At 39.5% G+C, this 67,832-nt stretch overlaps 1 protein-coding gene across 1 annotated transcript; it reads left to right on the top strand.

Moving 5' to 3' along the window:
• Positions 1-7,209: 7,209 nt before the first annotated feature.
• Positions 7,210-22,068, top strand: gata2b (GATA binding protein 2b). The gene is made up of 6 exons (XM_084733362.1): positions 7,210-7,395; positions 7,628-8,041; positions 9,189-9,782; positions 12,534-12,679; positions 17,109-17,234; positions 19,300-22,068. Exons 2-6 carry the CDS (start codon positions 7,816-7,818, stop codon positions 19,582-19,584), a joined length of 1,377 nt encoding a protein of 458 aa, XP_084589488.1. The 5' UTR covers positions 7,210-7,395; positions 7,628-7,815; the 3' UTR covers positions 19,585-22,068.
• Positions 22,069-67,832: the final 45,764 nt, after the last annotated feature.

Here is a 67,832-nt window from a genome sequence, read left to right as displayed (position 1 = left end):
TTTTTGATGAACCTTCATCCTTTGATATGATTGACATTATATTTGCTTTATTTATTAATTTCAAGTGGGGATTATTTTGAATGTGCAATGAACTGTCGGACAAATGTGGATCTGAAGAGAACTTTTTTGGTGAGGACTAATTCCCACGGATATTTCAAGTTCATCAACACTGAAAACAACATTTTCCAGAAAGCTGTGCAAACTGTTACCTCTGGTTTTATTGGATTGTTCTGATTTGTCTATGGGCTTATTTTTATTCTCAGTTAGTTAATGACTACAACCAACCACCAAAATATACATTTAAAAGTTCATTATTGTTGGATTTTGCTAAGCAATACTGACTGTGAGCGGGTAATGTGAGTTTAGAGTCCTCTTGCCAGCCTCCAACTTCTCTCAGACTTAAGAGCTTCTCTTAGAGCTAAAATGCCTCATGAGTTACTCTCAAACCCAAAAACCTATAGTAAGAATCTTCCTGTAAAAGTAGGAATGACGCTCTGCTTATTTTTAGGACTTTGTCCAATCTCTGCCAGTCAGGAGCTACTTTTAGCATCAGGATGGAGGATTAGCATTGGGATGGACTGTGAATGTGGATGCTACCCCAGATATTATCAGATCTATAGATATACAACCAGAGTTTATTCACTGCACATCCCTGCATACCATCGATGAGGTATTAAATCATCTGATCTTTGTGTATTTTTGTCTTTTGAGTCAAGGGAAGTCCATGTTTGGGTCACAGAGGATAAAAGAACCTATGATTTTAGATGGATAGGACACAAGTGTAAGAGAAAAATATAATTATAGTGTATGGTTAAATCACTGCTCCCCACTAACACATCTCTCCTTATGAGAATATTAAAGGAAAGCTCAGGGAGGTTTGTTGTCTGCTGTGGGAGGTGTGCATCTATCAAAGCATGTCAGCAAAGGTCATCACAGTGGTTTAACTAGATAATATGAAAAAATGGGAAATGCTCTGTCACCGTATAGTGGGGAAGGAGGAGGAGGAGGAGGAGGAGGAAGAGGAGGAGCACTCCTGGCTGGCTTGACTTTATGTTTGACCTTTTCGGGAAGGAGAACTAATCCTTGAATATAATAGACTGTAAGATATGGAAAATGACTGCGCTGTTATCTGCGTTACCCTGGAGACCATCAGCAGCACCCAGGGCTGCTGCAGCTGCCAAGTTATTAAGCATCCAGTTTGTATATAATGGAAAAATACCTTTTCTGCCATAACTGGTCACTCCCCACATGCACACACTCATGCACAATGTGCTTCAACACAACAATAATAAATAGGTTCCTCTTTATTCTTTGTGCCAAAGAGAACACAACTTCATAAAAAAAGAATCTATGTGTGAAGCAAGTACAGCTTTTGCGTTGGGAAAGAGGTGTAGTACTTTCATCTTATTCATAATGTTTGTTGCACATTTAATTGTGTTGATGTTTTGGGGATGTTTTGCTGTCTGGTATGTTTGATGAATGTTGACTGAATGCTTCATTGATTCATTTTCTGCATTTTACCCATGTTTTGTAGGCTATTCTTATAATTATGATGCTTGTGTTCCATTTTTTAAGTTTATATTATGCATCATATTTTGACTCTAAAATTGCATTTAAGTGCAATTAAGTGCCTTAATTCAAGCCAAACTAAAAACTGGAAATAAAGGTATAACAGTTTTCTTTTCCAATTTCCTTTGCTGAAATTAAGTTTACAGATGTTTTGCAGAAATGGTTAAATAGATTTTCAGAAGAAGAGATTGTGCATAGGGATTTTGGTCTATAGACGGTCTGAGGAAATGACTAAAAGGTTTTTCAAAACAAGTGTAGTTTCTAAGATTATAAAAAGATTTTGGTCTATAGATGGATTGAAGAAATTATTGAAGAGTTTTTCAAAATAAGAGATAGTTTATAGTGTTATAAAAAGATTTTGGTCCATAGCTGGTTGAAGGAAATTATTAAATAGTTTCTCAAGGAAAGAAATATGTTACAGGGTAATAAAAAAGATTTTTGTCTGTATGAGGAAATAACTGAAAAGTTTTTCAAAATAAGAGAGAGTTTATAGGGAGACAGAGATAAAGTTAAATGAAGATTTTGTTCTGTAGATAGTTGGAGGAAATAATTAAATAGTTGATCAAAACAAGAGATAATTTAGAGGATTATGATAAGATTTTGGTCTATAGTTGGTTTGTGGAAATGATTAAACAGGTTTTCAAATTAAGAGATAGTTCATAGCTGATATAATAAGATTTTGGTCTAATTTGACTTTGACAATGATTGGTTGTAATTTATAGTGATCCAAGTTATTGCTGTTGTTGTTATCATCATCATCATCATCATCATCACCATCATCATCATCATCATCATCATCATCATCATCATCATTATTATTATTATTATTATTATTATTATTATTATTATTATTATTACTCGGGGAGGATTCCTAAGACAAAATCCTCTCAAATTAGAAACAGTGTGGTCTAATGTGCGTCTAAAGTGAGGGTCCTGAATATGAAAAAGTTTGGCAACCCTTGATTTAAAACCATGATAATAAAATGAAAACAACACAAAACAAAACAAAACAAAAAATAATAAGTCTTCTGGCTTAAGATTTTCAAATATCAAGTAAATCTGACATGGCCTGTTTGTAAATCAGATCATCTTATACTCGTGGCTTAATACCGCTTGCTCGCATTTTATTTGCAAAATTTCCAACAGATGAAAAAATTATTCAAATATATTTTTCTCGCTGTGTGGAAGCGGCTGCGGCAGTTAAACTCTTATCCAGTAAAATCCAACATGAAAGAAATAAGATACCACAACAAAGAAGCGGAACCTCAGATGGCTCCTGCAGATAACCTAAAAAATAATGGAAAAGCGAGCTGTATTTATGCTGTCTAAATACACCGAATAAAGACTTTGCACATGCAGAACATTAAACTTGTAAATAATAGCCATCACGCTTTCTCCCCCCCTGCGCAGCCCCTTTCTGCTATCTATCTATCTATCATTTACACAGATCTGGTCCAGTAAATGATGCATTCCCTGCATTAGATGTATTTGTTGTGCGAGTCTGAAAAGGCGGCGATAATCTGGGAGGGAGAGATAAGAAATGCCATTTATTCTGCGGCACTTTGGAGCCTATTTCCCGGGCCGATCAGCCCCATTCTCCCCGACACCTCCAGCAGCTCGCTGATAACGATTAGGCTATTTATTATCTTCACAAAGAACAAAGATTAGCCAGCACCGATGAAAAATTACCCCGGGATGGGTTATAATCAGTGGGACCCAAGGATCCTAGAAGCATTGGATTTCTCTTTTACTCTCTCCTTCAGCCTAAACACACATACTATGTCAATATAACGAGTTCTATAGTTCAGAAAATAATTGTGTTAATGGCTTAAAAACAATTTGATATATTTTTTTTAATAAAAACACCTACATAGCGCTTTTAATGAGAATAATAACCATTCACTTCAAATTAATTGGGATTTTAATTAAGATCAACACATAAACATCTATATTAATCTACTTATCTGTTGTCTTTTTTTTTTCTAGAATAATATAGTGACACTTTTATTTATCTTTATTATTAAGTAAAAACCACTTCCTTTCAATGGCAGTCCTACAGCCCTATAATAATGAGATTCTCGGGGCTGCGACCTCTCTCTCCCGAGCTCGTGTGAGAAAAAAGGAGCAGTAAAGAAGAAAAAAAAGAGGGCGGATTGAATTAATGTCAAATCCTAAAATGGAAGTGGATGTTCGCCGTCGATAAGGTTTTATCGCCACGCCAGATCAAAAGGGCTCACACTCAAAGCATGTGTATTTCCACATTATCATGCTGATGAGCTCTAATACTGCCACACTTGTCCCTCCGGTATGTTATGCTGCTTTCTTCAGTCTATACACTGGATTTTTCCTCTTAATGCTCCTTGAAAAGAATCACTGTGTCTGTATAAATAATAATGACATTTAGTTCCTCACACCGCAGCCTGATTTTTCTATCTAAAGTTGATATTCGTCGTGAGCTTGAAATATTAAGGGTAACTGATGAAATAATTATTTTACCAAACATTAGATAGATAGATAGATAGATAGATAGATAGATAGATAGATAGATAGAGATAGATAGATAGATAGATAGATAGATAGATAGATAGATAGATAGATAGATAGATAGATAGATAGATAGATATTTCATTTGCGCTGTGCAGCACCTTCGCAGGAATTGCGCTAACAAAGGCCAGTGCCAACTTGCAAAAGTAAAAGTAAGTTGATTTTTATCATTTTACAATTCTGTCGTGTGGTTCTTTAAGCTATATCTGTACTGCAAAGCCAACAGCCTCATGGTTGTTTTGTGTGGTAAAAGAATTTTGCAAATTGCGCATCATTGCATAATTTGTATTATTGTGGCAGTTTAAACAGTAGTAATTAATATTCAGAATATTCAAGTTTTGGCCGTAACAGTATTTTTGCCCAAATGCAGCAAGATCAGGGATGAGTATTTAAGGATTTTATTGATAGCTATATCAATACTGATACTGTATTATCTATACCAATACTATTAGTATAGATAATATTCTTATTGATAGTAAATTGGTGCAAACATAAAGATATGACGTGAAAAGACGTTAAAAGAGTTAAAACTGATTTTATTTGCACTTTTTTGCTGAAATAAGCTAAGTTGTTTACTTGCTTTTTCATTAAATTTAGTCACACTTTTGAACGTTATTTACCTGTCAGCTGTTAACTTGCAGCCAATCGCAGTGTTCTTTGCCCAGGAGTTAGGTCAGAAACAGGCATTGGGTTCATGATACCCATCACTAACCAAGATAGAGAAATAAATCCAAACTTAATCACATTTCTGGACCTGTTCCATTTCCAAATTTACCACACACTCGCACAACAACATCCAACTAAAAAGTGGATATCAAGCTCATTGTGATCTTATTTTCTTCATGCATCTACTCCATTAACTGCAGACTAAGATAACAGAGGTTACTGAGCAAACGACATTTCTGCTGTTGGCGTTTGTGTTTGTGCTAAAAGAATGTCCTCACTGAGGACATTTCAGTCTTCCAGTGTAATCTAATCCAAGCAAAATCTAATCTAATCTAAAGTAGTCTAATCTGTGTAGTCCACCATGGATAGTTTGCCATGTTGGCTTGTTGGTTGGCCTGTTGTTCGTGGAAATCACAGCAGCAGGGTCAGGAGGGTGTACGTGATGTTTTATTAATGCTGCCACAGTGTAAATATCAGTTGCGGTGTCCTTCGTCTTCCTCGAGTTCATCCGCTGGGACTGACTGCAGCGACAGACTCTCCGGGCAACCCCCGTTTCTCCACTCTGCCCCCCCCCCCCCCCCCCCCCTCTCTCTCTCTCTCTCTTTCTCTCTCTGTTAGTAAAAGTTCATGTCCTGAACGATTCTGTCTTTTTCTTTTCTTCTTCTTCTCTAAGATGCACTGACGTCAGGAAACGGCGTCAAGCAGGCGGCAGCGTCAGCCTGCCGGGGCTGCACGCGCTCCCTCTCCAATTATTGTCTGTCAATCATGCGACAGAGGCAGAGAGAGAGAGAGAGAGAGAGAGAGAGAGAGAGAGAGAGAGAGAGAGAGAGAGAGAGAGAGAGAGAGACTGAACTTTTAGCCATTAAACGGCCAATAATGGAGAAGTAATCAAATCCAAATGTCCAATTACTATTAACAAATAGTTTGTGTCTTCATTTAAATATAAAATAGTGTTGTTTCTCAACCTTGATGATGTGTAGATGATGAAGGAACCTCGCTGACACTGGCTTTGTATAAAATAGGTTTATTACAAAAAGACCAGTTATCATACAGGCACACATCTATACATGCACAACTAATGGAACAACAGATACTTCAATAGTTTTGTGAATAATCAGCTAATCAGCTCTAGTAAGATCACATCATCAGTGGTGAAAACACAAAAACACAATATTTCGTCAAAATGTTTCCTTAAGCTTGTAAAAACATGTATTTGAAGACTAAAACTTTTAAGTTTGAGTATTTCATGAAGGAGGTATTGTTGCACATCTTAAAGACACTGTCTCAAATGTATTTCATTGATAAGTTTCTTGCAAGTATGAGGCAGTTAGAGACAGTTCTCATGTCTCTACCCAGTATAGATAAACACAAGGCAGTAAAACTAAAAGACATGGACATATTGACATGTTCTATCCACTTCTACTGGTGTGTCAAGAACAATTTTATTTAAAATCGGATATTTCCTGATATAATTATTATGACAGATGCTATTTGGACCTGGGGTTGAATAGCCAACATAATTACTTGTGCCCAGGGTGGAATAGCCAGTGTGACTATCTAAACCAAGGTGTATAGCCTTACATGGCAGAGACAAGCACCCACGTGTCTGCAGCCAACAATGCTATTTGCACCCAGGGTGTAAATAGCCAATGCAGCTATTTATACCAGCCTAACAGAGACAATTCATAATATTTTCCTAAACCTACCCAAGTAGTTTTGTTTCCTAAACCTAACTAAATAATCTTGTTGCATAACCTGACCAAACTACAAACTGGAAAAAAAAACTTTAAATAAGTCAACTAAGCTTAAAAAATCAAGTTACTACTAATCTCACACTGGAATTAAATGCTGCTCCTCCACAGGAGAGTCCTATGCCTAACCTATTCATCCAGCAGAACTTCTTACTTTCAGAGAATCTGTGCTTAGCTAAACTATGAGAGTCTGGTGTAAATAGCTGAGTAGCTGTTGTGTGCTTATTTTCACGCTGGTGCAAATAGAAATCTAAATCATTATTATTCATCAGTTGCATGCTGTTTCCTGAAATGATGGACTGAAAGGCTACAAGCTTAAAGGGGAGTTTTTCTTCACAACCATGAGCAAGTGCTTGTCCATGGTGGGGATTGCTGGTTTTCTGCAAATAATATTATTGAAAGTGCCCCGAGATCATTTCTGTTATTATTTGGCAGTACATAAATAAAATTAAATCTACTTAACTTATTTGGGGGAATAGTGCATCAGCGATGAAACATTAAATCCCAAAACAAAGTCATAATATAGCAGCCAGACTTTATCTGTCTATATGAATATTATTTTTTATATCTTTGTGATTTTCTGGTGTGGAGAACCGCCTCTGAGGTTTTGTGGAGGTGCTGTGTAATTGGCTGAGTCAAAGCTTTAATGGAGACTCCGCCTATGAGTCGCTTGACAAGCCTGGCCCCGCGCTGTCAGCCACAGTTAGACGTGTTGCTTTAAGTCCCGGTGGACGGAGTTTACTCTGACAAACACCAGCCGAGAACTAACCGGAGAGGACCTGCAGCAGATACCGAGGGACAAGGGACACTTTCCAAAAGAGACGTGAGCTGATTGGACGCCGTGGAGAAAATAATACTGGCAGAGGTACGACGTGTTTATCGTATTGTCATATTGAGTAAAGCATCTTATCGAGAGTTATGGGTGAATATGCATGTTGTGCTGCAGATGAGTGGTGAGGAGAGTGCTGTTGTAGTAAATTTTGGTAGGTGGAGATGATTTTCTTTAAGTTGCACTGACAGGAGCTGCGTGTTTAGAGAGCTGATGCACAACACCACCGCTTTTTAAAATATTAACATCTGATGTTTGCTTGTTGCAGGTTTCCAGTGTCAAACTCGACTCGATCTCCAGGAGCAGAGAGGAATTTAAGTGAGAGATTAAAAAAAAAAAAAAACACTCTTCTGTAAATGGACACAGTGAAGATCTCGTAAAGGACAAGTATTTTAGTGTCCTCTCCCTGGATAGTATTCCTTGACTCTGTATTGCGCGCTACAGAGAGACACAGAGATGGATGTGGCGGCTGATCAGCCCCGCTGGATGCACCACCACGCCGTGCTGAACGGACAACACCCGGACTCACACCACCCCGGCCTGGGCCACAACTACATGGAGCCCTCGGCGCAGCTGCTGCCTCCGGATGAGGTGGATGTTTTCTTTAATCATCTGGACTCACAGGGAAACCCGTACTACCACAACTCCGCCCGGGCCAGAGTGTCCTACAGCCAAGCGCACGGTAAGACGAATCGACAACTTCTATATATCTATATGAAAGTCAGAAAGTCATAACTGACTGCACAGAAAAAATAAAGTATATATCGCTATTTTTCCTTTACTGAAAACGATTTCCTTCGTGGTTTAGTTGTTTTTATAATTTCATAATGATGGTCATTAAATCTATTTGAACACAATCAGAGTTATATTATTGTTAAGTACTGCCTATGTTATAATATATCTTCATGTTTTCGTAGTATTTTTAGCATTTCAATGTCTAAACGCTTGCTTTGGCAGTATAGAGTGTTAAGCCATGCCAATAAAGTCACCTTAATTTGAATTTATATTAAAAAACAAAAGTGCATTTGACAGTTTCTGCTGTTTAAAACGTTAATTAAAATGTGAATTATTTTCTTGCTTAATGCATAAACACACCGCTGTGCTTGTTAGCAGTCACATTTTTTGCATTAACCTACATTTTTTTTAAATGCAGAAGTTCAATGGCACTAACAGTCAAAAATCATCACTGTCGTGGAGGTATAAATTACATGTACCTGTTTTTTAATTTAAAGGCTACTTTACGGATAAAATACGATAGAATAACCTTGCACTTCATCTCACTATTCACATTAAGTTTTATATATTTTTTACTATTTTGCTTAAAATCACTAAATTCAACTCCATTCCATTAATAATTTTAAATTTAAGTTCACGCAAGTTTAAAAAAAAATCATGAGATTAAGGAGAGAGAGAGAACGGCTGAAATGAATGTTTTTGTGAACGTATAGTTTAGTGCAGGAAATACTAATTTAATTTGTTTTACTTTTGTGGATTCAGGTTACTTTGTTTACACGTTTAAATCAGGGGGAGTGTGTCCAGTGAATCAACAAGTCTGGGTTATTTTGTATCCAAACTTGTTGCCACATGAAACACCAAATTCAGAACCATCTTACCATCAAAATAAAGATAACAGTAATACATTTAATTTCCGTAGCGCTTTAAAAGGCACTCAAATACACTTAACATGTAACATGGCAGAAGAACAAAAAACAAAACAAAAATACAACAGTGGCGGCAACATCAGCATTAGGAGTAACGAGTCCATTACCATCGTCAATTGTCCAATTTTTTTTTATTTTTTTTTAATCTGTTTTTATGTCATCTCTTAGCTCGCCTGACGGGGACTCAGGTCTGCCGGCCTCACCTCCTCCACAGCCCGGGGATCTCATGGCTGGACGGGGGGAAAGCAGCCCTGTCGGCTCACCACCACAACGCCTGGGCCGTCAGCCCCTTCAGCAAGCCCAGCCTGCACCACCACGGCTCAGCCTCACCGGGCGGCCTCTCCGCGGTCTACCCGTGCAGCAGCAACTCAAACACGGTCTCCGCGTCCTCGTTAACACCGCCGTCCCACTCCAGCCCGCACCTCTACACTTTCCCTCCGACACCGCCAAAGGACGTATCTCCAGACCCGGGAGCCGTGTCTCCCTCCAGCTCCGCCACCAGAATGGACGAGAAGGAATCTATCAAATACCAGGTGTCGTTACCGGAGGGCATGAAGATGGAGGGCTCCAGTCCGCTGAGGAGCAGCCTGGCCTCCATGAGCGCTCAGACGCCCTCCACCCACCACCCCATCCCGACTTATCCCACCTACTCGCTGCCAGCGGCGCATGAGTACGGCAGCAGTCTGTTTCACCCGGGCAGCCTGCTGGGAGCTTCACCCAGCTTCAGCACCAAGAACAAGGGCAAGACACGCTCCTGCACCGGTGAGTGCACCAGGGAAACACAAACTCAAAGTAATACTAAATAAATGTGGAAATATTCGAGCAATATTGTGATTTAGAAGCTGTCTGTGAGTTTACATAGCGATCTTATCATAGTGAGAGTCAGCGACAGTTTAACTAAAAATAAAGATATACTCTCAGTCTTTTATAATGTAACTTAATACATTTTAAAAATGTCCCGTGGCACTCTTCTGTAGATAATATTTATTATTCTTTGACACAAGTATGAGTTTTTCCTCCTTAGAGTGCAGCTTTGCAGCGTTTGCACTGTGTTTTTAAATGCCACGTTTCTAATTCATATACTACTCTTGATATATCTATAAGATTATTATTTCACTTATTACATAACGTACACAAAACAATTGTTAAAATCCAATTCGTTTATGAAGCTTTGCTGACATAAAGCAGATCTATAAGATTATTATCACACAATTCTTAATAAGCCTATAAAATAATACAAATTAAAAAAAAGCATCTTAATTATTTTAAGGAGCAACATTTACCAATAAAAACAAAAACCTTAAGAAGAAATGTTTTTTGACTGTCGGAAAGGATATTCTCCTGTTATATTGAAACATTTACATTTAAAATGATAAAAATCGTGCAAAAGCCATTTAATATATTCCAAATTCAATGCAATTCCAATTCAAATAGATTTCTAAAGCACATTGAAAACAGCTGACCAAAGTGCTTTACACACAAAGAAAATCAGGTCAACAGAGCAAACAACAAAATCATGGAGATTAAGATAAAAACAATGGGTAATACAAAAATAAGTAAAACAACCATTATAACATGCCAATAAGTAATAGCAATATATTCCAAATGTAACTAATGTCTTATTATTAACTCTGTATGACCATAAATGCACCCAGCCTGATATAATGTGCATGCTGTGATTTGAGCATCATCAGGCTTCTTTATAATTAAGCAAATTGTATCAGAATGATAATAAATAATACCAGTATTTTTTTCTTAAATAAATGCTTTTAACGGCCTGAGCCTGCTCTTTCAACACAAAGCGACTTTGATAATCTTCTTTGTTAACCGTGACTCTGTAATTACGCCTGATCTGGCTGCAGCAGCAGCAGCAGTACAGTGAACTGGATCCAGCCCAGAGGTGTGAAAGGAAGATCTGCAGGGTGCACAGAGCCAAAAACCTCAGTATTTAGGCTACGAGTCGCTTCTCTGTTACATAAGACAGTAATACACTGTCCTGATTGTTATTTGATTACAGAGCAGGAGACTCCCTGATTGTGTTCAACCACTTTATTAACAGGGATACAGTGAAAGGTGACCTAAACTCACTACTGAGTGACTTGCTCTTATGAAATAAGAGATGACATCTTAACTGCAAATGACTTTACTACAATTACAGGTTACATGACATATGACACTGATTGTTGTTGTTGTTTTTTTTAAACATATAGCACTGACCTAAATATTGTATTTTAATGGTTGTTTATTTAATGGCTCTGGTGTTACAAAATAACATATATAGTCATCATTATTATGCTGTTTAACAGGGCATTTATTTTGTAGGAGTGATCCACACTGATTGTTCAAGAAACTCTTCTTTAGCTTTTATCCATTGTGCGTTTGTGCTTCTGCTAATGCACAGCTGTCTCAGGTCTCTTTGTGTTCCTGCATGCTACACGCAGACACTCTTTGTCTTTACTCTCACAAACAGAGTTTGTCCGGTAAAAAAGGTAAAAAAGTCCGTCAGGTAAAAAAGTTAAATGCAACATGCAAATTTATATATAATAAAATGTGTTCTTTGTGGAAATGGTATTGCTTAAAGCACAATAGAAAAAAAAAATTCAGTCAAGTGCACAAAATTAATTTAGAAGAGTAGTGAGGGTGTAACGATTCTCAAACCAACTGAAACAGTCCTAAATCGTGATTCCCGTCTTCTGTGTCGCAACCCTCCCACCTTAGGCAATGTATATACTGGTCTTAAGGAAAGTGTTTTTTATTTTTTTCTAGACTGGTTATATTGTCCTCAGCAAAGTTTATTTATTTATTTTTGTCTATTTAGTTAATTTGTATGAAGTTAATTAGAGCTGCAACTAATCATTTCTGCTCTAATTAACTGCTACTGATTATATTTTTTGATAGTTGATTAATCATTTAGATTTTTTTTAAAGCAAAAATAACCAAATTCTCTGATTTCAGCCTTTCAAATGTGATTTTTTTCTGGTTGCTTTACTCCTCTATGACAGTAAACTGAATACTTTGGGGTTGTGTAGAAAACAAGAGGTTTTGGGAAACAGTGATCAACATTTTTACCATTTTCTGACATTTTATGGACTAAACAACTAATCGATTAAATGAGAAAATGATCAGCAGATTAATTGATAATGAAAATAATCATTAGTTGCAGCCCTAAAATTATTCCGTACAGTTAATATACTGTCATAGTGTTATTTAGTGTTCTTGATATTCTAAATTGTAGGTGATTTGATAAAACCCCCAGGTTTTTCCTTGTTGTTCTTATTGACCACCCCAAAAACCAAAACAAACAAAAAACAGAGGTATGAATCGAACCGTGGCTCAAAAATCGACATCTGAAGCAAATCATTAATGTGGGGAATTGTTACACCCCTACAAGTGCCAGCATAGGTATAGATTTTGCAGTTTGGTGACCACATACACGATCATCACGGATCAAAAAGTAAAAGGGATTTGCATTCCAGCTCGAAATTTGAAAAATGTCACTGTGTTCTTTATCAGAGGGCCGTGAGTGTGTAAACTGTGGAGCTACCTCTACGCCTCTGTGGAGACGTGACAGCACCGGACACTACCTGTGCAACGCCTGTGGGCTGTACCACAAGATGAACGGCCAGAACAGACCACTCATCAAACCCAAACGCAGGCTGGTGAGTCTCATCAGTGTATATAACAGAGAGGGGGGGTAGTGACGTGTGTGTGTGTGTGTGTGTGTAGGTGGCAGTAAATGAAGTGTAAGGTGGAGGGAGAGGGGGTGGAGGAGGTACAATTCCAGGAAAGTTATATTTTCCCAATCAGTTTCCAGGAATTGTGTTTGTAGCTCACCTCTTGCTCCTTCAGCTCAGGCTGTTAGCAGAGTTGTTGTTTCTGTTATCATTATTACTGGTACTTCTGATACTGTCATTGATAGCAGGGCCACAACCTCATCTCTCATAACAACACATGCAGGGCTGCACTCACACTATACACAGCTCATAATGCTGCTGTGTGTTTTTTTTTAATTTGTCAGGCTAGATTTGTTTTTATTTTGACATGTGGGAAGCAGAGGGTCACCATCTAGCAAGAAACATGTGTTTCAAATGTGGTGATTTTGAGTTTTTCAAATAAACTGATGGATTAAGTGTTCCTTTTTTGGGTGAGGAAAATACTCCTGCTTCTTAGCCTATAATAAACCTTTAAAAAGCAATTGGATTACATGAAAATGCTTTGTCTCAAAGCTGGAAACAGGACTGTTTTTAAAAGCTGACATTTAGGAGATAACATGGCTTTCAAAGGATAGTGAGAGTCTGTCTCTGTGTAAAAGGGACAAAAGCAGCTTTGGAGTTGGTTAAAGTCATCATGACCTGCTTCAACCATCCTTGTTGCTGGAAGAAGCTCCAATGTCCTGCCACACTCACCCTACCAGGAACATTTAAACAGTTTAAACACAAGAGCCATTGTACAGAAATACAGTGCCACTTTAGGGCAGTTTTAAAGGGTGAAACCTATTTGAAATCCAAGCATCAAATGTGCTAGAAACCCTTTAAAAATGACCAAAAGACCTTTAAAATGGCCAACAGCTTAAAAACAAACCAACAAACCAATAAAGATAATAACTGACATAAAATAATTATTCCTACTTAGTTCACTTTAAGTTTAACTGTATTTACAACACAAGTATAATCATGTAAGACACGGTGAATAAATGTGAAATGGGACACCCTGATAAACTATCTGGAGCGTGAAAAACAGGGGCCCAGACACTAAGCAAATTATATTTAAAATATGTGTACTATCACATTGTCTAGAATTGGAAAAAGTGCATGTATTACAGTCTAACATCTACACCCTGATCACCTAAGACCAACCAAAGACCCTAAGACTCTAAAGACTAACATAGCCTAAATCTAAAAAATGACTTTATGGTCCCATTACGTTTTTCCACAAGCTTAAACATGGCTTAAATAAGTAATACAGAGAGAATAACACAACAGTTTAAATGCATTTCAGAGTAATGTAACTGGTTTAAGTGTCCTAATTTTTTTTTCTCAATATAGAAAATATACCGGGAATCCCTTAATGTATGAATGTGTGTCCTAAGCCTTTTTTTTAACACTTCTATTTAGTTATGAGTAAGAGCAACACAGGAGAAATATATTTGAAAGATATTAGACATGTATCAAAAATATTTGCATCAACACAGAATACTCAGAGTCAGTATGCACCATTAACGATTAATGTGTGGGTGATTCCAGCTTGAGCAGGAGAAAGGTCTATATAAATATAGATTTATGAAAATGTTTAGATTGCTAGATTAGAATTAAGTGAATTTGATTTTTTGAAAAAAAATAAAAATAAATAATGGTAATTTAAATTAATTAATCTGAAAACTTTTCACAGACTGCTGGCAGTGTGCCATGGACCCCTGGGGGTCCCCAGACCTCTATTTGAGAACAACTGGTTTAGGATATTCAAACTTTGAAATACGGTAATAGTAACTTCTGCCTTAAGCTTTTTTTAAACACAGATAATGACATTTTTAATAGTAAAGGACAATTCTCATAATTATTTCAAAATAAAGCCGTATATGTGCAGCCTCAGTGTGGTCTGTGCACCAGTCAGTTGTGTGATGCAGCAGGAGGCAGCTGGTGAAATGAAGACGTGTTTGCAGAGTCAACAGACACTGCTCATTAAATCAGTAGTAGCCTAATTAACAATGGGCCATTAGACTTTTAAACCAGGCCTTATGGAAATCATTTTAAAGTGTTTTATTTTGAAGGATCCCTGGACAGACCTAAAAGCAAAGTAGCATATTTGGTCTCTATTTCTACTTTTTTTTTTTTTTTTAACTGCCCTCACCGAAACGTCACATACACACAAAAGGAAAACAGCATCATTAAGGCTATTTTAATAGGCAAACGCACAACGAAAATGCGCAAGACTCAATCAAGAAAAGGCTGCAAGTGAGCGAGTTTTATAAGGCCTACTTTATCCCAAAGTATATTGTTTTGTGAATATTTTGATTATAATTTAGAGTCAACCATAAAGGTCAGTTTCAGAAAATGAGCATGTTTTATTCACCTGATGAGAGAGTTTGTATCTTGTTGACGCACATCGCTGCGACAAACAGATCTGAATCTCTGGTGCTGACCTGGAGACCTCTTCTGCAAACAGCTGTCTGCTTCGCACAAAATATACGAGCATGTATTTCTGCGTCTTTTCGCTATAATAGCGCATAGAGCCGTATATTATCAGGACTGGGTGTTTCCGTGAGGCTCGGCCTGAGCTCTTTGCGCTCCGCAGTCTGGTGCTCAGCAGCAGCAGCAGCAGTCCTCCAGTTGTTTCCTCTCCGGATATCTGACCGGTCCAGATAAAGCAGCGGGACCAGCGCCTGTTTCCTCCCGTGGCCTCCTGACTAACTATAGGACTCATTTCAGATTGGTCAAACTCTCCGGCCAGGACAGACAAAGTACGGGAGCAGGGAACATTTAAAAAAAAAAAAAAAATAGATTGGGAAAGTTTTGGAAGCTGATGCAACAGGGCAAACATAGTCTTAGTTTGCAAGGTATTAATAGAAAAAGATAATTATAGAAAAGAATTCATGCTTTGTTAGATGATAAATTTATGAGAGCATTTTTGCCTGAGCATGCAAATTGATATATGGATTTCCTGTTGTGGAAAAAGACTTCGTTAAAGGCATGAAATAGTCAGGTGTGAAGAATCCATCACTCATCATTTTCTGTATTTCATGTCCTGGGAATGAGACTCAACAATTAACTATCTTTCCAGGGTGTTTATGAACACCTTGAACAAATTCTACTGATTCTACCCTTCAGTAGCTGAAAGTGTGTGTTTGTGTGTGTGTGTGTGTGTGTGTGTGTGTGTGTGTGTGTGTGTGTGTGTAAATTGAGCATTTGAAATAACAGATACATTGTATCAAATTAACATCCCCCCATGTGACATATGTATCTATTTTCATTTGAAATCAGCTGTTAACACACTGCACTGTAAAATCTGACAAATTGATCTCACTTTTAACAAATACGAAACTGACTGATTTGAAAAAGGTCAGTAAATATTCTAACTATATATTACAGTATAATGATTAGTCTTAAGTTATGCTTACTTTATTAAAGTAAACTAAGTAAAGTAAACATAACTCAGGACAAATAATATATTTACTTACCCTTAAGGCAATTGGTTTCCTTGAGTAAGATCAACTTGTCAGATTTTACGGTTAGGAGGAATTAACTAATCAACTTCTCACTGGACAGAAAATGATTTTTTTTTTAGCCCAAGATGACAGATTTACTTATTCCAGTCCATCAAATGTGAATGTTTTCTGGTTTTCTTGCTCTTCTATGACAGTAAACTGAATATTTTGGAGGGTTTTGAACTGTTGGTCTGTCAAGACAAGAAATTTGCAAATGTCACTGCTGCCTCAGGGAGCTTATAAATGGCATTTTTCACAATTGTTTATATTTTATAAGTCAAATCATCAATCTATTAATTGAGGAAATGATCTGTGGATTTTTATTTTATTTTATTTCACCTTTCTTTTATGAGGAAGTCCTATTGAGATAAAAAAAAAATTCTTTAACAAGAGAGACCTGGCCAGGGTAGCAGCTGTAGAAAATGACAACATAAATACAAAATAGACGGCATGATATAGAAAAATCCACATTAAAACAAGAACAGCAATTCAAACATAGTGGCTTCTCAAGAAAAACGACTATATTTCTCCTCCACCACAATCTTTACGATTCCCTTAAATTCATCATTAACTATAAATGTGTCTAATTTTAGATCTTTTTGTAGATTATTTTATGCCCAAAGTGCACAATTCCCCAGATCGTTCAAAGCATACGTACGTTAAAAAGCAACCACTTGGATGAGTTTAGCTGGTAACAGAGCTGGCATTAATCAATAATGAAACAAATGTTAGTCGAGTCCCTAATGTCATGAAACCTTTTCAACAAATAGAGTAGAAAGTTCAACTAACACTGACATATATTTTTAAACGTGTCCTTAAACTGACCTGTGCTGTGTCTGTTTGTGCTGTCGAGTTCTAATCAAAGCTCAATCCATATTTTCCCACAGTCTGCGGCCAGACGAGCGGGCACCTGTTGTGCTAACTGTCAGACGACCACCACCACACTCTGGCGGCGCAATGCAAATGGAGACCCGGTGTGCAATGCCTGTGGCCTCTACTATAAACTGCATAACGTAAGTCTTTGACTGCCGATCGGCAAGTTGGGCCCGTACAAAACCAGCAGGGTCAAGTAGACGGGAAGTAGGCAGGCAGGTTACACTGATTGTTGAGGGATAAGAGAAGCAGAAAAGAGGGAGAGGAGAGAGAGGGTTGTTTTACCCTCAGACACTGTTGGACTCGTTGGTGTTTTCTTTCTTTGTGCTTTATTGTTTCCATGGTAGGCGTAATCCCCTTGAGAGTCACAATGGTGGGACTGTTGCTGAGTGGGACTGCCATAAGGCCAGTCTCCTCATGAATAGCATTAAGACTGGAGGCATCAAAATAGAGACGTATGTTTTTAAATGTTGAATCAGATGATATTCTATGTTCTTCTTATGAAGAGTCTGTGTAACCAAAGCCTGATATAGCTTATTAGTAGGGGTGTCACAAATTCTAAATAGATTGAAATGAGCTAAATCGAAAATGAATCTAAATCAACTACACTCTGAAGACAACACAGCATAGCACAGCTGAACTTTTCACTGCCAGAGTCTGAGATGTCTCGAATTCTTTGACTGACCCTTTCTCCAAACCTTCAGTACAATTATCTAGCAGCTAGCTCAGTGTTTCCGTGGGTGATACATATCTGTTTATCTTATTAAAGAAGAATCTGAAAAGGTAAATGACAGTTGTCAGGACATAAAAGACTTGATCTGCTGATCTTTATAAATTAAGACATATGGCAGAGTTGTGAGCACTGAGAAAACGTTTAAAGTGAAAACTGAATCAAGCCGTGACCTTAAAATCTAAGGTCAGATCACAACATGGCTTTTGAGAATCCTGACAACTGTACATTTTAGGACTTCATTGTTGTCCAAAAACTATTAAAAACATATGAAAAAGCCACATAATTCCACATACACAGTTCTTGTGCCAGAAATACCTACTAGAACACAAAATGTGTATTGATTCGCAGCTGAAAATAGTCCCCAACAAATGAACTATTTACTATTCTTTGAGTAAAGTTTGTTACAGTCTACAGTGCCCAGCTGTTATTTGCTTAATTATTCAGACTTTTTAAAAGAATCAAAATACACTTGAACACTTGTATCATTTTTTTCTTTTTTTTAAGATTTACATTCTTAGTAGGAACCAATGGGCTTGGGACTGAATGCCTTAGACAGGATGGGAGAGTAGGGAAGAATTTTTTAACACATGTATATATATATGTGTGTGTGTGTGTGTATATATATATATATATATATATATATATATATATATATATATATATATATATATATATATATATATATATATATATACATATATATGTATTGCTCGTCTTAACAGCGATCCACTCCAAGAACAATAGCCATAAGAATAAATGTGAATATATAATTTTAAAATCATTCTAATTGAAGTGTGAACATCACAACTATAACAGTGCTGAACAATATTGTTTTGATCACTTTCAGAAAGATTTGTTGAACGATAGAAATACTGACAGCCAATCAAAATCCACCCCAACCTACAGGGTACACTTATGTGATGTAATATTAGGCTGAAATAACCCATAAAGACTTAATTTTACCTGAGAAATACTGCTAAATGGTCTGGTGTTGATGGAGTGTCTGAAGTTTGTTTGGTCCTTACTGATGTCCCCTTTGGTACGAGTCAACATCAATTTGATGGTAACCTGGTGATCGTCAAAGTATGGATATAGTTTGTCTTCAAAAGACTTAAATTCTTGAGGCAGAATGTTGAATTCTCCCACCTCTTCTAGGCTTGAAGAATTTTGTGAACCCAAATCTGCCTGGTTACAGCAGTAACAGTCATCAATTTCCATTTTCCTAAGCTGAGGAAACAGCTGGAGCGGCACCGTTTATCCCCACTTTATCGTCCATCAGTGTGGATGATCATAATGATCCCTTACAGTTACTGCTACAGTTAATGTTAATAGTGTGGACTTATTTAAGGACTTACCAAACTTAACAATAGAATAGATATTCTATGATAAAATTTTCCTAAAATTCATAATTTCTGTTTGATCTTTCCCTCCAAACAGATCACTCACCTTCTCACTTGTCCCTCTCTTCATAGGTGAACCGACCTCTGACCATGAAAAAAGAGGGGATACAGACACGCAACAGAAAGATGTCCAACAAATCCAAAAAGAGCAAGCGGTGCAGCGACAGCTACGAGGAGTTTTCCAAATGTCTGCAAGACAAGAGCTCTACCTTCAGCGCTGCCTCTCTTGCTGGACACATGTCCATGGGCCACTTGCCGCCTTTCAGCCATGCTGGACACATGCTTCCCACGCCCACCCCAATACACCCCTCCTTTGGGCACCCACACCACTCTAACATGGTGACGGCCATGGGCTGAGAGCGCAAGGACAGGGGTTGACATATATGAACGCTGGGGAACCTGAGCTGGTTGTATGAGCAGGGATGAGGGTCTCACTAGAGGACAGTGTGTACAATGTTACAGACACGCAGTCTGTGGTGTCTTCGTCTTTGATTGTCTCTTGATTGATTATGCCGACGGTATGTTGGAGAACAGATGTATCATGGGAGGACCGGACACTTTTTACTCCTTATCTATAGGTACCTATTTTGATGGAGGAAGATAATTCTGCTTCCTGTCGGCCAGGCACACACATGTAAACACAAAAATGTTGTTGCACCTCATAGTTTTATCCCCACTGACAGCCTGATGGACTGCGGTGTGGTTCAGTATGTGCCGAACAGGTTTATAGTAACTGTGAATATTGTAAATGTGTGAGAGTGAAGGGGACGTCCCAGACAGAGTAATCCTTTTCACAACATTTAATGAAAATATGCTGGATTTGTTTTTTTTTGTTGTTGTTGTTTTGTTTTTTTCTCGTGGACAATTTTAAAGAAATTTTCACAAAAGAAACAAGCAAACAAAAAAAGGTTTATGAGTACTAATTTGACACTGTTTATTATAATTATTGTTATTATAATTATTATTATTATTCAGATAATTTATTTTCACTGCCTTGTTTTCTTTTACTATATCACCTGAATCATAATATGGATACTGTTATCCCAGTTATGAATATATTTTTAGCTGAAGCGCTTTCTCTGAGCTGGTCAACATTTATACTCGTAAGAAATAAAGAGATCAAGTTCATTATCCCATCTGCTCCTTCTATTCAATATCCAATATTTAAGCCTTCATAATAAGAACAGATACAGAAATTCATATATGTGCTGTCCTCTGAGCCATACAGGGACAAGGTACCATGCTGAACTTGAGAAACATGAGATTGTCTTACAGATAAAAATGTCTGTTTTTTTTAACACACCATTAAACATTTAACACAATTAAAGGCTACAATGTCATTAACACCTATTTGTTTCTTTGTAACATTATAACAACTATCTAATCTTCTGTACATCAAATGCTCTGTAGCTTTCTATGCATCCCTATTTATCTCTGGAGCAACAGATTAAAGGAATATTATTAAGGAACATTTTGGGACATACACTTATGTGCTTTCTTGTTGAGAGTGAAGGTCTTTGCACACCAAGTCAGTTTTATTTTGTCTGAATTTGTTGCATGTGTAACAATAATTACAACCTCATGTGTCAATACACTTTACACACTGACTCAGAAACTTTTGTCCATCATTAAATTAGTTTAAAGTTTATTTGTAAAAGTAAATACCAGCTTATATGACATTGTTGTGGATAACAACGTATGTCCAAAGTTCCAAAGTTCAGAACAGGTTAAATTTTCTGCGTTATTTCTCATTTGATGAAAATGAGAGGAAGATGAAACAGAAGATGAGAACAGCTGCAGTTGCTCTCCATCTCTGTCTGTGTAGCCGCTCAGTGTTGAGACAGAGAGGGAGGTTAGCTCAGCTCAAGCTTTGAAGCCAAATGCAAGATGTGGGCAAAGAGTGGTGACAGCCTAGGAATGAACAAGAAAAGAAATGAGAGATGAAGCGACAGACAGATGAGGTGTCCACCTTACCCTGAGCAGACTCACCCCAGACAAACTATCCTAAAATATGAGAGCCAGGACTGGACTAGGACTAACCCTAACCCTGCAAAATTATCCTTACTGCTTAGTCTTGTATTGTGAATTTTGCAACAAAAAGAATAATAAAATCATCACAAAATACACAGGAAAATACAGACTTGATTTGCAAAGGCCTTTAGATGAGAAGATCAATTGATACCACGCTCATGCCTGTATGGTAACTATGAGGCTACAGTCAGCAGCTTGCTAGCTTAGCTTAGCATAAAGACTGGAAACAGACCACCGGCTTGCCGGGCTGTGTCAAAAAGTAACAAAATCCCAAAAGCATCAGCTTCCTTCCACTTATTTCCTGGAGTCCTAGACTTGTTATTTGTATGGGTGAAACAGACAAGAAATCTGTTATCTTTGGAAGAAGTCTGACTAGCTGTTTCCAGTTGTTGTGCTAAGCTAAGCTAACCTGCTAACTGTCACTCCATACTTAGCATAGTGACATGAGAATGGTATCGATCTTTTCATCTAAACCTCAGCATTAAAGACTTGAACAATACTTTACAAATTATCGGACTATTCCTCTGACAGTTTGAGGGTATCAGCAACTTTACCTTCACAAAGCTGCTCCACAGGCGGCGTTAATGTCACCATGTAAGAAACATCTTTGCAGCTGAAAGAAAGGGGAAATACTATGTATAGTACAACTTCTATTACACTCTTGTCTATACCATGACTTTTGATCAAGACGTCAAACATCCTGCCAGCCTCAGAGAATCCATGCTTACTATTTGCTATTTGTCACAAAACGCTGAACATCTGCATCTGAACATTGCATACTGTTGATAATAAAGAAACCATGTAAACATATCAGTGATGACTGAGAAAACTTATTTCCCTCCGGACTCCACAGATTGAAACTTTGACAAGACAAACAAAAATCTAACAGCATCTTCCCAAACTGCTTTTATGGTTTGGGAAGATTTATTAAACTATCAAAAAAAAGTCTCTGACCAGGGAATGCTTTTAAAACACTCATCAAACCTCCTTGAGCTGGACAACAGTTCCTCCCTAACTTCTCCTTTGAGGACAACCTTTGCAGTAGAGTATCAGTGTATTCAAGATACAGCTCTAACCCTTGTTGACATAAGAGACCACTTTCTAATGAACAGGTTACTTCACTGAGCAGTGCAGATTAGTGCTGTTGACAGAAACTGTGCAGGCTGAACCATATGTTCCAACAATTACTTAACCAGTTGCATCTGCTTGTTGGATAACAGTCTTATGAAATTGGCCTTCACACCATCAGTCTGTTACATGATGCTATTCTTACAGTGATATAGATATTTCCTTTTACACATGAATTATGTATATTTTACATCACTGCTATCCATCTTCCATAAGTTTTAGATTTTTGAGTGCGATTTTCCTAGTTTTCAAGCAGTTACAGACTTTGAGTCACTGCTTTCAGTTATGAAAATAAACCTACAAAGTATCTTGAAATAAGTTCATTAATCACAGTGAACATCACGTCCGCTTTAGGGTCAAAGGAGCATTATCATTGTGTCATAATGCAGGGTAAATTATATCATGATCAGATAATGTGTTGGGTTGTTAATGTACATATGTGAGTGTTCTGTCCACAGCTAATCTCACATAGTACTGGACCCATCAGCCTAATGTATTTTGTGTAGATTTGTTACTGTATGCTCAAGGACCTGTCATGGTTGCGGTGATTCACAATTTTTTAAAAACCTTGAAAAACTTACTTCATTGACTGATTTTATATCAACTACTCACTCCTCTTAACTGACCGGTATGGGCTGTAGGTCACCAAGAGCTGCAAGGCTATAAACAAGACTCACCTCGTCTGTTGTAGGCCACATTTTGGCCTTTGTCATGGCTTGAAAAATGACATCCATGGAAAAGTTTTGTGTCATCTTGAACCAGAGAAGCTGCAGATTAATTACATATCCATCATGTTATGATCCACTAGCGTTATGCATAATTCGAGATGAATAAATCCCTTTCTTGGTAGCTTCACCGTCATCTTGTCTGTATCTCACTGGCAGTTGCTGTATGTCACCACTATGCATCTGCAGGGTCACCATATTGGAGAAATCAGGATCCACTAGCAAACAAATTCAACGTGTTGAGAGACACAGACTTCATTACAAAATTGACTGTAACTTGCTTAAATGAGAAAATTTTAAATGATAGTGGAATCAGCTCTATGCCTAAATGTTAACCCTCTGAAATCCCACAACTTCCACAGGTACATGCAGGCTCAGATTTATTGGCAGCATCAAGTGTAAATTATTTAGAATTGCAGCTTTTTTGAGTTTCTCCACAAATGTACATTTCTATATCTATCATACTGTAAAGCTACCTGGTTGATTGTAATGTTCTAAATTAAAAAAATGCTCTAAATAAATAACAGTGTTTAAACTGAGACATTGCGACTTATCCTGTTTATTGTTTCTGAAGTTCATTTATGTTGCAAATCTCCATTGGTTACATCTGGCAGCTGTTGTGGCCAGGCCTGGGAGGGAAAATGTATTCCGATACAGTTACCAATTCCCTGTTAAAAATGTAGTGAGTAAACTAATCCAAGTATCTCAGTATTGAAGTAATGTAACCTGATTACTCCCTTGTTACTTTTGGATTACCACAAGACCAAATATGTTCAAAATGTTTAGCCCAATATATGTTTTATGTACATAGTTTGGTTCATTAATAATTTGTCCAGATATACCTTCATTTGTTATGCACAGTCATGTTCAGAATAATAGCTATAACTATGCACATTTAAATGTTCCTCATTAAGTATTATACTCAGCAGCATCAGCACATAGAGTCCAAAATATTTTTCAGTAATAGTAGTATTGACAGGTGAGCTAGCTAACCGGATTTCTATGTAGCTAACATTAGCGATTGATCCGACTATAACAATAAATGTTTATTTAAATTAGAAGTCCAATCGTGAATGATGACAGTATTGTCACAGCTGAAGGCAGAAGGTCACTGTACTGTAATGTTGTCCTTCTTGTCTGATTTAAAGTCAAAATTGAAATTTCCACACAAGTGAACATTTTTTCCCTAGAGGTGATGATAATGAATTGCAGTAAGAATAGCTGGTTTCACTGAGACCAGAGTAAAGTTGTGATGTGTGCACACGGTGCATGGTAGTATATCGTTCTTTGTTTAAAAATGTACTTTAAAATTGTAGTCCTGCTAAATAATCCCCAAAATACACTTACTGTGACATGCTAACTATCTAAAACAGGTTTAAAGCCATTGAATGTCGATGTTAAAACCAGGACAAAATGCATGGAAACCACTGGTAGTGTGGATGGTAAACTTTGTGTAATATAGTTTTGGAATTGATGAGTGGTAATGTAAACCATAGAGTCAAACTAAACATGAGTTAAAAACCAAACACAAACAAAAACAATTTAAAGTGTGTCATGCTTGTCTTATGATGCAGATTTGAGTTCCTCGGAGGGCAAAAGGCTGTTTCTGGCCCGAGGCTACAGCAGCGAGCCTTGAGAGGACATTGAGTTAAAGGTCAACTGAAGTGCAGCATGTAGCCTCCTCTCAAGACTTCCCTGACCTCTCACCTTGGAAGCACTTACACTGTCATTCTTCCAGGCCCTCCCAGGCTGCACTCAGACTTACTCACAAACCCTTTTAAAATGTCACATCCTCACTGAAAATATGAGCGAAAGAACAGGAATTTCCCCATAAAGAGGAGATAAAAAGCAGCCAAGTGGTGAGAGTGAAGCCTTTTTGAGGTGAACCTCTCCCAGAACAAGTACTGGGGACTGGGTGGGCATCCTAAATCAGTTCACCAGTGAGTTTTATAGATCCCACCTCCATAGACCATTTGTTTTTCTACCAAACTCAATTAATGGAATCAAAAACAAAGCCAGAGGTGACTTCAGAGGAGTGGGTTAGCAGAGAGATGGTGATAACGGAGATGAAAGCGGTAAGAAACTGAGTTTTATCCAGTTCAGAGCTCTAATAATGATGAAGGGAGGAGGCGCTACGACCGACGGTGGGAGAGAACAATTTAACCATGTTCTGCCTGGATCCTCAGAAACTGAAGCAGAGGTCAAAATATGCAAGATATAAATGTTTCTATTGCTCATATATTGTTCATATCGCAAGGATGATTCACAGAGAGATGGTGATAATGGAGATGAAAGCAGTGGGGAACAGAGTTTTATCTAGTTCAGAGCTCTAACAATGATGAAGGGAGGGGGCGTGAACTAAAAGTAGGAGCAAACAACTCATCCATGTTACATCTGGATCCTCAGATACCAAAGTTAAGGTCATCTACATCAAAGAGCTTCTACTGAACTAAAAGGCAGAAGGTGCTTAAACACAAGTTAAGAAATAGTAATTGCATGCAGGATATAAATACACTGATCAGGTATAACATTATGACCACTGACAGGTGAAGTGAATAACACCGATCATCTCTTCATCGTGGCACCTATTAGTGGGTGGGATATATTAGGCAGCAAGTGAACATTTTGTCCTCAAAGTTGATGTGTCAGAAGCAGGAAAAATGGCCAAGCATAAGTATTTGAGTGAATTTGACAAGGGCCAAACTGTGATGGCTAGACCAGTGTTTCCCAACCCTGGTCCTCAGGGCCCACTGTCCTGCATGTTTTAGATGTTTCTCTGCTCCAACACACCTGATTCAAATGATCAGCTCATCATCAAGCCTCTGCAGAAGCCTGACAACAACCTGATCATTTGAATCAGGTGTGTTGGAGCAGGGAAACATCTAAAACATGCAGGACAGTGTGCCTGGAGGACCAGGGTTGGGGAAACACTGGGCTAGACAACTGGGTCAGAGATCCAACAGACTTGCTGAAGAAGTTAATGCTGGTTCTGATAGAAAGGTGTCAGAATACACAGTGCATCACAGTCAGGGTGCCCATGCTGACCCCTGTGCTGAACTGGACTACAGAGCAATGGAAGAAGGTGGACTGGTCTGATGAATCACGTTTTCTTTTACATCACTTGGATGGCCGGGTGCATGTACTGTATGATGCATGTCTTTACACTGTTTTTAAGGACTAAATATATCTTCGACTTAAAACCATTTTACTGTGAATGAATAAAATTACCTCTACTTGTCCTCTATAGATGGGAGCATGGCACTACATAGATGACTACTTGACCCAGATTATAAAAACAAAATCCATGGTCTTGGCACACTCATCCCCTGGGTAACAGAAAGAAATAAACCTGTGATACAGTCTTTTCATCTTCAACAACATGGTCCCACACTGCACTCCTGGAGGACCAGGGGACGTGAGATGAGTTCAATCTGCACCAATGGGACTTTGCTGCAATATGGGACAAGTTTCAGTAAGAACTGGTATATTGACACACAAAGGTGTTGTCTCCTCCGGGATCTCATGAGGACTGAAATGCACAAAAAACAGTGAGAGGGTTGAAAAAGGGAGTTCAGTGACCCTCAGAATATGTGACAGGATCTGTCCCAGAGGAGAAATGAACGACACATCACTGACACAACTTTCATATCCACAGAGACACACTGACATACTCTCACTGAGTCTGAACATGAGTGGAAAGTTCTAGTTTTCATCGGCATACAGAAACTCTAATGGAACACCTTAAGAAGAACAAAGAAGAATGTGATTTACTAATCCCCCTTGGATTAAATGCAATGCTCTTTGTGGGAGAGGTGGTAGAGTGATGGATGTTGTCCAGAAGCAGGCACCCTGAGCAGCTGGGAGTTCAGTCCCTTGCTGAAGGACACCTTGGCAGTGCCCAGGAGGTGAACTGGCATGTCTTTAGCTACCAGTCCACTCGTACTCGTAGACCACATACTTTTTGGTCCAAGCTGGATTTGAACCAGCTACCCTCCAGTCCCAAAGCCAAATCCTTTGGGACTGAGGTGCTGCCACCCCAAAATAGGATACATCGTCATAACGTAGACACTACAAAGTCAGATAAAGCTCCATCCAGACAAGAACAGAACAGGAAAGGGAAGACTTACAAGAAAAATAGTAGAACAGTGCATTCAGTAGGGTGCAGATGTCTTCCAGACAACAGACGGTGCCAACAGCCAGATGCAACCAGTGGAGATTTGTTAAGTTTGGATTAAATTAAATTACATTTTTTTTGAATAGCTTAGTATTATTGATTTTGGGGTTGCATGATCTCCATAAGACGAACACAAAAGGGGTTATGGATAATCTGCAAGCTCCACTGTTATTATTGTTGCTATGCTACCACAAGCCTCTGCTGTAGTTGCAGAATAAAGAGTTAATTGACATCGAAGTCCAAGTCATATGTTATGTAAGTAACAGCATCAGTTAAGACATAACAAAAAGTGGTGACCAGGACGTCTGGGGTTACCGACTCAATTGGCCCTTTCAATGAGAGTAAAGCAGTGGAGCACTTTTAGCTCTGACTACTTCATCATGGCTAATGATGACAAGATAGTGCCCACTTTTTTGATAGGCCCAAAAACTTTTACCATGCTATGCAACCTGCTAGGGGTGGGGGTGAGTCTGTCACCATGTTTTACAACACAAATAAGCTGAGCATGATGAATATGACAGACAGGCTTGTGTGTGGATTACAGAATGAAGCTGCACAGAAGAAATTGCTCACAGAAAATGACTTGACTCTTGAAAAGCCATTAATATCACTCCAACAATAGAAATGTCATTAAAAAGTCATGGATGAAAAGTCATGTGAACTGCTGACTATCAACACCCACGGGGGACTTTTCAGACACTACAGACTGCCTTTTGGCAATGCTTCAGCCCCAGCACTGTTTCAGTGAGCTATGGATTAAATCCTAAATGGGCTGCCAGGAGGACAGTCCTGTGCACTGGAGCAAACGATGAAGAGCATCTGCGCAACTTGGATGCTAATCTCCAAAGACAGAAAGAATGACAGTCCATAATGAGAAATGTGAGCTTTCCCAACTATCTGTGGAATATCTCAGACACGTGATCAATGCTGAAGGTCTACACACTGCACCATAGAAAACTGCTGCTATTGTCAATGTACTGTTACTCCAGAGCATCAGCCAGTTGCATCATTTCTTAGGACTGTTGAACAATTATGGACGTTTTATCCCCAACTGAGCATCACTGCTACAATCGCTACACAAACTGCGGCGCCAAGATAAAACATGGACATGGACAGCCAATTGTTAGGAGGCTTTCGAAAAGGCAGATGATGTGCTGACTACATCAGAGGTTCTGACTCACTTCAACCCATCAGTTCCTTTTCAGCTCACCGTGACGCCTCTCTATATGGGGTGGGGTCAGTTATCTCCCATGTACTGCGAAGTGGTAAGGAAAAGCCAGCTGCTTTTGCATCAGGGACATTGAATATATGAAAGGAGGTTTAAACTTCTAACCAACCACTGACCACTTCAGACCAGCCTTGGCCCACACACTGGTATACCATCCCTTGCTGCATTTTGACTACAGAGGCGGGCCTTATGTTGTCAGCACATTCATTCATTCATTAAGTATTACAACTCAGACTCTCACTGCAATGTGGATGGTTTATCCAGACTGCCACTCCCTGTCACAAAGCCAGAGTTTAACACTGTGAACATCGTCTACTTCAGGGAGGTGTGAAAAAGCACCTGTTTGAGCTGTACAGGTCAAAAAGGAGACCCATAACAACCTTCAAGAGTTATCTGCAGTCATGGACATCATCATCAAGGGTCACCCTGCTGGTGATATCTCATACCTGAAGCCCTACATCAAAGGAGATTACAGTTGTCAGTCCAGTCTGGGTGTTTGCTGTGGGGGGAGCAGAGTGTTTTTTCCACTGTCACTTCATACACAAGTGTTGCAGCTACTTCATTTAGGACACAGTGGAATAGTAAGGATGAAGGAAATAGCAAGAAGCTACTCTGGAGGCCAAACATGGACAAATAGATTGAGGATATGGCCAAAATGTTCTTTGTAGCTGTTCATGCACCTAGTAAATGACCTGAGGTGGCTCACATGAGATCAACCACCACTGAAAAGATAACTGGGAAGCTAGGAGAAATATTTAGTTGCTCATCTTGTATCGTGGCTAATTTTAGTGCATCATAACTTATCAGATATGCAACTAATCTGCAGATGCTTAAGTTTAAGATGAGATGGATGTCAGTTGTTGATAAAGGCTAAAATGTGGCCTGCACTGACTTGAAGTGAGGAGCCAGCAGTGGTATAAACCAGAGCAGTTGATTTTGTTTTCCTGAAAACTGTGAATCACTGTGACCATAAGATCTCCATGAGAAAACGGTCATAAATGTGCACAAAAAATATTCAGCTGATGGGTCCAGTAGTATGTGAAACAGCGTCTATTGCATGATGTCCACCAGGCGTGTACCTGGAGGAGGTGAAAAGCAAATTAATCTGGGCGCATGTATCCCAATGTATTCCCTATGTTAGAAGAGGAATGCACTCCAGAGAAACACACAGTTGTGCACACGAACATACTGTACAGGCACACACACTGTCACTCCAGGTCAGACTCTACAGAAAAGGTAGAACCTGCTGACACACAGTGTATTCTCCCTGAAAAGTGGGACACCCTCCAACCACCCCATCCACAACCACTGACAAGTCCCTTTCAAACTGCTTTTCTTCTCCTGTCTGAGGCAGACAAATTCATCCCTCTTGTCTCCAAACAATCACTTCTTTTCTTCTGCCGGTTGCCCCATTGAAAGGAGGAGGGAAGGTCTAGGAGAGAGGGAGGGAGGGAGAAATACATCTGCCCCACAGAGCTACACTGTAGGCACTACGCTAATGTCCTGTGTGTAAGGGCCCCTGGGACTGGGCGTCTGGGCCCCACTATCTTATAACACAGTTGACAAAAAGCCCAGGGCTCAGCCCTCAGGAAATCTGAGAGGCGGGGTATCTAGGCCGGGAGGGCAGGAGAGAGAGAAGGAGGGACAAAGCATCTCAGGTACATTGCGCCTACGCTGTCCCATATATGTCTAAATCCCAGGGTTTGATTGAAACAAACTAGTTTGTATAACGTGTCATAAGGCCACGCCAGAAGGCCAAAATGTTTGTACCTGTTCAAAATGGCCTCATTCAAAGGTGAGGCTAAAAGCATGTCCTCTTGAGTCAAGTTTCCTTCAAATTTAGTGCATTTTAACTGAAATTCCAAAGAAAATTGATTACATGCATTTTTATCCAGTACTTTTGTGTGATTATTGCCACATCAAGATAAATAGTTGGTAAGGCAAAGTCTCCAGTCGGGTGCCATTAAACCATTGCAGAAGAAGAGAGCACAACGAGCTAATGTTATTTAAAGAACACTTGTCAACTGAACAAAAACAATCTTGAGATATGGCATTTATGTTTTTTCATGTATTAATTCAATTACCGTTGCTTAATAAGCCCACACATATCTGTAATTTTAGTTTAACATCTCTTTTGTAGATTTCAGGCTTCAGTGGATATTTAAGTAGCTTCATGTACTTTATGGAGTAGGCAATTTGAGGGGGATGAGGGGGGATGCAAGACCAAAATGCAGCCCCCTTGTTAACCATCCATCCCCTCTCTCCATCCCCTAGTAGCAGAAAGAGTGCAGGGCAGAGGGGTTGTTTAGTTGAATATGTTAGTCTAGTCTGTCTGACTCATTGACACTCAGTGACTGAGAGTCATGCAAGTTAGAATCTGTGGCCATCACCATGGCTCTGAAATATCAGTGGCCTAACTGCAAATAAGCAATCATAGGCATTTCTGTTGTTGTAATCTGTTTGAAACACAAAAAGTGACAGACTTAATGGTGTGAAGTATGATAAAGATTTAAACCTAAAATACACCACCACCAATCTTTCAACCATTTTACAGACCAAATTATTAATCAAATCAATTAATCTTGTGACTCATTAAGGAAAAGATTTATCAATTGTTGTCCTGAAATTGTTACTGAGACATTTCACTCAAATCCAAAAATTGTCCGCCTCATGGTTTGTGCAAAAATCTGGGGGCCATTAAAGTCAGTACAAGCATTGTGTAAGGCAGACATTTTTGTCAGATTGTTGGTTTTATTATGCATCCTATCAAATCCATCAATGGAAAGGTGTGTGGAAAGGTATTTGTACCAGAACCTTAAGCAAGTCCCAAGTTTCTAGTGCGAGAATCACACAAGTCAAGTCAGGTGCCTGCTTACGAGGCAACTCAAGTCATTGCTCAAGTCAATGTTCAGTTTCCACATTTCAATAAGCTACAAGACAGGAATTATGAACAGTTAAGTTTTATTTCCGGAGAAAGAAATCATAAGTCATCCAATCATATTTCAAGATGTTCTATAGAAAAATTCAAATGTATTTTTTTGGTGTTAATAATACAAGTCTCGAGTCCTTGAATTTGTGACTTAAGTCTGTCACAAGCTGCCCACCAAGATTATTGGACGAGCACTTTGTTTCAAGCATAATGATGCCTTAAGCTTCTGGGGTAACTGGAACAAATGTGTTGGCCAATTTCATTGTTGGTGAATCCGAAAAAGGAAAAATTATAATATGTGTTATTTAATTGAGAAGGAGTAATGTGACAATCTTGTGACTGCAGAACACCTCTGTGGTCTGACCAGTTACTGATCAGCACCTCAGCAGCGAGAAATCTGTGCGTCACTGTACACAAGCAGACCCACACACACCAACAATGCACTCACTGTTGACTTCGCTAATCTTCCTCATTGTGTTTTGTGTATGTGGAACAGCTACCTGAGGGTCTCTGGACGCCTTCGTTCCTTCACGTGGAGGGATTTAACTGTTTTATTTAGCCGTTTTATCACGTCATCTCTCAGTGGAGCTCCCTCTCTTGTCCACACCCTTTTCACTATTACTTGCTATTAGTTATATTTCACTTTCTCCCCCAGTGCCAGAAAATATTACATATCTCCAGCTGCTGGCTGCTTTGTAAGGAAATACTGAAAATTTTATTTTTTTAGCACCTTTCAAAACCTATAAATAAATAAATAAATATTTGACCTTGAACAAATCACAGTATCGTGTGATTAGCATGAGCAGGGATGTTTGAGAGAGTGGAGATAATCATTGTTAGGGGTTTATGCTCGAGGCCAAGTGTCTCTGCCTCTCAGCTGACCTACCAGTGACCTGCCAACATACAACAGCTCAGAGCAGAGGCCCCTTCTTTGCCTGGGGACCAACTATTGCAGAGAAATGCAGAAAAAGAGAACAGAGAAACATGTACTACTGAGAGAATTGTTACAGAACAAAACAACAATAAAACAGCCAGAAGGGGACGACACGATGAAAGACGAACAAGGGAACATGTGAGAGGAATAACAGTGAGTTTGTAAAAGAAGGAAGAGTGCGTTGAGGCTTGTGTTTGTTGATTTAAGCGATCAGGTTGTCTTGAGCAGAGCTGAACAGCATTAGAGAGTCAGCACTGAACTCACAGCATACAGCTCATATGTTGCAACCCCAGCGATTTTTCACAGCACTCATCACCTCCCCCTGGCAGATCACAGCTCTGATATCTCACTCGGTACACTGGAAATGACTGTAGTCAAAACTGATAATGAGCTAAATATGCAAAACCGGACATGCATGCACCCACACACACACACACACACACACACACAAAGGATTACACACCCGTAAAGCTTTGATTCTTCATCATAAAACTTTGATCGCAAAGGTATCCCGATGTGACATGCATGCTGCTATCTCTCTCATGTTCCTCACATCTCTCTTCACAGTTCTCTTCTTCACTTTTTTTTTTAATTTGAGCTGATTGCCTTTCTGACAAGTGCACATCCTATCAGCCTCCACCATCAAGCTGCTTTTCATTTCCTCTCCTTTTTATTGCTTTGCTCTTTTTTTTATAATTTGTGTGCCTTGCCTTTTTAACCCTTCCACCACCACCCTGCTGAGTGCCGTTGTGTTTGACATAAATAGAGTCATTTATCCTGCTTATTGTTTACCAGAGATGGGACCAAGTCATTGTTTGGTAAGTCACAAGTAAGTCTAAAGTCTTTGCACTCCCAAGTTAAGTTTCAAGTCGCAAACAAGTCATGATGTAACAGTGACTTTCCAGTCTCAATAATTTTCAGAGTTATGTATAGGTTTGCTAATATGGCACCAGTTCCTATATGACCAGCACCTACCAAACTGATCGAAATGCAGATTACGGTGCCTCATTTGGTTGCCACACGCCAGAGCTGTTGATTAAAAAGTTGACCTCAGGTGTGGACAATACAGACTGTACCAGAGGATTTGTTTAAAAACAAATGTGTATAAAAGGGGGAAGGATCTGACAATGCACGGGGGACACTCGGAAACAAGTTCCCAAATTATTAGATATAAATGTGTTGTCACACTCCTCAGCTGAAAAAGACGCACCAGGGTTTCAAGTGACTTCAATGTAAACCCATCTGCGGCTGAGTGAGATGCACCAGGCCTTCAATGTGGTATATAGGAGGGAGAAAGTCCACATCTGAAGGTGGTGGATGAATGGCTCAAACAAGCAAAGGACTTTCACCCAGGAGACCAGGGCTCATGTTTCGTGTGAAACCAAAATGTTATTAAAAGTTGTAAGATACACTTGTTTTATACGTTCGTTTCGTTTTGTGAGTTGCTTTGGTGACGTCACATGACCTGAAACACAGTCTTAGCCTAAACCTACCAGAGTAGTTTTTGTGTAAAAACCTACACAAACTGTGACTGTTTCATGAAAACCACGTTTAAAAAGCTTTCTGACAGAAAGGTCTCAGAAGGGTACCGTGGAGATGCTGAGGGGTGTGATAAAATGTCAATATATTTAATGAGGTGGGATGAGAATAGATTGTTCTTCATGAGTGACTCCTGCAACTTGATAAGATGCTGTTCGATTGTTCAAACAAAGTTCTGACTTGCTGAAAATGAATAGCATCATTGTTGCTTAATTCAGTAAATGAAAGGAAATGTATTAATTTGTGGCACACTTTTTAATCTTTGGGCTTGGGGGGAATCTATCAAGTATTTTAAAGTCAAAAGGTTCAACACCATGGTACCCTGGCAGCTCAGATGGTGGAGGGTGTGCCACATGTACTGAGGCTGAATCCTATGCGAGCCTTTTGCAACTTGTTTTCTCCCCACTCTCTCTCTCCCTTTCGTGTCCTAACTTCAGCTGTCCTATCAATAAAAATCCATTAAAGCCCTCTCCTGAGAAAGCTTCCAGTGAAGTCATTTGCAGTTGAACTGCAAGTCAAGTCTGACTTGAGTCCAAGTCATGTGACATGAGTCCACACCTCTGTTGTTTACTCTTTCACATTGAATTGTTAAAGTCCTAAACATTATTTTTCTGACATGTTTTATCATCAAAAACATGCAGGTGATCTCACATTGCCTCATAAGAACAGCAAGGTGTTCTGTGAAGAGGAGACACAACTTTCACACACTTAGGTGGGGCGAGGGATGGAAATCGGGCCAAGAGAAACTGGAGACATGGACATGAGCACTGAGAGAAAAAGAGGCAGTGAAAAAAAGAAAAGACAGTGACAGACATGGATCCGCCTCACCTGTAGCTTCTGCTGCTGCCCGAGTGCTGTATATAACCCCGCAGACCCCCCTCTCCTCCTCCTGCACTATAACCTTCTGTAACTATTTCCACATGGCCCCCACACAGCTTCTTCACATCTTTAATTTCACTGCTATTGTTGCGGCGGCCACAACACCCTGTTGTATTGTCCTTTATACAGCCCCAATATAATGAAGCTGTTTTGTCACCTGCAGAAGAGCCACTGTAGGCATTCGCAGCTGCTACAACTTAATGAGCCTGTAGTCAATGTGTGTGTTTCCTAAACAGTTTAACCCCATTAACCAGTCACTCGCTCATAGGCAGGCCTGAACACACACACACACACACACACACCTACATGCACAGATATCTGAGATCTAAGGAGATCATGCAGAATACAGGGATGGATTATATACCGAACAACATCTCAGTTTTAACAAGCTGTTTTGTCTGTTATTGAGTCTGTTTTAAAAATAAACAAATGTATAAGTCTACAGAATTATATTTGTGTCTCAATTCACATTGGGACATTTAGAGTATAGCATGCTTAGGAAAGAAATTATTATCAAACAAAGACACAAGAAAATGCCAAGAAAATGCTGGTGCAACTTGTTTGTTGTTGACTGTGTGAAAAAAATCAATTTGTTGCAAGATTTATCAGAGTTAGAGTGACATGTCACATGGCATCGTCTGCCCTCACTATGCATGCAGGTGCACAGTGATGCAGAGAGCTAAACACACTTGCAGTAACAACTGAAGACAACAGTTGGTGTATTACTACCTGAATTATGTTCACTCAAGATGTTTTTGTTTTTTTTGAGTGAATACTGGATGTACAAAGTGCAGGGCTTTAACACAGTAGACACACACAACCTTTTCCTTACCTCAACAGTGTGCTGTCAGTGCCTAAATATGAAAAAAACATTGATGCAAAATGTAAGAATTGGTCATCGGTCAAATTTATACTCAAACAACAGGGGACAACATATCACCAGAGCATCCGGTAACTGCTGCTTACTGTAGCCTCTAACTGTAGCAACTAAATTTAGCTGCTTTTAGTTAGTAGACTCAGCAGCTTCCCAATGAATATGGACCAAACACAGTCCCCAAGACTGACTGAGGCCAGTTTGACAAAAGGGAATACAGTGCCAAGGGCATCTACAGCACCTCCGACCAGGACACAGACACCGGGTATGACAAAGACATGGTGAATTCAGGTGGGGATAGAAGGAGGAGATCGGGCATCAGTCAGCACCCACCTCTGGAGGCCTGAGCAGGAGTTATGGTGGGATCAGCCTTAAGGTGCCATTTTAGCTGCAAAGTCGAGATTTCCAAGTTCCCAGTTTGTGTCTCACTGAATCAGTCATGCACACAGTACTGCCCTAGTTATATCTGTGGACACTGCTGTGGTGTTTGTATCTGCAAAGTACTACATAATGCATTGTCATCAAGAGCTAAAACAATTTGTTGTACTTGAATGCTGGTGGAAAGGTGTGTTGTCATTCCCAGCTCCGACTTCTGACCTCTGAAGTAATGCACCATCACTATCAAATCTTGAAGCACAAAGTGGTATTCTGCGGACCCACTGAGGCTAACTGATTAGCATGGTAACTTCAGTAGATATTTCTACAATACAAAACACACTGTAGACGTCTTTGAAATTATGTGAAAACTGTTATTTCTTCATTGTTTATAATTTGCTAATTCTTGAGTGTTTAAACATACATCTTTACACATTGCTCCTTTAATCATGTTTAAGTTGTGACAAGTAGCTATGAAAGGAGCAAAAAACATGTAATGAAATTTCATAGAAATTTTTTCAAAAACATGAATTAAAACATTTCCTTGTTATGTTGTTAAAAACTTAATTCATGTGGTGTTGTTACTCTCCAAGTGTATAGTATTTGCTGTTGCAAATTAGCATATAAAAAATGTTGCATACAAAAACGTCACATCTAAGAGAGAGGTTGGGAGGGGGAGAAAGAGCAGCTAGATTTGAAGGTAATCAGCTACCGAAACACACAAATATCAGGATGTTTTTCCCTTTCTTCCTCAATCTATCAAGCTCTCAGTCCAAGCCTTTTTCACATTCCCCTCCATTCAAGTCCTATTTTGGGTTTGTTCTCCTGACCTGCTGATAAGGAGGTAGATAGCATTCGAGCAGCCTCTCCACACTGTACCACCACACCATGACCAGAGACGAGAGGGGGTTCTAAGACTGGTCTTAGTACAAAGTTTTTACTGTGTAACATTCAGACCTCGGCCATTGTGAAGGTCTCGGAGTCAGTGTGGTTCCACGGCTCAGCCAGTTTCATCAGTCTGAGTTTAAAGACCTTGACCATCACAATTTTAGACAATTACACACACAAAATTCAATTTCAAACAAAGACAGGCCAGTATACCAATAAGAAAAAAAGTCTGCTGCTGCGTACAGTTACAGCTACACGTCTATCATGTGAATACAGATATTCACTCTGAGATTTTCACACAGTCATCCTGCCCATACTCAAGTGCACAGAGTGTAAGGAAATCCACCCCTCTCCTCTAAACTGGATCTTTTGTGAAATAAACATGATCAAACTGCTCGCTTACACCCTCTTATTGTGCTTTTTATTGTCATTTAAGAAAATACTTCCTTCATGAACCACTGCCCCGGGCCACGTATGGGGACAATGCCGCTCAGATTGCTGTGACAACACACCCGAGGAGCTCCGGCACAATCGCTGTGGATTGAGTGACGCTGTGAGGTTATTAGTCCATGTTCTGAAACCTCACCCTACTCACCTTCTCCGCTAATCTCCGCCTATAAATTACACCTTGAAGCCTACTGTACTGTACTCCCGTTACACCTGCATGACTATGAGTGCCTCAGATACACTGTAAACTGGTGTAAAAGTACACTAGTGTCTCACAACAACATATTCCCTGCATTTCATTAGAACTCAAGGATTTATTAAACTCCAAGTCAAGTTACATTTAGTAAAATATAATAGCTGGAAAACATGAAATGCAGAACTTGTGTCTTTGAAACCACTCTCATGGAGTCATCTGTTTTGGTGTTTCACAAGGAGTGAAAAGAGACTGTAATTCTTTTTTTGTGTGTACCTCAGATACCAAAATCTGTATTTCATCTTTCATTTAAGAAGAATTTTGTTGAAACATTCTACACAGATACTTTTAAAAAGGAAAAACAAGGAAATTACCTCTTTTTCCTCATAAGAAAGTCCCTATTAAAACTTCAACAACCAGTGTTCATTATACTTGAGAGCAGAGGGACTGACTGGAAGTTGTATTTATTGAGGGGATGAGTATATCAAGACTGTGGATTTTATATGTATTTAGCTATGAAAATGGCTGCAGTGGGGATACAAGCAGCTCTTTCAAAGTGACCATAATACTTTGTAATTTTACTTCAATAGTTTTCAACACAAACAATGTCACGTATACTTGAATAACATATAAAGCATCCTTAATTGACTTTTGACCAGTTGGGGGCATCACAGCAAGATGTAAACACAACATCTGACATATTATCCGCTGTTTATGTTGACATGGCAAGCATTTTAGCAAACAGTTGCTGTATTTGTGTACACCTAAGAAATATAAGTCCAATCCTACAGAGGGTCATAACTGACCTTGTTTGCATGTTGAGGTGTCAACATTTTTACAGAAATCTCTTTTATAATGGTGGCCTACAGGTAAAAATGCTTTTTGGGCCAGTGTGGGCCAATATTTGTGGCAATACTGTGAGTGGCCACTGGGAAAAACTGGTGGCAAGGCTGGTCTATAGTAGACTCATATGTATATTACATGTATGATTCCAACAAGTCCTGCAGGCACCACTCTACAGTCAGTTTTGTGCGTGCAGCAATAATAAAGTTAGCAATGATAAATACGCAACCTCTGGGCAGACTTTCAAAATAGAAGTACAAAAATTACTTGGGTAGTTTTAGAAAAAGATTAAGGTCTGGGTAAAAATAAGTACATTACTTACTTACTCAAAAAGAAGTCAAGACTGACTGACTCATACGGTACATGAACCCTGATCTCTTGGTTGAAAGTTCAGTATTTCCATACACCCCCCTCCTCCCTATGCTTTCTCTTTATACTACGTCTCCTCACTTTGACGGCACATTAAAACATAATGCTAGAGGGATGCCTCCAGAAATGACGTTACAGGAGTTCCTACAGCATCAGCGTTTGAAGCTTATAGAGGGACTGGCCGAGCTGCCATATTAGACATGGGACGCAGACTTACAAAATCTTGTTCATAAGCCATACATTTTCAAAATTTGCGACATGCTACATTATAATATTCTTTCTGTTATGGTGATATCTTTGAGATATCTTTGAGAGCTTTGTGCATGTGCAGGTCGTGACATTACATCACCTTTCACCTCTCATTCTGCATTTTGACCAGTCTTGTGCTTTGTTGCGTGTGGACTCTATTGTGTGAGCAAGCAGCACACATACAATACATCACATTCACAGACACACACACACACTTACCTACAGATGGCTGCAGGGCTGCTGAGGGTGGGTGTGTGTCTGTGTGTGTGGGGGGGAATGTGGTTCCGCGAATTTCTATAACAGGAAGCCAGCCTGGAGTCAGCCCACACACCAAGGATGCTGGGAGGTTGGAGGCCCTGGGCCCCAACCGTGGGAGAGACAGGAGAGGTAAGAGGAAGTCAGCTTCAGCTTGCCTTCAGCTAACCGTATATTAAGTTATATCCAAAAAAATATAATGCTGCTGAGGGCTTTGATTCCAGTTGCGGTGACATGACTGACAGAAGACACACGTCCTCTATTAACACAAAACCCAGCTCCACCTCAGGCCACCTCATCTGTCTCTCACCCCTCTAATCCCTTAATGACAAACCAGTGAGAGGGAGAGTCAGCAGACAGGAGGAGAGAGAAAAGAGTGAAGACAACAGGGAGAAAAAACTGATGAGAAAAGTGCAGTTATAAAAAAAAAAAAGTTGGCATCAATCGGACATCAGTAGAGCTACAGATGCGGCTGCAGACAAACCATTAAATGAAGACGACAGAAAAATGCATGCTAAATATTGATTATTGTCCATATTTTTACAGCTGACCAGCGCTCATAAATCGCTGCACTTCTTGGACACAAAGAAAGCGTTTATTTGTGTGTGCAAAGTGTGTGTGGCTGTTTTTCAGTTGTGTGTGTGTGTGTGTGTGTGTGTTCAGATTAATACTCCATTGTGAATGGAGAGGGAGGGCAGCAGGGGATCATGTGACAAGAGGCAGACTGAACCCCGGCGCCTACACGCTTCTCAGGGGTCACGCAGGGGTCGTCATGTGGCTACTGTGCCCACTGCCATACACACACTCACACACACACAAAAACACACACAGAAAGCCTAAGTGTGCACAGAGACACAGTGGTACTGGAGGACATACTGTACGTTATACATTGACATGAACACAAATGGGATAACAGAACAACCCGAGGCTAATTTTCACATGACCGTGAGCGCATAGTTTATAAGACACATGTTCTTTTATTATAATGACATGCATCACTGTTATTTTCAGAGTTGGGAGGGTTACTTTAAAAATCTATTCTAATGCAATTACTAATTAAAAATGTAGTCAGTAACTTAACCCAAGTATCACAATATTAAAGTAATGTAACTTGATTACTTTCCATTACTTTTGCATGACCTCAATACCAAATATGATAAAAAACTATTTATAATATACATTATGTGTTTGTTTTTAGGTTTATTATTTCTTTTTGTGTATTTAATTTTAATTCTTTTTTAAGTGCACTATTCACACTTGACACTCAAACTTCAAACAAACTGCCATAAACTTATTCTGGTCTGGGACAGTTACCAGCATCACCCAAACATTAGCTTTTTACTTCTGGCGATTGCATTTACACTTCAAAAGTCATTAAAGGTGTCGTTAATGAGTGAGGACTATTTTGTGAAACAAAATGTATCAGTATTATTAGTTTTTGTTCATCACAGAGCTCATTTTCTGCACTTGTCCAAAATTTCATGGAAAAATCCCATTGGCTTTTGTGGAGGGGGCCAGAGCGATTTTCATCCCTGCAGTACTCTGTCAGTTGTACTGCCAGATTAGGTAGCTAACTTGATCTCTGTGCAGCTAATGTTAGCGGTTGGTCTTACCTGTAAGTGTTTCTTAAAAATAACATATACAACGGAGAGCAGAGCTGTCACTGTACTGTGATGCTGCTCTCCTTTTTCTAATTTAAAGACAAAATAATATTGAAATTTCCACCCTCTGAAGTATTTTTCACAAGAAACTATGATAACAAACAAGATTAGCTGGTGACATTAGGCTCATTGTAATGTGAGCACTGTGCATGGTAGTGTATCTTTCTATATTTTTTTTAACTGTAACGGATTACAGATACCTTTGATTTGTATCTTAATTACACAATTCTGTTAGATGTATTCTGTTACTCCACAAGCCTGGCTGTTTTCCACATTAGTCTTAATTCAATATTAGTATTTTCATTCTTCTGTCATTTTCCCCCTGTACCATCACATGTACACACTATTATATATACTTCTTTTTCTCTCATGTCCTTATCGTCGTCTTCTTCTTCTTCTACTACATGGTTCTTTTTCCCAGGTCATGTAACCCGAGATTCCCATGTTCTGTCCTTTCTGCATATTATACCGAGCCATTAGTGACATCAACTCAGTTCAGACGTAGGCACGACAAAATCAAGGGAAGGAGACACTGGGGAAATGATGGAGAACAAGCGAGACGGAAGAAAAATATTCTAGAGAGTAAAGAGAGACATTATTGAGATAGAAAGGAGAGAGCAGGAGAGAGGTGGTAGATCAGGTTTCAGTGTGTTTTCATGTTCTCTCCCCATTACAGTAATGTGCCGGGGCCACTTAACTAATGCATAAAAGCACTGTGATACCCGCAATAAACAGCATTACACAACGAATTAGAGTATGAGAGGCGGAGAGAGCCACTGAAAAATGTAGACTGTGCGTACTTAACCCCCTCCTCTCTAAACACACGCAGTAAGATGACTAACTTCATTACCCTCCCCATTCCTCTTAGTGAGCGCAGCGAATTGAAACCTAATTACCACACCAGAGCCAAATTAAAAGCTTTTCCTCTCAATGGCTGCAATCCATCTCCTGACAAATGAACAGCGCCACTTCCACTGTGTTAATGCTCGCTTTCTCCCTCCCTGCATTCAAACATCTTCATTCATGCCAGCACTCTTCCTTTCAAACAACACTGGAGCAACAGCTTTGATACCAGCAACATATTATCTCACTTATACTAATATCAATCACATTTCTATTGGGAATAAAAACCAAATCTGCCAGATCACATTTGTTGCTCCGCAGACTTGGTGTTATCATTTGTAAAACTTCCTTCCAGCACCTCAGTGAGAGATTACAGTTGACCATTCTTAAGTCAGCTGTCATGCTGATATTTTCCTTTTCTCTTATTTGGAGCAATCATCATTTGCTGTCTGTTTGTTCTGTCGCTGCCTGTCTCCAATCTGGCACTCATTTTTTTGTATAGACGGACAGCCACAATACAGAAGCTGATGAGCCATCCTGCAGATAAAGTACATTTAGGATGTTTTTCACATTAGTACTGCAATCCAAAATGCAGAATTAAAATTGTTTAGGTTTATTTGCATAAATCTAGGCAATAAGTGTAACAGTAATCTAAACAATGGTTAACATTTGATGTTTGGATTATTCTTTCATCTTATTATTTTATGACCCAGATGAATTTTAATTACTCGAGTGATTCTCTGACCTTCTCTCTAGTGCCATCATGAGGGTAAAATTTTTCTTGTGAGTGAAATATCTCAGACAATTATTTATGCATCCTCCTGAAATTTGGCATGCACAATCACATCCCCCTTGGGGTAAACTGTAGTGAATTTGATGATCCATTGACTTTTCATTTAGCGCCATCATCAGGTCAAAACTTTTATTTGTACTTTGGTTTTTGACCACAAACCTGAAAAACCAATGATATTCCAATCAGCCTCAGCTGCACTGTGGGTTTAACACTAAAAGTTGTGAAAATTCACAACTCCAGATTTAGCCACAATCCCCATCAGCCAATCATGGCATTGCTGCAAAAACTGTCTGTTCACCTCTCTGCTGCTTTCAGATGCCATTTCAGTGTGGAATTGTTGAAACCATCCTCCACTGCATTTCACTTTTTATTCTGGTCAAACGCCCATGTTGAGCTCATCTGAAGTCCAGTCCTCATCACATCCTGATCTTCAGCATCCCTTCACCACCACCAGTGTCTAGACTCCATCGGGGTATTCCTGTACTAATCACAGCTTCACTACCCCTTTTGTACATAATGACATCACAATGGGGTCTAATCACTAAAGACTTTTCACATTTCTCATCTCGATTGTGCACATGTCAATTAAAAATATTTTATACACTCAGAATGGAGTCTCTTTCGATAGAAGCATTTAGCTTAAAGCACTACTTTACCTAACAGAGGTTGTACTGCACCCTGGACTGACAGGGTCAGGGGTCAGTAGGCACATCAGTAGTGATGACAGTGGTGATATATATATATGTATATATATATATATATATTTGTTACACCCACTATATTACAAATAGATAACTGTTACATACATGCAATAACTACCATAGCTATCAGATTTGCAGACAAGAAGTATTTGCTCACAGACTACTGCCATTTTCAAAATAATCTTTGAAAAGCACAAGAGATGCAGGCTAGACTTTAAAATGTGCCTGGGATTCAGCGTAATCACCATTTTACCATCTGTCCAGCTGTAATTGCACTTAGTAATTAATAATGGCATGTATCAGTTAGAGATCAGATGTTTTGGCTTGTGGGAGGGTATGCTTAATCCAATGATGTCTTCTTTGAACAGATAGTGCAGGCTCCCAGACAGCAAGGTTATCAGACCGGCTCTCTGCTCACTGCCACTTAATGGAGATCGCAAGAGATTGCGTCTCACAAATTCACTATTACCGTTACATTCTGCTATCTTTTCTTGTCTCTGGTATTTCTACTTTTTACAGGGGGATTTCTGTCTGACTTATAGGAAACAGCCACCATCACCAATTATTCTGGGAACAAAGATACAAAGCACGCTCCTCACTGAACACTATCCAGTCAGTCAGTCACTTCTTATTTTGCTGCTCAGAGCGAAGCTGGTCAATGGAAAGCTGGTTTACAATGAGATTCCATCTGATTGATTTACAATGACCCAAACCTTTAAAAACAACCAATGCTAATACATGTAAAGTGTACCAATGCTCCTTCTTAAAATGTATGGTTATCACATGGAGGGCAAAGTGCTCTTCATTTTAAAGTCTTTATCACTAGTCAATCACAGCCGAATGGGTTTGGATTGACGACGGATCACTAGTGCTCAGTCTGCAGGTACTAATGCCATTATTTTCCTCCTGCTTCCATCTCTATCTGTCCATCCTAATCCAGTTAGACACAATGAAACAGACCCAGAGGGGCACAGCAGAGGACCCATCCAAAACACATTACTGCTGCTGCCCTCATCGGTGTCACCAAAACCTTTCTGTTTCTTTATGGTGTGGGCTAAGTGGGCACTGTAATGATCAAAATAAATAAATACTGATTGTGCCAGCCAACAAGTTAGATTTTCTGCATGGCTGGCTGTTGACTGACAATGAAATCGTATCTTCCACAGACCCTGTGCATCCCATTACTCCCCCTTCATGCTGAATCCTGCTCTCCTATCTGTTTGCTCCCCTGGGAGCTGCTTGTAACGGCACTTTGTGGCATCTGTCACATAGTGAATGAGTGATTGTGGCTGCATCTGAATTACTTAATGACATAAACAGCACCCAGGATTTTGTTAACATGTCACAACACTAAATGCTATAGAGTTCATCTCATATTTACATCTTTTAACAAAGAACAATGTATACTATAATGTAACGCTGGTTACCTTTAGCTTTAACTATATACTTGATTGTTAATGAATTAAACAACTTTCGGGATGTGGCTAAACCAAGACTACAGGGCTCATGGGTCATCTGTGTAACTTTAATGTCTGTGGACAACCAAACACTCCCTAGAAATGTCACACTTCTTACATCATATTAATCCTAATCATCACTAACAATACAGGCAAGGTGCCTCATGAGATAGAGTTCTAGATCTAGATCTAAACTAATCAAAGAAATTCTGCAAATTCTCTCAATAAACCTGAGAAACATGAGGTAATATCCAAAATAAATCTTCAAAAAAAAACAACCAAATCTTATCCTATAGTATAACCTGTGTAACAACCTACTAGGTCTGAGTGAGTGAGTTATTTTGAAAGATGATTCTGTTTCAACTTTTTTCTACAATTTTTGAATTTCAATTTCACTGAAAAAAATATTTTCTGGCATCTATAATAAACAAGCATGTTCCCTTACATCTTGAGAATATAATTTGTTTATTGGGGCATCTCTGTAATACTACAATGCTTCATTCATAATAATATGTTGGGACACATTTTACTTTGATTAATAAATTGCAGCTCCCATGATTTGAATATTGCACTTGGCCATGCTGCAGTTTTGATTATATTTTGATTCATCATTCAGCCTTACATCGTACTAAAAAAAAACAATATACACATTAAACACCACCAAGCACATCTACACTTAATTAGATAAAGAAGATGCAGCACAGTGAGGAAGACGAAGGTCGACTACGAGGGGGAAAGGAGCTGGAGAAGGTAGTAGTGCAGGTAATGAGGGAGGGAGGGTGTGTGTAACCACAAACAAAGAAGAAAAATAGCCACAGCACACCACAGAAACAGCACGCCTGGTACAAAGAGAGGGATATAGTGGGCGCTTTACATGACTGCCTGTTTTTGTGATTGTATATAGGGGTGGTGGTTGATTTATGCAACCCCATAGTTTGTCATTTGAGTGCTCGCTCAGTTCTTTGTCATGCCAACAAAGCTGTTGCTGCATGGTGGGTAATCTTAGACTGGACTGCTTGTTAGACTGTGTACAGGTGGGGAGTAAAGGGGAACAGGAATACCTTTTCATTCAATTAAACTGTATAACACTAAACAAAGAATTAAAGTGGTAATGTATGAGAAATGACAGATGAAACCAAAGTGATGAGTGGATCTATTAATATGTAAGTTCAGTAGTTGTTGTATTTGTATCCATGACACTTTTAAGACTCCTCATCAGCTTTACAAGATAAACATGACAGTTCGTTCTTGATCTTACAGTTAGCCAAAACAAGTCAAGGTTCACTCACGACAATTTTCCAGTTCCCAGTTCAACTGGGAAAACTGTACAGCAGACTGTGTGATTTGGCTGAAAGCCTTGGAAAAAGTGAATGAGTGGACCATCAGTTGGAATTATTCTGTCAAATCAAAATTTTCAAGCTCAAACACAGTTATGTTTAGATTCAGTGTTTGTCACCAATACATATCGTGCATATTGATGAGGCCTGACAAATCACTCCATTGTATTTTTTTTTTTTTAATATTTTGAAACCTGCATTTTACTCATCCATACTAAAGGCCTAGTTCAACTTCAACAGCGTTAATCAGTTAACTATCAAGAATATTTTTGACCTGTTACTCATTTCCGTCTATAGGTTAATTAGCACAGGCACACACACCACTGATGCTGACAGTCAGAGGTAAAAAACAAAGCTCATTGTGGGAACATTTCCACCCAAAGGGCAATGAAGTCAAACGTAAATTGTGTGATGCTACTCTTCAGTTTATTAGCATAGTACTAGCTATACCACATTAAGAACAAACACATGGCTGCCATGTCTGAGGATGGTTCACATCCAAAGATCACTTCACTTCCAGCTGAAGTATAATGCACACCTGCATCATGCTCCCAGTCATCGTCAAAGAGCTAACTTTAGTTTGGTACCTGAAGCTAGAGTTATGCTATTGAGAGCTACTTTGAATAATGTGAAGTATTGAAAAACACTTTGAGAAGAAGGATGACCTAAAAGTCAGGCTAGCTAGGGCAGACGAGAAAGCTCTGACCACTGACTGCTGGACAGCTCTCACAAACAACAGATACATCACAACTACCTGTCACTTTATCAGTGCTGACTGGGAGATGCAGTCCAGCACGCTTCTCACTCCCTCACTCAGTCAATTGTCACTGTTCTCATCAAGGCCTGAATACTATCAAACAAACATGTACACGGACAGCAGTTGACACCACAGATATGTAGAAGTTCTGCTTCTCTGTCCACCAGAGGTTGTCTGACAACCTTGCAGGGATGCAGACTTGTGTGGTGGAGACTCGGGAACAATGGGGGCTCTTGTGCTTCATGTTATTTTGTATTTTTTCTTCAAAATAATCTGGTTAATTATTCGTTAATGGGTGTCCAGCTATCGAAAGCAAATTTAATGGAAATCCCTAGTCCAAAGGTAATTAAATCTGCCTTCCAGCATTTCTAAAACTTAATAATGAAAACCCTATATCTTATTTATTTAATCCATATATAAAAAACAATGCGAGAAAAAAAAAACTGTGTAAAAACTACACATGGTGATAGTGGGTCATGAACCAGACTATTTCTTGGCCGGACACAGTCATTATTTCATTCTCGTTTGATTACTTGGCGAGGTGATGACAAGATTCTTGTGTCATATTTACCGTATCAATCTTCGCTAACTCTTTACCTAAATATTTCTTTGTATTTTGATAACACACTGTACAATTTTTGGCCTCCAACTATCAATCAGCGGATCAGAATAACATTTAAGAACTGATTTTGTCCTACGTTTTGGGAACAAAGCCCTGTGTCCTATTTTGTCCACAGGGCCACTTTACCATCATCTCCATCAGGCCTTGTTTTCCCAGCATTCTCGGCTCTGCTGCTACAAACATCCACCTCTCTGAGAAGGCTGGACGGTGGAGGAGAGGTGATGGGGAGAGATGAAAGCAGTAATATTTCATCTTCTGCAGCGTCACTACACAGGAGATCAAACACCAGCAGAGGTACATGTCTTATATGGAGCTACAGTCATCATCTCCAGAGTGTTGACCAACCGGCCCAAAACACTAAACCTGCTCTGCCTCCCTCCTTCTCTCATCACTGTAACCTTCTTTCACTTTGAGATAAGCACTGTGAGTAATCTCCCGCTTTCCTTTCTCCTATTGCACCCTCTCATTTTCAGCTCTCCATTTCTACTTTTATCTCAGTCATTCTCGTTCTTCATCCATCCTGCTCCTCCACTGAGACCTGCACTGCTCCAGCTCCACCTAAAAGTCTCCAGCTTTCACTACAGCAGCAAAGAAGCCTGAGTCACAGGCTGTGGCCGTGCAGCTGGGTGCAGAGCGGTAAACAGTAAACACTCAAAGCGAGGGAAGAGTGTATGGAGGGTGTGTGAATCAGGTCTTTGTCCCTGGCTATAGACAGAGGTGTAAAAGGAGGAGGGATCTGCATGGCTTTGTCCCGGCAACATGATACAGCCAACGGAGTGAAAAAGAAAGAGGCCTCGATTCAGAAATTTATACCGCAGTCTAGTATGTATGTGCCGAGGCCGTGACGAAGGATTTCATGACAGAAATCATTTAATTTGAAACTATCAGTGATTGTTGTTGAGGCTGTTTAAGTGGGAGCAGAGGCACAATGTGGAGAGTGAAACTGTAGACGCTGGTTTTGTGTTTATCAAGAGAACACCTCTGATCAGCTGATGTTAAAAGCCCAGGTGGATGGCTGAGGTTCCACTTCATAAACGCCCACCAGAGACGCCTGACAGACGAGCTTTCACACTGTAAAAAATTCCTAAAATTTACACTGTTTTTGCCATTTAAATCATTTTAAATTTTAAAGCATTATTGTTCTTTTGAGAAAAATAAAACATTGAAACTGTAAGCTCATTTCCCTAAATCATCCAATCAACCACTAATATGGTTACAGTTTGCTTTTGTTATTTCATTATTGATTATAGCATTTATAATATTGGAATTATCAGACATGTGGACAGATTCTGATTATTTTACCCTAAGGTGTTTTAGACAACCATTCACTGATAAACTGAAAGGCCAATTCAAAGGCCAAAGGCAAGACGGCGAGTGGGGGGGTCATCAGTATGGATCACATTTATCTTGTTCAACATTAGTTTAGCCTATATTGAAATAAGTATTTAAATGTTACACAGGCCCCAGGTATGGAAGGGCAGGAAGGCCAGGTAAAACTGATTTTTGTATTTTGCATTTCAATAATAAAGTGAAAATGATGAAGAACAAAGTTAGAATACGATTTTACCTTTATTCTCAAAATGCCATTTCAACTATATTCTCAAAATCCGAACCCAAGAAAATCTTCTTACCCAAATTTATTTTTTTCTTATACCTGGGACTAATTCTGAAAGTTCAACTTTATTCTCAATATTCTGACTTACTTCTTGAAATGCAAAATTAACAAACATTTTCCTCTGCTCTAAGTTTTTCATCATGTCTCATGGCCTTTGTACCCAGGTACTTCCATTCCCTGGTAAGTAAAGATGTCACAGGCTACTTTAAATTGTAACCTGTCAAAATCCACAAGGTTTCCCTCAACCTACTTGGACTTAATAAATATGCTCTTTGACAAAATAATTTTGTAGCCCTATATTTTTCCAAAATTAGTTATTATATCTAGATAGATAGAAATAAGCATGTTTGTAAACATAGATCACAGAATCATCTGCATGCAAAGAAAACATAATTATGTGTATGTATGTCTTTTCTACTGATACTGAAGACTGTTTCACTCCTTATTGCTATAGTCAGGGGCTCAATAGCTATATCAACAAGACTAGGTCAAAATCTGTAGCCTATGGCTAGACTGTGCACAGTATGAAACACTGGAGGGCTTTTAATTTGAAACAGATACAGGAAGTGGTGGCATGATCTGCAAAGGAGGTGGAATGTCCACACCTCAATGTTGGTTTTGACTGATATATATTTTTTTTTCAATGCAGTGCGCACAACAAAAGTGACATCACTGTTCCTCTTGTGTCAAGTGTTACCTCCTGAGGATGTAATTCAGGACTGTTCTTGCCTACTCATTTTGAAAGAGCACCGGCCAATCTGAAAACTCTACTACTCTACTACTTTACAGTACTTAAAGGGAGTGGGACACAGAACATCCCTGTATGGTACCTCAGTAGAGGTCAAAGCAATTAGAAACAAGTTTGTTCATAACTTCTGTATGAACCAAAATCATTTTTAAATCAATAAAATATAACGTTCATTATACTTATGTACGACATGTCTTTGTCACTTCTTGATTAAAAAGAAGGCAAAAGAAGAGAAATACATAACAATTTCTTAACTTGACATTAATACCAATAACATTGAAGCTAAACCAAACTCTCACCTTCTTTTTATGTATTTTTTTAATCAACAAATGCATTAATAAGCTAATGCATTAATGTACTTCTCCTGATATGCTGTGAGCATTAGCTGATGGTGAAGTCATACCGGTTTTTTAAACATTTTAAACATATTCATTAATCTAAACTGAGAAACTAAAAGTTGCGAGTGAATAGAGTAAAGAGATTAAATTATCTCTGTAATAGTCGAAGAGATCTAGAGTCTGATGACACTACAAACATGAATCTCATCCTTTCATTGGAAAACTCACTGCTGACTTTACTTTTACGACCCAGTTCAGCTGGATACTTTGTGCTTATGAGCTCGGCTCATTTTAACAGTGCGCTCTTCACTTCGTCTCGGTTAACCACACACGATCTGGAACAAATCCTCACCGCACACACAACACTTAACACTTGACCTCTAACTCAGCGAGTAGTACCACACACACACAGAGTCACAGGCTATTAGACAGGGATAAAAATAGTGAGAGGAGAAAAGAGGGAAAAGAGAGAAAGAAGCATATGTCTTTCCACTTAATTCCTCTCACATTCAATCAGGGTTCCTTCTCCATTATCACACTATGGTAATTATGACTGTGATTATCGGCCACAGATTGTCCCTGTCTTTGTATTCTCCATTCACAGGTGCCAAGTGTGCGCACATTACCATTTACAGATGAACCGAATCAGATCATAAATTGGCATTAGCATCTATAATTCATGAGAGCAAAGATGAAAGCCTCTTCCATTCCTTCCTTGTCCTCTCACTTGTGCTCTGTCTTTGTCAAGTGACGGTCCAACTCCATTCATAGAGCCACGACCTCTCTGCTTTCTGCTGTGCGACAGAAGAGTAACAAGTTGTCAATACAAATGAACTGAGAGAAGGGGGGAAAAAGCAATTACAATCTCCTTTTAATCCCTTGCAGTTCCAAAAGTCAGAGATTTAGCCTGTCTTTGCTCTGCTCACCTCACCTCCTCAGTGTGTGTGTGTGTGTGTCCTAATCAGGATATAGTGAACAGCGATCAAGTCTCTCTTTCACTGATCAGGATAACATGTCTAATTAATCCAATCTCTGGCTCTTGAATCTCCATTCAAACTGAAGGTAAGAGAGATGAACCTTTGATTCTTTTAAAAAAGGGGACAAAACAGGTAGAAAGTGATTCAGCTGGCATGAGACGAAGGTGTGGGGAGCAGAAAGCAGGTGGTGGTGGTGGTGGAGGGCAGGTCTGGATTAGTTTCTACCTATTCCCCCACCTTCAGTCGGAGGAATTAGACAGGGGGGACGGTGGAAGGAGGCTGATAGTTTTAACAGTCTGAAAGGAGCCCAGATAAGGAGCAGAGAGAGGCTGGGCGTGGAGGGGATCGAGATGGGAGGGAGAAGTTAATTACCTGAGCAGAGGGCATGGAGGGAGAGGTGATTGGAATGAGGGAGAGAGAGATATCTCACATGGCTACCCCTCCAGAGTCTCTGATGCATACTGAAACAGATTTAAAGGGGGAGGAGTGGGAAGAGCGGCTTGTTTAAGTGGCATCGTGGTCCTTCCAAGACCACAGACAACACTGGAATATTAAACAGGAATCAAAGGGAGACACTCGTCTTTAGGCTGTCTCCCACAGAGCCGCAGACCCGCAGCAATAAAAAGCATGAAGGAATGTTTTAAGTAAAGGTTGTTAAAGGGATAGTTTGGATTATTTGATGTGGGGTTGTATGAGGCATCGATAGTCAGTATATTAGCTGCAATAGATGTGGGTTGGCAAAGTCTGGAGAAAGCAGAGGGTACCACCATGGAAGCTAAGCAATGTACTGCTGTGGATGGAGTGAGAAACGAAAGGTATATTAGCCACTTTAAAAGGGCCCACCTAAAAAAAATCAATATTGGTTAAAGCGCACACTACATTTAGAATATTGTCATCACTTTACTTTGCCATCAACAACCTATTTTGTTGGGAAGCCGCGCTTTTATGAGCCAAATGTCTCTCCAAACTAACAAAACCCCATAGATGAAATCAGTCATTTTACTTTAAAGAACAAGGGCGATGCTGGCCTCAATATCTTAGTTTGTTAATACAGCAGTTTATTTTTTTTACATTACCTCTTGACGGGCTTTCAGACAGCTCAAGAAATATTTTTTGAAGCATGTGTAAGTCTTTTTCAGTTCTTTTGAGTAGTTCCAGTTGGGTTTAAGTATACAGTATAGACCTTTACATTAGGTACACACTTTTGCATGGGAGGTGAATTGGTGAGTACTACAAAAATATTAAATTGGGACGTGGATACAATTATAAATCTAAGTATAATACTCCTACTAAGGTGCAGAGAGGCCTAGTTAGCTTATTAATTTCCTATACAATTCGATGAGAGTATTAACTCCCATGCATACTATTTTATCACGTTGGAGCTCATGTGTAATTCTCAGAAAGGTTGTGTCTGTACTCACTGTTCCTTGTAAACGTCGGAAGAGTTGTTAGAAACGGTCTGTTCAAACCCTCCATCCAGCGGCCTGCTGAGCGATGAAGAAAACCCGTCCTGAAGCTCGGTCCCTGTGCAAAAAGCAGGTTTCTTTGCAGTGGCAAACCCTGAGCACCTCTACAGCAACAGCATGCAGCGCAGTCTCCCGAAGCACACTATCCAAAAGTTAAAAAAAAATAATAATTAAAGACGAATATCCTGTCTTTCAACCATAAATATCCATATCATGTCCATATAAAAGTTCATACACACTCAGAAGCTTAGTGCAAGAAATCCGTGATTCCCACACGCTCGCTCTCATCCGCCTCCTCCTGGCAAGCGAGGGTTAGCTAACAACAACAAGTGCTACAGCACATGTGCTAACTTAGCAAAGTTACTCACTAAACACTCGCTCCAAAGTCGTCTTATTCCTCTGTTCACACTGGGTACAAACTCTAATAAAAGTCCCCGGCTTTAAACTTAGGCAGAGAAAGTAACTTTACAGCATAAAATTAACTAACCAGCCACTCACCATGTTTTTATTTCTCCGTCCTGTAGCTAGCTCTGTCTGTCGCTCGCACAGAGATTTAGTCCCGCCCCTAAAGGCATACGGTAGGTTACAGCGTTCATCTCAACTCGAACAGTGATTGGCTGATAACAAAAATTGACACCTGGCTACCCAATACACAAACAGAAAGCACACTTGAGGAGTTCAAGGTCCACTCAAACCGAGGGAAATTTCATAGTGAAAGTAAACATTTCTTCATGGTAATGCCTAAAGTCACTGTACGCACAGCAATAAAACTGAAATACACTCCAAGAAATCATGTAAACGAAATTAGTAGGGTACTACAGATATATAAGTTCTCATGTTAAATAATGTGATTAAAGTAACTAGTTTTCTTAACTAAGCCTTTTAGTAATTTAGCTGCCAACATAAAACCAAATATAAAAAAGACTAGGGCCTACACAAGCTAGCTAAATTGACCAACTTTAATAGGTGGGACAAGATACAAATTAAAAGCAAACTGTAGTGTATAAAAACTATTTTTTGCTTCTTGTATCAATATAGTCATTAGTTGTTGTTGCTCTAACTTAATTCTTTCTGTTGCTGAATAAAGGTAGAAATGTTTGTTCAAAACCAAGATATTATTGAGTTAAGACAGCTTTCTTCATTTTAAGTTATCAACTCATTAAAATGTGTACATGTAACAAACTTCATTTTTTTAAGCTGAAAAAGCTCTTGATTTTAAGCTATACTTACTAACCCCATGAATCATTTCTTAGAGTGTATATTGTAAATATAGCAAATACTTTAACTGGACACTGTACGTTGCTCAGCTTCCATGCCGGTACTCCCCTCTGCCTCTCCAGACTGGGGTTGTGCCAACTGGTTTTTACTGTAGGCAATACACTGATTATTGATAAGTACCCCATACATCCCCACTGCAAATAATCTAAACTATCCCCGAACCATGGGCCAAAAGCAAACATTGTATTGTAAGGATGCAAAATGGTAGTAGGATCCCAAGTTCCCTTAACTGACTGTCATCCTTCACAAAGTGACACTCTGCCCACCATGTTCAGATTTAAAAGAAAAAAAAGGAATAAATAAATAGGGACCATATATATTGAAGTCACATATTATACAAAATACACTTTTTCATGTGTTTTCACCAAAAATATGTGTCCTGAGTGTGTCTAAAGATCCCCAAATATGAGAGAAGATCTTCCTCTGACTTTTTTTCACTTTTTTACTTCCAGTCAGAGCATTTTTACCTCACAAAAAATAACAGCATACACAGTGATTTATAATTTCCTTTTGTTGCTGCTAGAAATTTGGGTCAAATCAGGCCATATCAAACCTTAATGCGGGCCAACATTGGCCCACAGGTCCCACTGTAGATAGACTGAAATAGATGTACTTTATACACTTGAATAGGCTTTCTTTAGACCGAGAAATATATCAAATATTTCTGACACATTTCTTATGGGCACATGAACTTCTATATAAACAGTGTGATCTCTTAAAGACTGTGCCTGGAAGAACAAGAGAGTTTCAGCAGACATAAAGAGGAATGCAGGCGCAGGGAGAATTAAAGGATATGAGAGGAAAAAGGAAAAGCAGAGTCCCATTAATAGAGCGAAACTTCAGAGCCAAATTACTGAGGCGCCGCAGAGATAGTGATCAGAGCGTGGCCGTGCACCCTGGGTCTGTTAACGCAGCACTCAGTGCATTTACATCACCATCATTACCGTCCTTATCATTAACATCGTTCAAAGCTACACATGAAGCCCATATAAAAGCTGTAATGGAGTACATTAGTTCACTCTGTGAGAGGTGAGCTCCTGGTCGGGTCCAAAGTCGACTCATAGAAAGGGGGAACACAAAAAAGTCAGCGCTTTGGAGTCCCCTTTTCTTCTTTCAAAAGAGGAAGTGGTAGAGTCAAGGCCCTCTATGATTGGTCCCTGCAGACCAGCCCCGCGGCTCATTCGCTGGCTGGACCATAATTTTGTTAAGGGCACGGGTTGCTTCCTGTGCTGGCTAAACATATCTGTGTAAATGAGGTTTGGGATGCCTGAGGGGAGCAGGGTTGGAGGGGAGGAGGGGTGGGGGGGTTCCCAGTTATGGAGCCAGTTGAACAGAACACCATAGGGAGACAGAAGAGGGAGGGTGAGTAGGGAGGACAGGGACGTGGAATGAGGAAGCAAGGCCGAGGTAATGGAGGTTAAATGAAGTGGAGATACAGGGAGAAATACAGCTGCATCAAACTTGCATTAGCTTTGATTAACAGGCCTGGTTTGAGTTACCGCTCTAACATTTCCAGACGTCAAACAAAGTTGACCCAGCGAGCTGAGAGCTGTGTTCTCGCTGACCTCCCGGGTCACTACCAGCCTAATGTCTCACACAGAGCAGAACAAAAACAAACATGCCACAGTCTTCAACGGCTGAAAGCGCTCTGACTCTTATATGTCCTTAACCTCAATAAAACCTTCAATCATCTTAAGCATTTTAGTTCAGCTAAACTTTGTCTCATTCTTAAATGGAAATATGTCAAAACTTCATGCAGTGCTGCGCAGGAAGTGCTGCTGGAAGACTTGGAGTAATTGTTCTAACAGATCATACTACAGGTTTTTATCCCTGATGCTCCACTCCCTGACAGGTTTTTGAGATCACCAACAGAAGCCTCCAGGTCAGAGGGAAATTTGTGCACATTCCCATGAGTTGTGTAGTAATGGATTACATGTAATCGTGATCCTAATCAAATTACAAGACATAAGTAACTATATTCAGTCCAGGTTACATTGTCATTGTCGTGGTCACATTTTTGACTACATCTTTAAAACTTGGCAATTTTAAAATTATGAAACTTCTTTTTCATGTTAACCAGTCCTCTATTAATTCATAAAAAGTTCAAATGACATTAAAAAAAATCTCTCAGGTTGCCAGTTTTGTTAATAGTGATTAAACTGACATTTGTTTCTGTTTTTTAATGATGATTTATGAATAATGGAGTTATTATTCCTTTTTATTTACATTGAAAATGGAAAAAAAATGAGTAAGTGCTCCTCTCCTGTTACAAGAGCAAAATTGATGCTTGCATTGAAAATGTTTTAAGATATTTAAAGAGAAAATGTTGCAGATTCCAGATTGGTTCCAGTTTTTAGTATAAGGTGAAACATTTTCAATGTTTGATTTTGAAGGAATCCAAAAGCAATCAAAAAGTATTTAGATTATATTCCATTTTTAATAATCCAATGGATTATGTTACTAATTACAAAAAATGCCTTTGAATTTGTACTCAGTAACTGACTACATTTCAAAGTAATCTGCCTCAGCCTTGGTGTGAACTGTTAAAAGACACAAACTGAGAGCTTGGCAAGAGCTTACCAACGCTTCACGGACACCCAAAAGGTTTCAAGCTGATTTAATATCTGGTCATGTTGGGGAGAGCAGACATGGGTTGAGGTCAAGAGGGTTCGGCAGAGAGGGAGAGACAGAAGAGCACCAGAGCAGCAGCCAGAAAAGCCCAGAGGAGAAAAAATGAGCAAAAGTAGTCGAAAAAGAAGAAGTAGTTCTAAAGTTAAGAATTATTACAAAGTAGCTTCACATCCAGCAGTGTGAACTCTGTGGAGACAGGTTTGACTTTGTGAGACAACAACAGCAACATGCTGCACACTGATCTTCAGAATTAATAATATAAAGTCACTTCTAGTATGTGTTTTCGTGACAAAATGTAGTTTAGAGAGCAGACACTCGTAGATGATTCCTTAGGTGACAGATTGTGTAATGTGTGACCTCCTGTAACTGTTTAGTCATGTATTTTGCAAAGTCCAACAAGATTCCTGATTACAAGGCCGAAAGTTGTATAGTATGAATGGCACAGCAATCTGACGACTGTCTGATGACAGTCATGTAGTGTGACCAAGGCTTTAGAGAGACAAAGGAAGACTCTGAACTGAGCAGCTGTTTTATGTTTGGTAATAAAGGCTGAACAGATCATGTCTCCTGTTCGAAGTCTGGATGGTAGGGGCAACTCTGCCCCATGGTCCACTCCAAATGCAATTATAGCCTAGCAGTGACAGTTAGCGGCCCAGGAGCCAGGTACCCTCCACTCCCCCGTCCCCTGAGGCCGACACACCCCTCTCTCCATCCCATCCGTCCCTCCCCGGGCTCCACTGAGCCCCTCACAGGCCCATAATTGGATTGGTCAGCAGTTAACTCCATTACAGCTGAATCAGTCAGGCACTTGATATTTCCAAGTTGTTGGCAGTAATTTGCTCCTATTAGCAGCTTTTACTGAGAATAAGAGTCACTGCGTAAACAATCAACTAAGTAGGGTTTCAGTGTTCAGTTTATATGTTTGTGTGTATGTTCATGTGCATAAAAGGGTGTTTGTTTCAGAGGGAGATTCAATTTGACGAGTCAAATCTAATCAGAGGCCACAGAAGTCTTGCAGGACAGCGTGTGTTGAAGTGGGTGTCAGAGTGTTCTGGGTGGCTCTTGTTACCCCAGAGGTGATACAGTAATGGGCTTGAGAGGCTGACGGCTGGTTCTCCATTCTGTGGTCAGGCTGAGGAAGGAGAGGAGGATGTAGACATGGGATATTTGAATAATGTGTGTGCACCTGTTTGTAGGAAAATTAAAATCGCTATGCAAATATGTTCAAAGGATGCTCTGAGGCAATATTTTTTTTTTACCACAGTATACAATGGAAATGATTTGTTTGTTATAAGCAAACAAAATATGCTAAATGCAAACAGAAAGAAATAGGGAATAGCATTTATTACATTCACTGTTTTTTAAAAATCACTATAATTTATCTTTATTTTTCTGTAACCAGGTGGTCAGTTGTGTGTTACATGGTTCCAAGTAGGTCAGCGTGTGATTTTTATATCCATATCAAACAAGAGATGAAGTTGGAAAAAGCATGAACAGTACTGCATAAAAACAGAGACTGCAGAGAAGCAAATTCTAACCGAAATTCAGAAAATATAAAGGTCTGGATGAATTTATGGGAAATGCGAAAAAGTGCTTGCCAAAAGTACACGTATCCTGAGGTTAATTTTGTTACTGCAGCGGGATAAGACAAAAGTAATTTAAAATTTAAGCTAGATTGTTCATGTATTATTGCCTTATAATATTGAACCTTTCTGTCATTAAATATGTTTCATGTGGCTTTTCTGACACTGATAAAAAAGATAAACGTATGGAAACGTCTGAAATCCATAGAAAGATTTTGTTTCATCTTAAAGCAGAGCATTGGAATATTAATTTCATAAACACGTTACAAACCACTAATGTTAGGCATGATATGAGAAGAAAAGATTCCTGTTTCTTAGCCATACGTCTTAGTGGTTGTCATATTGGAGTATTCAGGGTCTGCTGGTAAACAAATTAGAGATGAAATCTAATTAACTCAATGCCAAAACATTAACCCTCTAAATAGCCACAACTTTCACTGGGACATGTAGACTCTGACCTTTGAATATTGTTTTAAAGACACGTGGTTGCTTGTAATGTTCTAAATAAATAACATAATATTCTATATAAAGAACAATATTTAAATTTAGAAGCCTGGACTTCATTGTTTCCATATTAAGTTATACAGTTAGATGACCACAGGGCACTTGGTTATAATACCATTACATTACTGCACTATGTGCATCTTAAAGAAAACTGAGACTATACAAAAAAACTTCATTAGAAAGCTTTGTGAATCTTTACTAGTTGCATCTATCAGCTGTGTAGGCATTGCAGTAGGTGCTTCACCATCTGTTGCCCTACTGAGTGCACTCTTCTAGTTTTGTATGCTGTTTGTATACATGGCATTGAATGAAGTTTGATTTCATTAAGCCACTATGAAATCCCTAATTTTCAAATTTTCAATGTATACATGACCAAAACACGGCCACACATACAACAAAGAGTAAGACAACATCAAAATGGAGAAAGAGGGGGAGATGAACAGATACAGAGAGAATAAGAAAACGAGGGAACAATTTGCGCTGTGACACACACAGTATAGTGTAGTTACGTCCCAAGAAGTAGCCATGACCTGTGCATATATTTTACAATTTACTCTAATGTGAAAACTGGATCTTTTGTTGGATTCATTTTAAATGGATAATAATAATTTGGCCTTACCCTTCATTCAGGACCACGAGGAACATAAAACTGAGAGCAGAGGCAGCTCCAGGTCTCTACAGGAAGCAATAATCTAACTGACGATAACAATCTGAGTGAAGGAAAGAGAGTGGAGGGTGGATGGGGGATGAGGGAAGCTGACAGAAGAAGGTTTTTTTTTTTTTCAGTTTTATCCAGCTCTACTTCAGGCAGGTTATTTCTCCAGTTTAACCTGGAGAAATACCTGTCTAACTTCACACTGGGGTAGACTGAATGAACGAGTGCTGGGAACAAGACAAGTTTTTTCCTAAAACACAGTGACAGTTCATCTGTGGAAGAATGGGAATATCTCTCTATGTGTGGTGACAATGGTGTCCAAACCCAATCCATCAGACTGAAAAGGAAAATTGCCAAGAGGAGGAAAATAAAAGGAAATGCCTGGACTCCTGTTCTCATGTTAAATCAACCTTTTCTCTCCAGTTTCTCTCCCTGCCTTTCTCCTCTGCTCACCATGTGCAGAGAGAAAAGAGGAGAGTGGCTTCCTGACATTCATTCTTCAGACACAGAGTGAGGGGAAACTTGAAAGAGATGAAGCAGGCAGGGTGCAACGAGGAGGCGGAAAGACTAGTTTAGGGGGAGAAAGAGGGGGGAGTGGGGGTTGTGCCCGGGTGTCTGTCTCTGAGGAGCACCTCTCCACCTGTCCGAGCCCACATTCCTTCACATTCCAGGTATCCCACCGACAAAGCGTGGTGAGAGCCCCAGGAACTGACCTTGGCTCTGCTGTCAACAGCAGATCTCTGTGATAGAAATTGCGAGGGACCCACACTCACATGTGCATGATACAAGAAGACACAAGAAAAACACATGCATGCAACACACCAATACATATAAAACGTATATATATATATATATATATATATACAACATTGCTTCACTTTTGACTACAGTTTTAATTTTTGAAACAAATTATGGATCTTTTGTTAGCAGCCAACTTGTGACAACTTCTTCTTTTTAGAGGAATAGTTTGCCTTCTTGCAGAAAGCAAGATGAAAAGATTAATATGACTGTAATGTCTGTACAATAAATATGGAGCTATTGACAGCAGCTGGTTAGCTTAGCTTAGCACGGTCCCCAATCTTAGCACCCATCGCCTATTGTGAATCATCTGATTATCATTTAGCCTCTCGGGGCAACTGTCAGTGTTGCAGGGTTTCCAGTGTGCCAAGCAGATAAATAACAGATATCTGGGCCAAGACTTTCTCTTCTGTGCACCTGTCATTGCTTTCAGTCCAATTAGCAACTTGAGACACTAGAATAGATCTCTATGAACAGATACCTGGTTGGGCAATCTCTTCCAAATCAGTATATGATGATGTCCACAGTGAAACATCACGATTGACGATGATATTGTATTTTTGTTATGTGCTCCAACAAAAATGCCAAAAAAAGTAGATTTACTAGGCAGAAAGTTCTGTTATTCCTTTAGTAAATTATTAATAAATAAGCCTTCACTTTTGCACTTAATTGCTTCAGCAATTTAAATCACAATGTTACAACAGTACAGGCTCAGTAATTGATGACTGTCAGCCATTGCGATGGACGATGGGATCATCAATCGGCCCAACCCTGATGAATGCAGATAAAAACTAAAATCATCAAGAGCTGACAGCCAATGCATTCCACTTCTTTTGCTCTCCACAAGGACTGTTTTCCTGCATGCAACCAAAGCCTGCTACTCAGATAACAAGCAGACTATGAAAAGAAACCAGAACACAGATTCTGCATTCATATACAGATATGTATTAATAGATATTAAGCTTAACATGAATACTGAAAACAGGGGGACACAACTAGCCTGATTATTTCGTATGTTTAATTTGAAGTGTGAAAATGAAACGGTTTTTAACTCTGGACACAAAGCATGTTAATTAATGAGCTATAGAGGTGCTGGAAGGCAGATTTCTTAACTTTTGAACCACCACTTCAGGCTTAGCTACACACATGAGAGCGCCATGTTTTTATCACATTCTGTCCAAGAAAAAGCATACGTTACCAAATATCAAACTATTGCTTTAAAATGTGAGTCCTGCGGCTTTATAATTTCAATCTATTAGTATTCTCATCTGCACCAATTGTCTGGGTGATTGAGATTTCCAGTCTTGAAGCAAGACTGACGACAAAGAAGAGTAGAAGTTCAGTGTGAGCAAGACCTGAATTATGTACAGTAATTTTTAGAATTGAGACAATTTTGATCATCTTCATTGCTCAGTATTTTGATAATTAATACATTCTTAAGCAAAAATACTAAATATTCACTCGTTGCGTGTAACAACTGTGTGAATTTAGTCATATTTATCTTACATTATAGTAAACTTAATATGATTTGACAATCCATCAATCAGCGATTCAATAATAACTGATGCTATCAATCCATATCATCATCTTTAAGATATGCTTTTATTTTGAGATTTCAATGGCACACATGTATCAACATTTCTATACAAGTGCACTTCTTTTCTAAACATTCAAACAGTGTTAATGCTAAACAGATAATGGCAAGCAGTCAAGACAGTGAGAATATTTATTCCCTTCCATAATATATCAAAAGTGTGGAAATATTTTGGATTTTCAGAGGAAAGACGGTCAACAGACAAATCACACTATGTATGTAAATGATAAAGTTACAAGATAAAATACACAAGAAATACAATAAACCTGTATCTCACCGGCTAGTCCACTAACTTGTTAGTCTCCCCGTGGCAATATGAGTTGCTCTGTTTGATTGATATTAGGCTTAAAATCATTGGGTGATGCAATGACTAAAACCATCAGTGGGTAAGAAAAAGTATCAATGGTCATGGGTTATCATCTCATATCACCTGCAGAATTGAATATATTGTGACCGACTTTGTGATACCAGCAAATATCGCCCAGATAATCTATATAATATTGTATCATGATGAAACTTGTGATTTAAATCCCTATAACAGATTAGTTAAGAAAATAATTTGCAGAGTTACAACAGCACTTAAACAGTCCCCTTGCAGGCCTCCTCTGTCTAGCCTTAAAAAAGCTATATTAGATTATCTTCAAGGCTGCGGCTGGGTTTTCCTTTTGTATAAAATGATTGCAGCTAAATCTAAAGAATCCTCAGGTAACGATAGATTGGCATGGTCTAGTGACTTAGAAGTAGAAATCTCTGAAGATGACTGGAAGAGAGTCTGTCAAGATGCACAGAGCCAGACAATCAACTACCAGATTTAAGCTTATACAATTCAAATGGATTATGCGTACATACTCCCTCCATGTTACATCATTTTGATAATAATAATCCTGATTCATGTATTAAATGTGGTCTAGAAGAAGGCACATTATTCCACTGTCTTTGGAGGTGTCCCAAAATTCAAAAAAAAATCTGGGAAGAGGTCATACAGACTATTTTGGGTATTATCTCTATTAGGTTACCTGTCTTCCCTCAGCTATCCTTGGACTGCTTCCACCAATGAGTGAATGACACTGACAGGTGCTAATAAAAAAAATTTCATTTTATGCTCACTTCAGGCTAAACACTGTATTGAGCAGAGAAGCACCTACAGCTGGACATTGATTTAAAAGTATTTCTAGCTGTTAAGCCATGGAAAAGTTGACTTGACCAAGAGAAAATACAGAGCTTTTTTAAAATATGGGAATATTTTATTAAATATCTTAAGTCACCAACCAAGATGTTTGCTGAGCACTTGAAAATGAGGAAACTGTAATGTTTTTTGTTTTGATTTGTTGTTTTAATTTTGAAAAATTCAACAAATAGATTTTTCAAAAAGAAAAAAAGCAGTTTAAAAAAATGGAAATTGCAGCTCTAATATTTTTCAACAGTGACAAGGGTTAGGGATGGTCATCATATCTTCATACACTGTACAGTGTATTCAAATCAGAGGAGCAGGAAACTAAAACCACAACAGGCAGCAGCTACACACAGATGGAGACTATACTGAGGCTGTCTATCATATTGTCGTCTGTCCACCTCAGTTTCATACCACTATGAGCTTTGAGCAGTGTAGCATTTCAGCTGTTAACAGAGTGGAGGGACAGCAGTGAGAGGTGGGGCTGGGAGTGTGGAGGGTGCAGCAGCTTATGAATGGAGTTCATTCTCCCTGAGAGGACTTCAAACGGACCCGCATCAATCAGCCAGGTGGAGCACCGGTGGCCGAGCCATGCCCGCCGGCCGTCAGCCCAGAGGTTTCAGATGCACCGAGCATGCCCTCTCACACGACAGACTGACTGACACACTGACCGGGAGTAAGCCAACTGGACTGCAGTCACACACAAACACAGCAGAGGCTCCAACACACACACAGACACTCACCTCCACCCAAAGCCTCAGGTCCTCTGGGCCCCTGGCACCAGTGAAGTGCCAAGAATGGCCCAATGTCAAATCTCACCAACATCTCTCGTTTTTCCCAAACCTATTGTCAGACAAAAACATTGATATTGGACATTGGACGTTCTTCCTTTCTACAATATCTGCACATGGCAACTATGATATGTTTAATGTTAGGGAACTAAAACATTTGGTTAGAGAAAGACACTGGTTACAATTAATAAAAAGTGGAGCCTGCAGATCTGTGATCTATCTATCTATCTATCTATCTATCTATCTATCTATCTATCTATCTATCTATCTATCTATCTATCTATCTATCTATCTATCTATCCATCCATCCATCCTACCTTCCAACAGGTGTCTGTGCTTCCCTCTATGGAAAACAATGCTACCACTTCCTTCACCTCCAGGCTTTAACCAGTCAACAACAGATAATAGGTCGCACAAACATGGTGGACAGACACACCGCTGTACAGCTTCTTGAAGGTCCAACTGGCTGGGCCTCTCAGTGGGCTCGTCTTTGTGTTTGTGCTGCAATTATGCGCTCTCTCTCGTCCACCCAACTCCCCATGTGACCTCTGGGTGAGGGTCAACATCCAAGACGTCCCTTCCAACATACACAATGGACCTCCATTCACAAGCCAAGGGAGGACAGAGAGAAGGAGGAGAGGAACGTTCGCTCAGACATCAGACTCCTTATCGCTTTATCTCTCCATCATTTCCCCTCATCTGTCTGTGCAGCGCAGACTCTGCCCACATCCTCCTACAACTACGAGACCCCTGTCTACCGCCCCTTCTCTCAAACAAACCCACTCAGCCCACATATCCCCCTGCTCTACAACACCAGGCTGTACCCTGAGTGTGAATCCGTGCCAAAGCACACTGGGAACGGCCTGCAGCGCAGAGCTTTTTGAACGAACTCTACCATGAGTCGTTAAAAACACACGATCTGTCTTCTTTCCTGAATAGCAGCTGATTCCAAAGCATCCATGTGTCACCTGCTGCCCTGTGTGAATTCAGCCCGGTGCCACCACCACAGTCGGACTGGGAGGGGTGGTGGGGGTGAGGGCGGTGGTGGGGTGAGGGAGGAGAGAGCGGACCCTCAGGGCCGGGGGGTGAGAAGGCGGGGTGTGAAGGACGGCAGCGGAGGGTGGTGGTGGGTGTACAGGGCTGGTGTTGATGGGTGGGCGGGGAGGCAGTGAGGATTTAAATGGAGATTGACGCCCCAGGGGTAACCTGGCAACAGGCAGGAGCTGCTGTCAGATTAGGATCTGAAAGAGAGAGATAACCACTTTACTGCCCCCTGGACTGAGGAGAGCTGGAGGGCTGCAGCATGTGTGTGTGTGTGTGTGTGTGTGTGTGTGTGTGTGTGTGTGTGTGTGTGTGTGCCTGTGTGTGTGTGTTTAACCCGCAGTGCCATGTAGCAGGAGGCAGCTGCAGAGTTGTTTCTAAAGACCTGGTTAAAATGCCACACAGCAAAGCACATCCATCCATCACTGACTGCAACACTTTAATCTCTGAGACATAATATATGAAGAGGACACAAACACAAAATATTTGATACAACCAGAGTATTTATGTCACATTCTTGGCATGGATTATTTAAACATTTAAGAACATGACATTAAATTAATACAATCTCTGTCTAGTGTTTGAGTTTCATCACGGACAGTAGACCACCAGCAAGCAGTATTTACATGACAATAGTCTATCAGTGTGGTTTTATAACATCCTAACAAAAGCAAACACAAACAGCAACCTCTTTACGTAGTGTGAGAGGGCAAAGGTCATGCATGAAAAGTCTGTCGAAACCTGTTGGAAAAAAAAATTGTTTTTGAAAAGAGGCAAGCCTCTGAGCAAAATGACACACAGTTGTATTATTGATGAAAATAATTGTTCAGGTCTTGGATATCTTGTTTTTAAACCAACACATACAGTTTAACAACCACCAGTTGGCTTTTTGGTTGATATTTGTCATTTTGTTTTGGTAATTTAAGGTCTGCCTGTAATGGTCTGCACAAAGAAGCCAGTAACAACAGAGAGAGGCAGTGGGGAAAAACAGCATGTACAGCCAGAATCTTTTTATACCTAACTCTGTGAATTAAGGGTTTATTTTACCCAGCCAGAGTTAGTAATTGTTGGAGCAGTGGAAACACAAACCAAGACAGTTTTGGTGAGTTTATTTATTAGGCTAAAAAAGCTACAAGAGCTTGTGGCCGCTTGCACACATCTCCGAGCTGAATCTACAGCAGGGAATTGAATGTATCACCGATCGTCAGTTTTTACAAATTGCCAAACATTGACATAGAGCTGTGTGAGCTGTGTGTTTGGTCAACCACTTTGGTCCAGATATCTTAACAAATATCAGATAGATTTCCATTAAATTTTATACAGACATTCTTGGTCCACAGAAGATAAATCCTGCTGACTTTGGTGACCCTCCGACTTTACTTCTAGCCCTTCTGTGACATTCATATCTGTGGATTTGAAATATCTCAAGAATTTACGATTATTTGATAGATTACCATGAAATTAGATTCAGACATTCATGTTCCCTTCAGGAAGGATTATAACTTTGATGGTACCTTCTAGCACCATTATTAGGTAAAAGTTCAGTTTGACTTAATATCAACAGCGTTGTCATTATGAGTAAGATAGTATGCTGACGTGTATCACATTACTTCCTGAGAACGGTTTGGAGACGTGTAACTGTGGTAACCCGTGCCAACTATTAACCTATTTTATAAATATATTACACTTAGCAAAGTGAAAACTTACATTTAAATTGAAGCATTATTGACATTATTGGCCTTGGTCACTCTCTGCCTTGTGCTGTTATATTGTTGTTGTTGGTGTCACTGCTGCATTATTCTGTGTACATATTTTTGCTGGTATAGTGTCCAGGGCATGTTTTTTTTCCCCAGGATGGCGAAGTCATATCCCAACCTACCCTGCCTCTGATTGACTTAACCTGTTATTATTACCCTAACCCGACCCAGTCGCACTCCTCATGCCTAAAATGACCCAAAGTAACAAAGGAAATGAGCACTAGCCAGGGGAAAAAAGTGCTTGAATACTGTAATATTTCCCTGGAAATATTATGCACCTCACATAGTATTGGTGTAATACTAAGGATACTTGAAAACATCTGACATAATGTTATTTAGTGTACTAAACAACATGTTAGTGGAGAATTTTGGACACAGCCTGTGTTTTGTTTTCTGCTTGAGTTAACAATAAATGTGACAGCATATTGGATTTTTACAAATGGGGGATCTTAAACTAATTTACTAAGTAGATACTAGTGTTTGGTGAAACTTTTTTAAGCAAAAAAAGAGATAAGATTGATTTATAGGAGGACTGATACACTAGATAGACATATTGATTGATGAAGATTGACAAACTGATCAGACAGAGGATTGATGGATGCAACAAACAGGCTCAAAACAAACTTGTATCTGATGTCCAATATGCTGACTAGCTCTCTAAGTCAATCAATGGAGTGTGCAACTACATTTCTCTTTTTAAGGGCAGTAATCAATTCATTTGCCTCTTGATCCACAGGACAAACAACATTAAAATAATTGTAAATAATTATTGGAGAAGCTACGAAGAACAGCTAAAATAGACACAACAATTACACTGCATGACAAACCAACACACACACACACACACACAAATGTAAAGCTAGTAAAATATACTGCTGCATACACACACACACACACACACTCACACACTCAAACACTGAGGACAGTTTCAAAGACACACACAAGCCCACTCAGGGCCTGCTGGCTGGCGGATTGAGAGGGATTTGTTGGACGGCACGCGACTGTGTCATGGCAGCGCCTCCACCTCCTGTCAGCTGTGTTTGTGCAGTGACTGGGTGGGAGGGGAGGGGAGGAGAGGGGAGGGGGGGTGTCTACAGAGGAGGACAGTCTCTGCATAAAAGTGCCAGGGAAAAAAAAAGAGCATGTAAATCTTCTCGACAAGGAAGAGGGCCGGAGAGAGAAAAAAGAGGGGGCACGGGTGAAAGTTGAAACAATCCCTTTTTCTTTTGTGCAGGTGTTTTTGTGTGTGCACAGTGTAACAGAGAGACAGGGAGAGAAAATACGGGCAGCGTGCAGGGTGGATGAAACAGACAGACTTAATGTCATTAACCAAATAAGCTGAGTTCAGATCTACCCTCTCCTTTGGTTTAACTTTCTGATGATTTGCATTTGCCCCATAGCAACAGCAAACACTGAATATGAGTGTG

Source organism: Lutjanus erythropterus, chromosome 2 (genome assembly GCF_056507025.1).
Source record: "Lutjanus erythropterus isolate fLutEry1 chromosome 2, fLutEry1.hap2, whole genome shotgun sequence".
Taxonomy (NCBI): Eukaryota; Metazoa; Chordata; class Actinopteri; order Lutjaniformes; family Lutjanidae; genus Lutjanus; species Lutjanus erythropterus.
The sequence above is the reverse complement of the archived record's forward strand: the minus strand, read 5'-3'. Positions and strand labels throughout refer to the sequence as shown.

Excerpts from the sequence above, each read along its gene's own strand:
- gata2b (XM_084733362.1), top strand. The coding sequence starts at position 7,816 with ATGGATGTGGCGGCTGATCAGCCCCGCTGGATGCACCACCACGCCGTG. Across the intron at positions 8,042-9,188 it reads GTCCTACAGCCAAGCGCACG|CTCGCCTGACGGGGACTCAG; the intron begins GTAAGACGAATC and ends GTCATCTCTTAG. Across the intron at positions 17,235-19,299 it reads TCTACTATAAACTGCATAAC|GTGAACCGACCTCTGACCAT; the intron begins GTAAGTCTTTGA and ends CTCTCTTCATAG.